This window comes from Bombina bombina, chromosome 2 (genome assembly GCF_027579735.1).
Source record: "Bombina bombina isolate aBomBom1 chromosome 2, aBomBom1.pri, whole genome shotgun sequence".
NCBI classification, from domain to species: domain Eukaryota; kingdom Metazoa; phylum Chordata; class Amphibia; order Anura; family Bombinatoridae; genus Bombina; species Bombina bombina.
Window position 1 is genome coordinate 543034613 of NC_069500.1, and position 72089 is coordinate 543106701.

Below are 72089 nucleotides of genomic sequence, written 5' to 3' on the forward strand. Positions count from 1 at the left end.
CCCATGCTAGACTGTAGGACCTGTCGTGCAGCACCTACCATCTGGAACACTCTCTCTTGCGCTGTCAGGCTTTGCCCTAATCTTTCTTCTTTTAAATGCTCCCTGAAGACTTTTTTGTTCAGAAAAGCCTAACATCCAACTCAGTAATAAATTAATTCCACTTACCTAACACTTTCCTCATTTTACTCTGTATTTACATCTTTCTCACTTTTGCAGCCCTTGAGGTAAAAATAATGCATAATACACTGTAATAAAGTGCATACATAAACAAGTGACTCATCAGACATACTGATCCTAAACTTATTAATCGGATATACAAAATGAAACCATACAGGATGAGAATATATAAACATAAGAACTAAATACATAATTCACAATTCATAATAATACAGGTGATGATAATCAAAATCTTAGCAACCCAAAGGTCTAGGATGTCATAAGCAGAAGTATACAGAACTGCTCAGGTCCTAAATGAGGAGTATATATGGATGTACAGAGAAACCTACCCTAGTATGCCACTATTACAGTAGGGGCAAAAAGGCTAAAAAAAAAATTGTAATGAGGCCAAAATTGGCACATCACTCCCAGAAATTAATCAGGTCGTACCTGGAGTTTAAGCCTTGAGGTGTCCTGGTTCTGAGATGGAAAATCCAGAACACCTCCCGCTTAGCCAGAATGCTCTCAAGGTCTCCTCCTTTCTTGGGTACTGCAACCTTTTCAATGGCAATCCACCTGAAGGTGTCCAATTTGCTATTGTGAACAGTTGCAAAATGCTGTACTAAAAGTGAAGTTGATTCACCTCTTTCCAAAGTGGAGATGTGTTCCATTATACGTGTGTTGATGTCTCTGGACGTGAGCCCTACATATTGGATATTACATTTAATACAGGTAATGAGATAGATGACATGAGTGTGAGTGCAGTTCATGCATGCCTTAATGTCATAAACTCTACCTGTAATGGCTGATGTAAATGTACTTGATATTTGGAAATATTCACACAGCTTGCATTTGTGATGTCCGCACCTGAACATACCTCTGTGTGATAGCCATGAACTTTCTGGTTTATTCACCGGTTTTAGCTGAGTGGGAGACAAAATACTACCTAAGGTGCGACTCTTTTTGTATGTACATCTTATGCCCTGTTGGACTGCATCCTTAAGCTGGTCATCAGGTGCAAGTAATGGAAAATGTTTTTTATTATACTGCAGATGCTTGAGTATTGATCACTATACGTGGTCACAAAATGAACTCCCTTAAATGTAGGTTTAGTACCCTGGACTACCTTGTCTTCTAAAAGTTTGTCCCTAGGTATCTCCTTAATGTGCCTAGGGCTATATTTTCGTTCCCTCAGTCTCTGTTTGAAGATCACTAGCTTCTTTTTGATTATCAGCTTCCCTACTACAATTCCTCTTTAGTCGGGAGAATTGGCCCTTGGCCACAGCGTAGGATATATTTTTAGGGTGGCAGCTATCTGCATGAAGCAGAGTGTTACCCGAAATGGGCTTATGAAAAACCTTAGTGTGTATTAGGCCTTCGTGATCCCCCTCAAGGCTGAGATCCAAGAAACTGATGGTTTTAGAGTTAAGTTCAAAAGTGAATTTCAAATCGCAGTCATTGTCGTTAAGATACTCAACAAATTCACTCACCTGTTCGACTGGTCCTGACCAGACAAACAACAGATCATCAATGAAATGCTTAAAAAAGCGTATATGCCTTCTAAAGGGATTACTATCTCCAAAGATGTGACACAGCTCCCACCAGCCTAGATAGAGATTGACATAGGAGGGGGCGAATTTCGCCCCCATAGCTGTGCCACACCTCTGGAGATAATAAAACAGAAAAAATTATGAGTCAGGAAGAACTTCAGGCCCCGTAGAACATAAGTCTGAAATACAGGAGTATGTTCAGTAGAGTTAGCTAAGTGAAATTGAACAGCCTCAACACTCTTAGAGTGTGGGATTGAAGAGTATAATCATATACAAATATATTTTAAAATGCTGTCCATCGCTGAGCTTCGTACTCCCTTCATGGGCTAGGTTCTCATGCCATGAGCGCAATGCTTCCTAGCAATGCGAACGTGAGCTTGCGTTCGCATTGCGCTCAACTTGTAATACTAGCGCACATTAGCTTGAGCTGGTATTACTCAGTGGAGTGCTAATATCGCTTTCGTGAAAGCAATATTTAGCAACTTGTAATCTAGCCCTTAGTAATTACTCCACTTCTGAAACTGTTAATCCAATGTATAGGCTTGATAAAGTAATACCAGTTTCCTAACCTCTGGTTTCATGTCACTTAGCAAGAGTCTTAAATCACCATACTTGGAGATCTGGATTTGATTTCTTTGTTTGGAGCATAATTGTACTGCTTTATAGTGTATTCTACATACCAAAGTGTTATGTAGTGCACTGCCAGATTATTTCTGATGATATAAGAAATTAAAGAAAGAAGAATTAAAACCTTAGATGGTTTGACCGACCGCTACTGGATAGTATAGAGATAGCAAATCATTTTGGCACCTATTATAGCAAACTATATAATCTTCCACAATGACCCAGACAAAACACAAGAGCAGACATACTAGAATACATAAGAGAGGCAGATCTCAATAAGGTTCCACCTTCAGTCATCAAGGAACTGGAGGCCCCTATTACTTTACAGGAGGTCTTGCTTGCCATAGGGACCCTTCCCTCTGGGAGGAGCCCGGGACCTGATGGCCTAACTAACTCCTACTATAAAAAATATAAGTCTTTGTTGGCCCCTCATCTGCTTAGGATGTTTCAAGCCTTAGATGAAGATCAAGAGTTGCTACCAGAGACGCAACTAGCGCATATCTCTGTTATCCTAAAGCCCAACAAGACACCGACAGATCCTAAAAGTTACAGGCCCATTTCATTGTTAAACACTGACTTGAAAATATTAGGTAAGATACTCGCTAAACGACTGAACAAAATCCTCCCAGATATCATAGACGTAGATCAAGTGGGGTTCAACCCTCGTCATGAGGCTAGGGACAACACCATTAGGGCGTTGACTCTAATGACCTATGCCACACATCATAAAATCCCAGCGGTCTTTGTGGCAACAGACGCTGAAAAGGCCTTTGATCGGATCAATTGGCAATTCCTATAAGGTGCACTGTCAATAATTGGTATGGGCCCAAAAATGATCCACAGAATATTCGGTCTTTATTCATGTCCCATAGCACAAGCAAAAGTAAATGGTCTCCTTTTCCGCCCCTTTAAAATTAGCAATGGCACGAGGCAGGGATGTCCTCTGTCCCCTTTGTTGTTTGTCCTTACCATGGAGGTCCTAGCAGCACATGTCAGGAAAAACCAACAGATTAAGGGCATAGAATTGGGTGTGAATAGCTTTAAAATAGGGTTATATGCAGACGATGTCCTTTTCACTGTCAGGGACCTTCACCAATCAGTCAAGGCTATAATGCTGGAGCTGAAGAGGTTTGGTGAACATTCTAACTTCCTCGTAAACCCAACCAAATTGGAAATACTTAATATATCCATGGCCACTGAGGAGTTTGAATCTTTATCACAGATATGCCCATTACAGCTTCAACATAAACACATAAAATATCTAGGAATATATTTATCACCCAAACCTAGACAGCTTTTCCAAGCTAACTTTATTTCCCTTTTGCACAATGTTCAAAAAGATCTAAGCACCTGGACAAATAAACCTATTTCCTGGTGGGGCCGCACGCAGTGTATAAAAATGACGTTACCCAGAATCTTCTATATAATTTAAGCCCTCCCCATATCTCTACCAAATTGGTGGTCGAATCAGTTACAAAAACATATAAATGCATTCATTTGGGGTAATAGCAAGCCGAGGATTAGTAAGAACACAATGCACAGGCCTAATGGATTGGGGGGACTGGGGCTCCCTTTCATCAAGGCATATCTAGATGCCATAGTTTTACAGAGGATAATAGATTGGCATTGCTCTGGAGAACATAAAGCTTGGATAGCTGTAGACTCCCAGATGGCGGGTTGATGGAGAGTGGTCAACTAACTGAAGTGGCGGGTGGAATATATGCCTCATGGCTAAAACATATGTTGTCACATCTAATCTCTACATCACCCTATAAAACGGACCGGCCCCTCACTTCCTTTGAAAAATTGTGCTTGACAGGTACACCGCTTCCTCACTCATTATCAAAGATGCGTTCCCTGTTACAGGAATCACAGATTACCGATCCCCCAACATACACGACAAAATGGCAAGAGGACATGGATGTAACCTACTCAGTTAAGGAGTGGGAATCCATGTTTAGCAACACACAGAAGTAATCTACCTCCTCCAAATTACTCAAATTAAACTACAAGGTCCTAACACGTTGGTATCTGACCCCCACCCGTATACATTCTATTTAGCTGCCAGCCAGTGCTCTCTGCTGGAGGAGATGCAAAACTAGATGGAGTTTTAAACATATGTGGTGGGACTGCACACAATTAGGACAACTATGGGCACATATTGAAACCCATTTTCAAAAAATATTGACTAGTGACTTTAGGCTGACCCCTAGTATGGCCTTATTAAATAATGTATCAGCTATCCCCTGCAGAGTTCGTAGACAGCTTCTACAGATAGGTGATCAATAGTTAGAGCAATTGCACTACGTATGGATAAACTCCCCAATTATTACACAGTGGTAAATTAAAATTGTTAGTAGTTTCGTATTATACTAATATTGGAAGGGAGGGGTGCTTCGCACAGATTAAATATACAGAAAAATTTGTGGAGATGCAAGAAAGAATCCCACTACAGAATGCGAGAATAGCACTCACTATTCTGACTGAAAGGCGAAATTTCTCTTGTGGAATTTAAAACATAACTTTTAATAAATCTAAAATAAAAAGGGGGGATAAAGTTACAATAAAAACCTAGGATAGAAAGGTCACTGCTGGATTACTTTAATAATAGATTGTTACTAATAGGCCACTGAGGTATGATAGCCGAAGTAAATATTAAGGTGATATCAACAATTAGTATTACAGTAAACAAGTGGGTGTCAGTGAGTTAGGTTACTCAACGGTCCTAATAAACTATTAGAGAAACCAAAAGAAAGGTACTCTATTAGTATGAATCTTTGATAATGTCGAGGGAGGGTTGCTGCCCAGGAGGGGCTGCTGATACACTGGATATTAGAATAATGTACTTAGAGGCATTTAAACCAATAACTGGAATACATATATAGGATAGATATGTAGTGTTTCAAGACGTGTATAATTGTGCTGATGTTCTATCAGCAATAATAATTATATTGAATATTCACTATGTATATTTCTTTATTGCACATCAGTGTAATTAGATGATGGAATTAATACAACAATTGGAAGTATTAAATCTGTCAGTGTTATAGTCTCATAGAAATTCACAATGTTTTCTGTTAAGTTGGTTTTGTATCAATCTTAAGCGACCTGTAGCTTTTATGAAGATTGTAAGTGCATCAGCCCTAATGCTCGCTGATGTAGTTTGTCAATCAGTCTAGTAAAAATATAAAGTAGGTATCTTTTAAGTCCGTATGTAGTAAATTTCTTGTTACACTTTATAAACAATAGCCGGATATTTACTAAACCTATCTGTATAATTACTGTTCTGCAATTGGATACTCTCCTATGGAGTTCTCTCTAAATATAATATTCCTGATTAACAAATGTTTTTTTAGCATAGTTTGCCTAGAGTAGAGAATTGCCAATATATAAGTACAGTGACTGCTGCTTTTAGTCTTGGCAAGTTGCCGCAGACAGTCCGATTCAATTACTTAGTTAATAAGTGATAGATATATAGTAACGTTATGCGGTTACAAACATCATATAAATTATGTATGATAATAGTGGTCTTATACTGTTTAAGTCAACTTAAATTTAGTTTGTCTCAGCGAAGTGGTAAAAGCTGAGCATCTAAATAATTAGCTAGGTTAGTTTGCTAAAGTAGCAAAACAGGCAACATAGTGTCATATATATATATAACAAGGTTACTTTCTACATTAACTTAAATGTTTGTGCGTAATATAATGGCAAAAAGTCAGTATCTAAATAGTCAGTCCTGCCCGTTCACTGTGATACCAGCTACGGTAAAAGGAGTATCAAACATTTAGCAGAGTTAATGTTATTTATTATAAAGCACTCCCGTGCTAATAATTGTGTATTGTATTACAATCTTATTCGTATGGCTGTAATTATCGTAAGTTCTATTGCTCACTGTTTGGTGATATAAGTAACGAAATTAGATTGCTATATCCGTCCGGTTGCAACACTTTCCCAAAGAGAAGTATCCACCATTAAGCAGACTTGTAATATTATTTGTTATAATGCATTGCCATGCTAATAATTACGTGCTATGTTGAGCTTATATTTCTATGGCTATAATAATAGTTCTAATATCCACTAGTTGGTGATAAAGGTAGCAAAGTTAGACTATTGTCCAGAATACCGCACCCGTCCGGTTGCAACACCTGCCCACCAACTTAAATTGTAACAGGAAAGAAATTAAACAGATTAAAATTCTATCCTACATTTAAAAAAGAGTTCCCAACAGCTCTATGTCTAACACCTAACGCGTTTCGCCCGTATAGGGCTTTATCAAAGCTTCTACAGATAGGCCTCAATGGAGCCAAATATTTAATAGCCTTAAACTGGAAAACACAGAAGCCCCTGACAGGCCAAACCTGGACGGAAAAAGTAACAGAACTCATAGAACTGGAGGAATATGGTTACCTAAAGAGACAGAAACTCCCCTTTGCACATAACATGAAGTTTTTGTGGGAGGACTCCTTACACATTACCCCTACAGACCCTGATAACCCAAGCGACAGGACTGAGACAGTTAATCTGGTGGCCGAGACAACTCATCTATAATGATGGGACAAACATGAAGCGTACAACCTACAAAGCATAACCACCCTCTACCTATCCCATACCCCTCAATGAGGAACACCTAGAATGTAGGATGAGATTTATTATAGAATAGCAGTAAATAAGAGGCACCTTTGATTGAAAGTTAATCTGAATAGGCTGCATTTATTCTAATTTTGTTGTGATTTTGTTTATTTTAATTTTATTTAATTTTATTTTATTTAATTCATGCTGACATTTTCTTATGTTTAATTCAATTCAGAGCTCAATTAGCAAACTTACATGTTGTTGTGATTTTATTTATTTTAGATTTATTTAATTTAATTTAATTCATGTTGATATTTTCTTATGTTTAATTCAGAGCTCAATTAGCAAACTTACATGATACTGAGAGAAGATTGTGTTGAGGAAACAAAATTTTGTTTTCAAAGGGGTTATGTTTCCATTATTGATATGTATCCTGACAAGGAATCTCTGCGTTTCTCATTTATTGTAATGTTTTTCTTTAAAGACAAAATAAAGCTTTGGAAGAAAAAAAAAAAAAAAAGAAAAAAAAACCTTTTGCTGTGTTTCCTACTACTACACAATGATTCTAAACTGTGCAGTTAATGTTAATAATCCATGCAAATGTACAGTGCTGACAAAACAAAGAATGCAAGCCTACAGTACAGTTGGCTGCAATTTATTTTAATGAGAGAAAGTGTATGATGTTGATAAACCTGAACTATCATAGAAGAAAATGGCCTGAAAGCAAAGAACAGTAAAACTTCAAATACAAAGCAAGAAAGTTGTTTTAGGTTATGCATCGAGGATAAAGAACAACAAATTACAATAATTATACTTGTCCTTTCCTACTAGTGCCCCCTATGGAAATCTCAGTGCCCCCTTCCACCTTTTATGCTTATTAGTGCCCCACTCAGTAATCCAATCTCGATCCAGGGGGCAGTAACGCCCACTTTGGGAATCACTGTATTAAGGTAACCTCCTATGATCTTATTTTTGTAATCTCTGCAGTAGCCTATGTTTTAACTATTATTTAATAAAGTATATTTATATCTGAACTAATGATCTGCCTAGTGACTGCCATTTTGTGCAGTCTGAGAGTGATATTGTATCTTTAAATATATTATGCTATGTCTATCAGGTCTATTTTTCTGCTGCCAAGGACAAAGCAATATATTGCTTTGTATATTCTTTAAACCTTTTAACTTGTAGGAAGTTCACTTGAAGGATATAATAAATTCTAATTCATATAAAAATGTAAATGACCTATTTTATAAATGTCATATCCAGCTGTCTGGTGACTAAGAATTTGCAGCAAGAGCTAGACTTTTGATAAAAGAATGCTTGAAATAATTATGTGAAAATAACCTTCATTTCTCCATTGCAAAGAGTTTGTATGGTTTCCCAATGTTGTCTGAGAAGATGTATATATAGAGATGCTGAATGAACAGATCAGTCTTTACTATGATTTTGATATACGTATGTGTATATATTGGTTTTACAGAAAGTAACGGTATATTTACATGAATATGAAGAAGTCTGTTTTCATTCTGCTCATTTTAGGTGAAGTTAAAGGGACATTAAAGTGCATAAGAATTAGAATTGTATTATTGCACTATTGTTTGCATTTAAGTATGTGTTTAACCCATGCAACATGGTTAATTACACAGTAAAAAGTTCATTCCAGAGTAGCAATGCCCTGCTGAGAGCCAGCTGAACACATATGGTAACCAAAATAACAACAGACGTATATACACAGCCACCAATCAACATGACCATTTGGGGAATGAAACAGAGCTTTTTGGAAGGGATCAGGTAGGGATCAGGGGGTGGGAGGGTATTCAGTGCACTGCAATACATTTTACCATTAACTGCTAACTGATTAATCCCTTCACTGCTGGGAATTTTAGAAGTGTGGTGTGCAGCTGCAAAAAGTGGCCTTCTAATTACCAAAAAACATTGCCAAAGCCATGCATGACTCCTATTTCTGGCCAAAGGGGATCCCAGAGAAGCTTTTGCAACCGTTTATCATATGACTGCAGTAGTTGTGCTTAAATAGTTAGTTCTGAAAGCTCTCTATGCCAAAAAAAAAAAAAAAAAAAAGGGGAATTTACTTTCAGGATTTTAGCAAAGGGGATTTTACTTTCAGGATTCAGATACAGCATGCCATTATTGAACAACTTTCTAATTTACTTCTATTATCAAGTTTACTTTGTTCTCTCAGTTTCTTTTAATGAAAGCAGGGACATAAGATTAGGAGTGTGCACGTGTCTGGATTACAAGAATGTTATCCATTTGCAAGAGCACTAGATTGCAGCACTGTTAACTGCCATGTAGTGCACCAGACACATACCTAGGTATCTCTTCAGCAAAGAATATCACGTCAACAAGGCAAATTTGATAACAGAAGTAAATTGGAAAATTGTATGCCCTATCTGAATCACAAAATATATATATTTTTTTTTGAGTTTCATATTACCTTTAACCCTTTGAGTGCTAAGCACTTTCCCACCTGGGTGCTATGATTTTCTAATGTTTTTTTTTTATTTTTTGAAAAAATTTTTTTTAACTTTTTTACTATTTTTTTTTCAGACCCCCAAGACTTACACTGTTGGAAAGGTTAGGCGATTACCTTTCCAATGGTGGTTCTTGGGGGTCTGTAGCTGCTTAGATGCCTGAGACACAGGCTTCTAAGCAGCATGCCCCCTGCTCCTATACTTAACATCGTTAAGTATAAATAAAGTTACGCTGTGACGTTATCACATTATTGCACGTGACGTCCACCACGGGTAGGAGCGGGTGGGAGCCCCCAGATCTCCCTCAAGGTGGGAGAGTGCTAGTGACGGCTCTGAGCCGTCATTAGCACCAGAGTGGGAAACTCTGTGACGGCTCAGAGCCGTCATTAGCACTCAAAGGGTTAAAATTTCATAATCAATTTGTATCAATAATGTTTAATTTTTACTTTTATGTCCCTTTAAAAGGCAAACTGTCCATCAAATGTAACCTTTACAAATGCACTTGGATCCCTATTTAAAAAAATAAAACCTACTAAGTGAATTAACAGCAATGCCTTCAAAAATCCCCGTTCTTTTAATACAATAATTCATAGCCTTGCATTCTGTTTTTAGCCAAAATATATCTAATCCCTTTTTAAAGTTCTCTGCTGTATAGGTAGTCACTACATATCTAGGAAAACAGTACCATGGTTTGATCACCCTTCCAATGAAAAACCTGTTTTTATTGCTGGAGATTAAATCTCCTTTCTTCTAGACTTAAAATGTAACCTTTTGTCATAAACAATGTTCTTGGAATAAATAGTGCTCCTGTAAAATCTCAATAGGGCCATGAATAAAGATAATTATTTTATGTCTTATCCACCTCTTCCCAAATTCAGCAAACTCGTGCCATAACTTAAATTCTCCATTCCCCTAGTTTCTGCAATATCATGTTTAATAGTTTCCCTGGAACTGTATTCCATATTCAAGGTTAGGTATTTCAAGTGATTTATATAGGAACAGAATTATGTTTTCTTCTCTTGTGTCCTTGTCCCTTTAATAAAAATAGATTTTTTTTTTTTTTTTAAAAACACACATGGGGGGAACCATGATGAATAAGAACTAAATGTCTGCATCATTGGTGTTTATACAGCACTAAATGTGGAAAAGAAAAAAAGAGAAAAAAACTCTGTGTAGTGTGTATCAAATTGGACTGGTAACATTATACTAAGTGTCGAATATCGGACACATATAGTGCACATATAATTGGGGATATAAAGACTGAAATATTGTACTAGCAACATTCTATTACGTACACAGTATTGGATACAAATAGTTTGCTTCACGAAGGACAAAATTTAAGTGACAGATAACCGTTACTATATTTTTAATTATCAGTAATGAGAATCTAACGGCTAGATTTAGAGTTTTGTCGGTAAGGACCCGCGTAGCTAACGCTGGCTTTTTTCTGGCCGCACCATAAAAATAACTCTGGTATTGAGAGTCCACATAAAGGCTGCGTTAGGCTCCAAAAAAGGAGCGTAGAGCATATTTAACGCAGCTTCAACTCTCGATACCAGAGTTGCTTACGGACGCGGCCAGCCTCAAAAACGTGCTCGTGCACGATTCCCCCATAGGAAACAATGGGGCTGTTTGAGCTGAAAAAAAACCTAACACCTGCAAAAAAGCCGCGTTCAGCTCCTAACGCAGCCCCATCGTTTGCTATGGGGAAACACTTCCTACGTCTGCACCTAACACCCTAACATGTACCCCGAGTCTAAACACCCCTAACCTTACACTAATCTGCCGCCCCCGCTATCGCTGACCCCTGCATATTATTTTTAACCCCTAATCTGCTGCTCCGTAAACCGCCGCTACTTACATTATCCATATGTACCCCTAATCTGCTGCCCCTAACACCGCCGACCCCTATATTATATTTATTAACCCCTAATCTGCCCCCCACAACGTCGCCTCCACCTGCCTACACTTATTAACCCCTAATCTGCCGAGCGGACCGCACCGCTATCATAATAAAGTTATTAACCCCTAATCTGCCTCACTAACCCTATAATAAATAGTATTAACCCCTAATCTGCCCTCCCTAACATCGCCGACACCTAATATTACAACAATTTTAAACTAATTACACCTACTCTAAGCCCCCTAATAAAATAACAAAGACCCCCAAAATAAAAAAAATGCCCTACCCTATTCTAAAATTAAAATAGAAAAGTTCTTTTACCTTACCAGCCCTGAAAAGGGCCCTTTGCGGGGCATGCCCCAAAGAATTCAGCTCTTTTGCCTGTAAAAAAAAACATACAATACCCCCCTGAACATTACAACCCACCAACCACATACCCCTAATCTAACCCAAACCCCCCTTAAATATACCTAACACTAAGCCCCTGAAGATCTTCCTACCTTGTCTTCACCACGCTGGGTTCACCGATGGATCCAGAAGAGCCTCCGATGTCTTGATCCAAGCCCAAGCGGGGGGCTGAAGATGTCCATGATCCGGCTGAAGTCTTCATCCAAGCGGGAGCTGAAGAGGTCCATGATCCGACTGAAGTCTTCTATCAAGCGGCATCTTCAATCTTCTTTCTTCCGGATCCATGTAGTTCATCCCACCGACGCGGAACATCCATCTTCACCGACGACTTCCCGACGAATGACGGTTCCTTTAAGGGACGTCATCCAAGATGGCGTCCCTCGAATTCTGATTGGCTGATAGGATTCTATCAGCCAATCGGAATTAAGGTAGGAAAATTCTGATTGGCTGATGGAATCAGCCAATCAGATTCAAGTTCAATCCGATTGGCTGATCCAATCAGCCAATCAGATTGAGCTTGCATTCTATTGGCTGTTCCGATCAGCCAATAGAATGCGAGCTCAATCTGATTGGCTGATCGGATCAGCCAATCGGATTGAACTTGAATCTGATTGGCTGATTCCATCAGCCAATCAGAATTTTCCTACCTTAATTCCGATTGGCTGATAGAATCCTATCAGCCAATCGGAATTCGAGGGACGCCATCTTGGATGATGTCCCTTAAAGGAACAGTCATTCGTTGGGAAGTCGTCGGTGAAGATGGATGTTCCGCGTAGGCGGGATGAACTACATGGATCCAGAAGAAAAAAGATTGAAGGTGCCGCTTGATAGAAGATTTCAGTCGGATCATGGACCTCTTCAGCTCCCGCTTGGATGAAGACTTCAGCCGGATCATGCACATCTTCAGCCCCCCGCTTGGGCTTGGATCAAGACATCGGAGGCTCTTCTGGATCGATCGGTGAACCCGGCGTGGTGAAGACAAGGTAGGGAGATCTTCAGGGGTTTAGTGTTAGGTTTATTTAAGGGGGGGTTTGGTTTAGATTAGGGGTATGTGGGTGGTGGGTTGTAATGTTGGGGGGGGTATTGTATGTTTTTTTTTACAGGCAAAAGAGCTGAATTCTTTGGGGCATGCCCCGCAAAGGGCCCTTTTCAGGGATGGTAAGGTAAAAGAGCTTTTCTATTTTAATTTTAGAATAGGGTAGGGCATTTTTTTATTTTGGGGGTCTTTGTTATTTTATTAGGGGGCTTAGAGTAGGTGTAATTAGTTTAAAATTGTTGTAATATTTTTCTAATGTTTGTAAAAAAAAATTTATTTTTTGTAACTTAGTTCTTTTTTATTTTTTGTACTTTAGTTAGTTTATTTCATTGTATTTATTTGTAGGTATTGTATTTAATTAATTTATTGATAGTGTAGTGTTAGGTTTAATTGTAGATAATTGTAGGTAGTTTATTTAATTTATTTATTGATAGTGTAGTGTTAGGTTTAATTGTAACTTAGGTTAGGATTTATTTTACAGGTAATTTTGTAATTATTTTAACTAGGTAGCTATTAAATAGTTATTAACTATTTAATAGCTATTGTACCTGGTTAAAATAATTACAAAGTTGCCTGTAAAATAAATATTAATCCTAAAATAGCTACAATATAATTATAATTTATATTGTAGCTATATTAGGATTTATTTTACAGGTAAGTATTTAGCTTTAAATAGGAATAATTTATTTAATAAGAGTTAATTTATTTCGTTAGATTTAAATTATATTTAACTTAGGGGGTGTTAGTGTTAGGGTTAGACTTAGCTTTAGGGGTTAATACATTTATTATAGTAGCGGTGAGGTCCGGTCGGCAGATTAGGGGTTAATACTTGAAGTTAGGTGTCGGCGATGTTAGGGAGGGCAGATTAGGGGTTAATACTATTTATTATAGGGTTAGTGAGGCGGATTAGGGGTTAATACATTTATTATAGTAGCGGTGAGGTCCGGTCGGCAGATTAGGGGTTAATTATTGTAGGTAGGTGGAGGCGACGTTGTGGGGGGCAGATTAGGGGTTAATAAATATACTATAGGGGTCGGCGGTGTTATGGGCAGCAGATTAGGGGTACATAGGGATAATGTAGGTTGCGGCGGTGTACGGAGCGGCAGATTAGGGGTTAATAATAATATGCAGGGGTCAGCGATAGCGGGGGCGGCAGATTAGGGGTTAATAAGTGTAAGGTTAGGGGTGTTTAGACTCGGGGTGCATGTTAGAGTGTTAGGTGCAGACTTAGGAAGTGTTTCCCCATAGGAAACAATGGGGCTGCGTTAGGAGCTGAACGCTGCTTTTTTGCAGGTGTTAGGTTTTTTTTCAGCTCAAACAGCCCCCTTGTTTCCTATGGGGGAATCGTGCACAAGCACATTTTTGAAGCTGGCTGCGTCCGTAAGCACCGCTGGTATCGAGAGTTGCAGTGGCGGTAAATATGCTATACGCTCCCTTTTTGGAGCCTAACGCAGCCATTCTGTGAACTCTAAATACCAGCGGTATTTAAAAGGTGCGGGGGGAAAAAAGCATGCGTTAGCTACGCGGGTCGTTACCGACAAAACTCTAAATCTAGCCGATAGTCTTCTAGATCCCTGTGCATATATTTAGAGACTTATCGTGCGGTTATCTCAAACTGCTATCAATATATTTTTATAATGACTTATCTCCATCCCTATCTTTTTATTACTTTATTTATACATCATATTCCCCTTTTTACTGTGAAAACAAACAAACTGAGGTTGTATGTGAGATCCAAAATTGGGCTCCTCCTATTAAGACACCCTCTGTTGTCCCAATTCCTATCTAAATTGTAAGAGGCCTTGCTACCCTGACTTTCTGGAATTCATACATCACAGGCCTACTTCCATGTAGTTTGTTTACAACCTATACCAAGGAACATTACCAGAGTTTAACCTAAATTTTATGGATATACCACAATCTTGATAGAGACTATAGGTTTGGACTGAGGCGATACAGTGCTGAATCGCAAAAAAAAAAAAAAAAGAGAGAGCTCGCAAATCATTTACAATTCATGGAGTCTTTTGGGGACTCTCTTTAAGAACATAGAGGAAGGGGGATAAATAGTTAATTCTGTTTCATGGAGGTTTAATGAACCCTACACATTAGGATGATTATAGGTTTGTTATAATTACTCAGGGTTTAGTTGTATCCCATATCGGGGACCATAAGACCTGGTTCTATATTTCGTTTGTTATAAATGTATGTTACTTTTCTGATACCATAAGAGGCGACTGACACAGACAATGATTTGTAAGGTCCAATAACTGCTGTGGAGAAAGCTAAATACTCTTCAATCCATATAGTCCTGGCCCTTGTCAAACTGGATCAAGGAGACTAACATTAAATGGAGGATATAAGCTACCACATCTATAAAATCTAACTCCTATCACTTCCCCATTATTAAACACTGCTAGTATGGATATAGTTGCCGGCAGCCTCCTGTGGAGCAGAGATCAGATTGCTAGTTCTTAATTGTTTACTGTTATGCATATAAGACTAATGTTGAACTCCATGTTTACCAAAAAATATATACACCATGGGATCAATAATTCCCGCAAAAGGAAGAATTGAGTATCTCATACAGATACTATTGTTATTTTGTGTTATGTATATTAATGTCTTTTTCTTCTCTTTAGTTTTCCTCTCTTTATCTTTGAACACTCGTGGTATAATGAACACTCATTCCTCATGGTGGAAGGTTGGGAAATCTAGTAATTTAACAAAAAAAAGAGACTAGAACCATCGCTACAGGTACACCAGGTACTATCTAGCCTGGACTCACATCACTTATGTGATAATAAGAATTCTTACATTGATTTGGGATGTCTTTTAAAATAATTTTGCATAACGTGAGAGGGTTACACTCTCACATTAAACGGAAAAAAGCCAGAAAGGCACACATTATTATGCTACAAGAGACTAACTTTACCTCTACATATAACCCAAAATATTGGGATTTAGCTTTCCCAATCCAATACCATTCATTTGGCCAAAAGAAAAAAAAAGGAGGGGTCTCTTTATATAACATTCATCCCTTAATTTCCAGGAAGAGGAGTTTATTAGAGATCCAGAGGGAAGATTTATTATTTTAAAAGGGAAAATTCATGGCAACACTATAGTCTTGGGAAATGTTTATGCCCCTAATGAAAATCAGGGACAATTCATAGCTAAAATAAGTAAACTATTAACTTCATGGAAAAAGCGCAAAATTATCCTAGGAGGTGATTTCAACCTAACACTCAATGATAAAATAGATAGGTCCCGTCAACAGGCACACCCCACAAAAAGATTTTGAGTGACCTCATACTGGTCCATAATCTAATTGTCTGGAGAATTTATAATAAAGGGGCGAAAATCTACACATACTATTCAGCAGCCCATAATTCCTTCTCCAGGATCGATTATATATTTGTTAGTCAAATCATATGTCCACTAACATCACATGCCGATATAGCACAAACTAGCTGGTCAGACCATTCTATTGTGGAAATATCACTAAGTGGTTTTTTGACCCTTCCAGAGAAAGATCTTGGTCACTAGATCCATCCCTATTAAGAAAGAAAATAACATGCCAGAAGCTTACACAACAGATCAGACACTTCTGGTTAGATAACAAAAACTCAACACCCAACCCCTTATTTATATGGGGTGCATTTAAATCATTCCTTAGAGGATTATTAATTCAGGAAAAAGCTTCCATAGCTAAAATTAAAAACAATCTAATTAAAGAAAAAAAGTTAGAGATTGTAGATCTCAATAGACTACATATCTTAAATAGAAGCGCTAACTTAGCGAACAAAATAAAAATTAAGAAAAGTGAATTAGAGAAACTGTTAGAAGAAGAAGCTTTAGCCTCCTTAAGGATTATTGATGCACAATATTTTATTTATGCAAACAAGCCCGATCGCATGTTAGCCAGGAAAATTAGAAACATTACTAGATCAACATCTATTCCTCAAATCCAGCTACCTTCAGGCAAGATTACCAACAACCCCACACATATAGCTAATACCTTTGCTGATTTCTACCAATCTCTATATAAATTACAACAGAACCAGAAAGATACCAGAATTAATAAAATAAGGACTTTCCTAAGCAACTGTAATCTCCCCAAGCTAGAAAAAAACACTTTGGACCAATTTAATTCTCCAATTACACCCAAGAAATGGTCATTGCAATAAAACAGCTTAAAAGCAACAAAGCTCCAGGACCCGATGGATTTTCGGGGAGGTTTTATAAAAGGTTCTCCCTAGAGATCATCCAGCATCTAGTAGTATCATTTTAAACACATAATAGAAGGAGGAGAAATCCTAGCAGACTTATTAGCAGCTAGAATATGCATTGTCCAGAAACCAGGCAAGGACAAATTCCATTGTAAGAATTATAGGTCAATCTCGCTTATTAATCTGGATCTTAAACTTCTCACTAAAATCTTAGCCACTAGATGAAACCTACATATAGCAAAACTGATTTCAAATGACCAAGTGGTATTAATAATAGGGAGAGAAGCTCCAGATCATATTCGTAGGGCCATTGACTTACTGGACTATGCAATGAACGAAAAAGTGCCTTCTCTGTTCCTATCATTGGATGCAGAGAAGGCATTCAATAGAATTCACTGGGATTACATGTTTGAAAACTTATCCCAATTTGGAATTTCTGGTGCATTCATAAAAGCTATACAAGCCATATACACAAACCCTTCTGCGTACCTCAGGATAGCAGGCTACCAATCCAAAAGAATTAGCATACACAACGGAACTAGACAAGGATATCCTCTGTCGCCCTTACTCTTTGTGATATGCATCAAACCTTTGGCCGCTAGCATTAGGAATCACAAAGATATTTCTCGTATACAAATAGGTAACACAGAACATAAACTCTCCCTATTTGCAGACAACGTTATACTAACACTTAGTAAACCAGCGTTATCATTGCCAATACTTTACGATTTACTTTCAAAATTCTGAGCCCTCTCTGGTTATAAGGTAAATAATGATAAATGTGAGGCAATTGAGGTCCATCTTCCTAACCATACAAAAATAAAGAAAAAGACAAAGGGCGCCTCATAGTGTAATTTGCAACAACAAATAGATACATAGACAAGATGAAAACTACTCCCAAGAATAGTTGCACCTTAAACGAATTTTCATTCCTTCACTATTTTGGAATTATCCTGCAGCCTCATTTGGTCAGTTTGCAGTCGATTCCAGATCCCCATATGTGAGAGACATTTGAGCGTTGCACTCCTTCAGCTGGACACGCTGTCATTTACTCCTGTAAAAGTACATCCTGTTATACTACCGAGACAGACTTTGATACCCTGTTGGGACATTTGCTTATACCTGGTTTTCAGCTTGGGAAGGCTGTTGCCATGACATCCTGATCCAGATCTTATGGGTCAAACATACGGAGACCCCCAGCGTACTGGCTGCTGTTTTAAACTTCAGTCTGCCTGATAGCACCCTATTCGTTAAAGGTGCAACTATTCTTGTGAGTAGTTTTCATCTTGTCTATCTATCTATTTGTTGTTACAAATTACACTATGAGGCGCCCCTTGTCTTTTTCTTCATTCTAGTATCCTGAACCATAACATCGTGGGACACTAGTGGAGCTTGCCGATTCATTTATCTCATTTCTAGAGACTTTCACTCCTTTTTTGGAACAATTATTTTGACAATATAACTATTACTGTATATCTATTTTTAATATATCATATATTTGATTTTCAACTTGCATATACTATTTTTGCTCACTAGACATCACAATCGTTATTTTTCACTTATTTTTATTACACGTGCTTCCTCTCAGATTTTCCTTTTGGAATTTCTTTTATAACCATACAAAAAAACTGTTAGAAATTAATTTTAATTTTAAATGGGCAACTCAGGCAATCAAATACCTACCTTGGCGTATCAATACAATATAAACTAGAAGATCTATATAAGATCAACTATTCCCCCCTTTATAATTATCTTAAAAAAGAAATGAGAACTTGGGCTACATACAAGATATCATTCTATGGCAAGCGGGTTGTTAGTAAATGGTAATATTACCAAAAATACTATATCTTTTTAGATCACTTACTATCAATGTCCCCGCAATACTAGAATTTATATGGTCTAACAAAAAGGCAAGGATTAATAGAAAAACCCTTTTAAAAAGGAGAGAACAAGGAGGATTGGGAGTACCAGATCTACAGGTTTATTTTAAAGCTGCTAGACTAGCACAAACTGCCCAATTACACTATAATAATAATGAATTAGCATTTGTTTAATTAGAGAGTGCAACGATAGATCTCAATCCAGTATACCAAATGTTCTGGACATCTAGAAAAGACAGACCGTAAAAATGGTCAAAATATCTCCCTAGCATATACCATAAGATTATGGGACAGTCTCCAAAAAAAATATAACTTGATCCCTGCAAATTTATTACCGACACCCTTAGTTATTTTCCCAAATAGCACCAAAAACATGATCAGCAATATATGGGCTAACAAAAGTCTATATAGAATAGCTGATGCAATTCAGGGTTCTGATGTTCTCACATTCGAACAATACAATGATCTAGCGCACACCACACTCCTGTTTCCACTATTTTCAATTAAAATCCAGAATCAATGAAGTTCGAAATTCCAAAGACCAACAGAATCTTACACTAAAGAAACAATCAGTAACACTAAGGGTGTGTTACTACTAGGGGGCGCACAGGACCCTATATGATTACTATGTAAATAGGCTAAGAAAGAAGAGAACAAGAAATTGCATGTAATAATTATAATAAAATGTACTATATGAAATAATGTAAACAAATAAGAAACAATTCTTATAAATATGGGACTATGAGAAACATAGGATACAACACAGATAATAACAAATACAGTAATAAGAAATTCCTGAAAGGTTCTTATCTGGAAATGCTGTCTTCTTCTGCAATGTTATATAGATGGTAAATGTCCCAATTGGGGTGGGAATGGTCCCAAATGATGAATATGATCAAATACCAGGATGATCAATGATCAGGAACACAGATGATGACTGGAGTCAGCTGCTTTGTCAGGGAAATCAGGATCTAAGAGCAAGTTTTCTCTGTGAAAAAGTCACAAAAAGACAAAGGCGCCTCCTGGTGTAATACAGTTGGTGAAAGAGATTTGTTAGGTTATCAAAAAGGTACTCACAAGTGGAGCAGCACCCAATTGTGCTAAATCAAACAGACTGGGATCTCACAGTGTCCCAGCTCACTGACACTGCAAGGAAACTGGTTTCTCCAACGTCTTGCCGGACTGACAGAGCTCAGACTCTCACAAAGAGGTTTACATAAAACCAAATTGTATTAATAAAATAAAAATCTCAGTGTCTCATGACACTAGATATTAAAAGAACAAGCAACACGTTTCTCAGACTGCTGTCTGTTTCATCAGGCTTCTAATGATACAATGAGAGTACTGGCTTAAATAAAAACATATGACCAATCCCAGTTCATTAACACCTGACACACCCAACCAGGTTTACTAAGACCTAATTGGTCTCAATATAACCACTGATATAATAAACAAAATAGAATGACAATCTCTAAACATCTAAAAACATTTTAAAAAATTATCATGAGAATGATTATATATATATATATATATATATATATATATATATATATATATATACACATAAGGGTTAACATAATGAGTCTATCCAATCTTGTGAACAAGGTCTTATCATTGACATATATATTCATTTAAATATAATTACTGAAACATGACCCACATTACCTCTGTATTAAAACTTTAAAAACAAAAGTCAAAATAAAGTGTTAAAATACAATATATTGGGGTCGGAGCCAACTGCCAAGCTTACTGGACGCATTTGTCAGGAGCTCCGGCTCACAATTATACTATTGGGGGATAATTGATGATATTTATTGCTCCTATAGTGCTCACAGACGACTTCTACAAGTTTATTTGGTAAACTGTATACGGATCCCGAAATTGGAAGCGAGAGAGAGGTTTTCTTGCCTCATATCACATCCTTTGACATCGCCACGTGGGCGCAAAGGTCTGCTGCAGTATCCTGACACTTAGTACCAGATCGGTATTCAAACTCTTTGAATACTACTCTACTCTGTTTCATGGGCAAAATGGCGTTACCACACATAGATGATCCTCAGGTTACGGCACAGGCCCTGCTGGAGGAATTGGCAAGGCAGATGGATGAGGACTTTAACGTACTCATGGCGCTCTTACAGCCAGCTACTCGTGACTTGCCTGGCAGGCCCATATCACTGGGTGAGAATCTATTTGTGCCCGTGCAGACTCCCATGGCAACAGCTACTCTGCCTGCCACTGGAGTTACTTATGATGACTCTCTGTCAGATGGATCCTTGCAGCGTAAGCCCGACTCTAAAAAATCTGAAAGGTGTCGGGAACTCAGAGATCCGAAGCGTGACTGCTCCATTGCTACTTTGTACGATGGTGTGAATCCCTTGCTATTAACCGAACTACCCAAAGCTTTACCACTCTTGGGAGCACCGGGGACCGACCACCAGGCTGACCCGAGTCCACCATCAAAGCTCAGTGCCAGCCCGTCTGCAATAGTGGACGATGTCCTCACTCTGAAATATGACAGGATGGAGTTTTCGGACATTGACTTTAGAAGCAGGCGCATCTCCAAGATACTATGGCGACTGACGAGCATTGCTGTCTACGATATCCTAGGGACAGACCGGATTCCCCAAACTGTTAACAGGATTGGTGTGAGCTAAGGAGGACGCTCATATTTCTTCAGGGATTTTCCCTTGAGTTTCCAGGGACTTAAGTTTTAATGCAGGTTTCGGACTGACCCTTATAATTGAACTTTGCCACTGATATTTCATATTGGATAGACTCCGTACTGCTCTATAGGACTTTTCTAAGTATGCCCTCATGGGGAATATGCACTCCTTTTTGTTCCAGGGTTTGTTACGATCCCCTATCTGCATGGAGACTATTCCTACAGGTATTATAGCAGAGACACTTCTTCTTGATATGTTGCGCTATGCCAGTGTGAGCTGGAGGATTTGCGCTTGGACACTAAACCCTACAAGCCATGTTATGTATGTGAGGTTATAGAAAGCCCCGTCATCACATAGACATAGTCACCTCATTTAGTATACAATACTGAGTGGTATCCAACTTAAAGCTAATAGAGTATCACATCTTATCCTTTTGCCTACGGTGATGTGTCTGGGATAATATCACTACCACAATGCTAATTTAAACATGTGAATACTTTATTTAATGATCCCCTTCTAGAATATATAGGCATTTAGACATCAACCTGTTAAATTGCACACAAAAAAGAGACAGGGTCTGTAAAACCATTGTGGCTGACATTTATATTTCCCTGTATTTAGCCTAAACTGCTTGCTTTTAGTGTTCTATGCAACTCATATAGTGTCTAAAACCCTAGAAAATGTATTGAGCCTGAAGGACTGTTATCCCCTTACACTGTTTTATTGGATATTTTCACATTAGGATAGCATATGAAAGCTGAAGCTCTCTTATGTGACTCTTGGTTATTTGTTTAATGCCTAAATTCTACCATCTTAGGTGATATTGTTTTGTCATCTTTAAATGTTTTTGTTCTTCATTAGGTTTGAAAGGTTGAACTATTCTACCCCAGTTTCATGTTTACATACTACTATAACTGCCCTTACTATGGTAACTTATGGTACATAATTTTTCCTTGCTAGGATATATTTACCTATAGTACTGCCTATTACCAATGTTTCTACAATACCACATGGAAACTGGGATTATAAGCCTCTGACGTGACATGAGAAATATAGTATAACTATTCTGGTTTGTCTGCTACCTGTAACATATGCTATCTAGCTTATTAACATATCACTATAATATGGGAATTTGATGCTACTTACCCCTATTTCTAAAATTGTATATTTATATCTGCTAGATCCTACTACAGATGGTACAACTATGTTATATGTTAGTATGTATAGCAATGTTATCTATATTACCTAATATTCTTCTTCAGAGAAGTACTGTTTATATTATCCTCAGAGAAGATAGCTCTGATCTGTTTGTGTTTCCCTGAGCTGTTCTGTTACACATATAACCTTTTAGCACTACACCTCCTACAAGCTATCAGATTTGTTCTGAGATATCTGACATTTAAAATAATTTAGTTGACACTATTTAAATACTAGATATGAACCTTCAAAGTCATATTCATTTCAGCTATAGGCCCCAAGCCCAGATCCCAACTAGATCCCACATAGTAGCAGAGTCAAACTATTTATTTATCTTTGCCAAAGAAGAGGACTTTCTGATGAGGAAAGATACCTTCTCAGTACCTACTAGTTAAGTTACTTCAGATACCCTGTTAATTTATATGTTTTGATTAAGTGCTTTGCCTATGCCAGTTCTCTCATTACTTATTCTCTGGGTGTCATAGCAAACTTTAGCTATTGGCTACTATTAAGATATGCCTAAAGACATCTCCACTTCTAGCCCTAGGCATATTACCCTGATTATGGGGCGTGAGAGTAAATAGCACATTATATCCTTAAGTTCTTTTCCTCCATGCCGGCTTTTCATGTTGGGATCCTGGCTGCTAGAATGATATAACCCCCAACTCATATTATACATAATACTCAGACTAGTTGATATTACACCATGCAAGAGCTTATAGAGGTAGTGTGTATTACTTTTCTATTGTGGTGATATTCCTATATATGACCCCCATCCTGTACATGCCGTGATCACATGTGAAAGGTGACACTGTCACCCTTACTATGGTTATGGGTGCTCCCTATGTTGACTTCATTACTAGAGTAAATCATCCTTTCCCTGTTGGGCCCCTCTCCTCCCTTTCCCGCTGGTACTTTTTGCCTGCGGGTCATATCCCTACTCCTTTTTCCCACATCGCCTATAGCTGGCATTCCCCTAGGAGAGGAGCCCATCCAGAAGGCTTTTATATCTTTTACTCCATATTTCATATTACCTATATACTAGCATCCCTCCCTAGGTATAACTATCCTAGGAGTTAATTTTACTCATTATACACACATTTATTAGTTCTCTGCTCAAGGATATTCATAAAATACTACTGGTAGCAGCCTGGGAGATATGTTAGCCGCAATATATTTTATGGCTCCGCCCTCCACCCCCCCCATATTTAGAGCGGTGCTTACCCGCTGAATATCCCCCCCCCCCTACTATATATATATATATTCCTTCACTTCTGGAAGCTCCTAAAGAGCTGTGTACCTGACCAGTAGCTATTTCTTTTTTTTTTTTCTACAATTCTGGTTCATTGGGCCTAAACTTATGTTCCCATCTGGTCAGTCATATATGCTATTTTATTGAAAAATCGAGGTCTCATTAGCCTATCATTAATACTCTTTATAATTGTCAAAGTATTTTGTTCAATTTTGTTTGTATTTTTTTTTCTCTTTTTCATAAGAGGCGTGTTCTGTTCTATGTTTGACATACAAAACCTCAATAAAAAATATTTAAAAAAAAAAAAATACAATATATTTGTAAAAACGGAACCTATTTGCATTCTATGCTCTTTATGCTTAATTACAGATATGTATATAAATAGAATATGAAAACTTGGAAATAGAAAACTTGATTTTAGAAGATATAGCACATATTCCCAAACACATAAGAGGTGGACATAACTTATGGCCTAATGAAAAGAAGGCTCTTTCAAATGTATCATCAAATAACTCAATAGTGATACGTCAGGCAGATAAGGGAGGTGGAGTGGTTGTACAAGATTACCAAGACTATATAAAGGAAGCTGATAGGATAATAAGAGATACGGAATATTATAGACTTTTAGATCAAGACCCCACAATATCGTTTACTAGAAAGCTAAATTCACTGATCCAATTTGGATCAGAAGAGGGTATCTTATCCCTGAAAGAGAAACAATATCTGACTCCTAGAAATCCTAGTATCCCTTATTTCTACCACCTTCGAAAAATCCATAAGTGGATAGTAATAATTTTTTGGATTACCGTAGCAATCACCTTAGCAGCTGGAAGAAGAATATACCATTCAGCCAGTTTAGGCGCATTAAGCGCAACTGCACACTTTTGGAAACATTTGATGAACAATCACTGGTTTTGAAAAATAGATTTCTGGAAAAGGGATATCCATTACCACTCATTGAAGAAAGCTATACGAGAGCTAGAGAACTAGAGAGAGAAGATATTCTCAACCACCCCCCCCCCCCCCCCCCAAAACTAACTGCAGTAAAAATAATACTAGCCAAAGAAAAACCATCTAATTTATTACCAATTACAATTCCAACTATAAAGTTATAAAAAGGATAATAAACAAACACTGGTACCTGCTTAAAAAGGATCCTATCCTTAAAGGGATACTAGATGACTCAACTAGTGTAACATTCAGAAGAGCCCCTACAATTAAGCAAAAGATAGCTCCAAGCAAAATAATAATGTCAAAAAGAGTATCCAAAATTGGAACTGCGGTTAATAATAACTATAGTAAAGGATCTTTTAGATGTGGGAAGAAACGATGCAATATGTGCAAATATGTGACCCATGGGACCACTAGTGCCACCTCTTCTACCTTGGGTTATATGTATCAACTAAGAGAAAGGTTAGATTGTGGTTCTAACTATGTAATATATCTTCTTACCTGCATTTGTGGGGCACAATATTTAGGCAGGACCATACGTAATATCAGAAGCAGATGGGGTGAACACTATAGAAATATAGTAAAAAAAAGCCCTAAACATAGTGTATCTAGGCACCACAACAAATGCCATATAGGAAAGAAATGCCAGTTTCGAATAACACCACTAGAGAGGATTCATTACAAAAAAGGTATTAATAGGTTCAAAAATCTCTGTCAGAGAGAGACCTACTGGATTTATAAATTTAACACACTGGGCTCCATGTACTAAGCTGTCTGCGAGGTCTTCGTCACTATTTTCGTCTAAATTTCTGCGTGCGGATCAATAACCGTATGTACTATCCCACGAATCCATTGAAAACCTTATATTAAAAAACGGCGAGCGAACTTGCCCGCAAATCTTGAATTCTCGTCTTTTTTGTAGCTAGAAAATACTCGCTCGACATAAATCTCGCACAAAACAGGAATTACTAAACTATCTATTTATACGCTCGTGAATTTCTCCGCACCTACCTCGTTAAAAATCCCTCGCCAGCTAATAGGTGGCGAGCACCATAATAAACAATAGGGTCTATCAGATCAACGCCTACAACTGATTTAAAAGAGGTGTACAATTGAATGGTTACTCACTTTTGATCCTGTTAGCCATTATGGAGTCACTTCTTCAACTTTATATTGTTCGTCTGATGCAAATGAGGGGTAGAAGGCAAATTCGTCAACCTGATGCCCCAAATCCGGTTCAAAGAAGGCGATTACGAGTACAGCGGGTATTCCTTCCTCGGGTTCCTTTAGATGCCCTTTCCGATCGAGAGGTTATTCAAAGGTTCCGTCTGGATCGACATTCAATATTGTCTTTATATGCTCAAATAGCACATTTTCTAGAGCCTGTGACGGCTCGTTCAAGGGCCATTCCCGGAATACTTAAGTTTCTTGCTGCCTTGCACTTTTTTGCCACCGGATCATTTCAGGCAGTGTCCAGCGTCATCATTGGTTTCAGTCAGTCTGCCTTTTCTCGTCATCTTGCCAAAGTTATCGATGCACTCATGCATATATTCCCCGAATATGTTTGTCTACCATCTACCACAGAAGAGTGGCAATCGATAAAGTCGCAATTCTACAGTGTGGCTGGAATGCCAAATGTTCTTGGGGCAATAGACTGTACCCATATTGCAGTTCGACCGCCACGGTTACGGGAGGAGATTTACCGCAACCGAAAGTCCTGCCATTCCTTGAATGTACAGATGGTTTGTGACCTCAAAATGAGAATTATCAGCGTGAGATCAAATTACCCTGGCTCCTGCCATGACGCTTATATCCTGCGGCAGACTGGACTGTACCAAAAATTCGAAAATGGGGAAATGCCAGAGGGATGGTTATTAGGTAAGCTTGAATTGAACTCAACCAAAATTTTTAAAGGTTTTTTAAAGAGCATGTAATTTTAAACGACTTTTTATTCTTTTTATATCAGTTGTTGAAAATCATATCTAGATATATGCTCAATAGCTGCCGATTGGTTGATGCACCTAGAGGCCTTGTTTGATTGGCTCACATTTGTGCATTGATATTTTTTCAACAAAGGATATATAAATAAAGTTTGAAAAAAAACACATTATATAATTAAATTTTTAATTTGTTACTATAAATTTATACTAATTTGACGCTAGCCTCAATAACTAATAAAAATGATTTTGTCTTTTTGGAATGACTTACATCAATATTTTTTTTTTTAGTTACAGGGGATGCCGGTTACCCTTGTTATGAATGGCTTCTGACACCCTATAATAACCCCCAACTCCAGAAACATATTCGTTTTAATGAAGCACACAAGTGCACAAGGGGTGTCATCGAAAGGACTTTTGGATTATTGAAAATGAGGTTCCGATGTCTGGACAGATCTGGCGGTGCAATGCAGTATTCTACAGAAAAAGTAGCAAGAATCATCTTAGTTTGCTGTGTCTTGCATAATATTGCCACCAAAAGAGGATGCCCCATTGATGACGATATTGCCATGCCTTTTAATGACTTTCCAGAAGAAATTTTCAGAGAAAACACCAATAGACGTGGCATGGCCACAAGGGATATGGTTTCTGACCAATATTTCGAAGATTGATCTTTCTCTAACAATTTTTTCCTCTTGTATGTAAATTGTGTTCTGCAGTTATGTTTTTTTTTTTTCAAATAAAATTTGTGTGCAACATCATCATATTGTTATTTCTTTGTAGCCCTTTTTCTAAACAAACTTTATTTTCATTGTTCACACCCCAAAAATAAATGAAACAGAATTTTTTTTAATGAAAATAATATAACAATTTATTTTAAGTTCAAAAGGCAACAAGAATAATAATTATAACTATTTCTATCCTAATACAACTAATATATTTACATAACTAAAAAAGTTCAACATTTATCTATTCAAAAGGTTAGACTTACTATTCTACATTTAACCAGTGATTTTGTTACATAGTAATTGTATCAAATATAAATGAATCCCAAAATTTGAGAATATATATATTGGTAGTGTTATCTGTGGTCAATGACCTAGGATATAGTGATGTACTAAAAAAAAGATTATCCATGACGATATATTTATATCGTCATTGTTCATTCCTCATGCAAAATTTATCGTTCCAACAGAAATTTAATATAATATTGGTTATTAATGGTTAGTCGGATCAACAATATTATTCATGTTACATTGTATTAGAAAAATAAAGATTCAACAAAAAATAATGCTACATTGTAAAAATAGTCATGCGTCAATTTGATTGACAAGTATAGTTGTGACGTCAGATACTAACATGTCGCTAACGGAGCCTTTCACAGCTGGAGAAATAGTCATTCTGGTATATGCAATGGAACGATATTTTCCTCATCGTATGGGAGGAGTTCGATTGGTAAAGCAGGACAGTCGTGATCATATTATATACGAAATGATAAGAAGGATGTATAGAGTATCAAAGATAAAAAGGACAAGACATCAATGCCTAAGAAAGTACAGCGATTTGAGGCGTAGGGAAACTAATTATTACAATTCAATTAAACGACTAATAAGAAACTGTAAGTATAAATGTTTAGTGTTACTTATAGAAAGTTTCAATTTTAATAGTTATTGATAGTAAGTCCAATAACTGCGTCATCTTTTACCTTTCACCATTGATTGATTTGCAATAATAGTAGGAACAAGGGACAACACATTTGACTTTCAGTATTCCGTTAAAACCTTTCTATCTGGACATTGAAATACAAAAATTATGTTCATTGTTCCTTTAGCTTTAATAGACTGTTATTTATAGTATCTTATTTTTTTCTAAAGCTATTCACCTTTAAGTAAGCTATATACTTGTTGATTAAACTAGAATGTACTGTCTAATAAGCATTTAATTAATAATATTGACATCAAGAAATCTCAAAATCCAATTTTACATTGATAATAGGATTCGATAATCGATATAATCATATATTTTTAGTATTATTAATACAGAAAATGTTTGTTTTTAGTATATCTTCAACTTGCATATATGAAATGAAAATTAACATCTATTAATCATTACAACTATAAAAATAAAGTCAATTTTTACAAACAGATATGAAAAAATCAAAATCAAAAACTCAAAAAATTCCATGTTATTTAAGAGAAATAAGGATTGAAACGCCAAATAGTGGGATCACTTCACCACCCCTTCCTTTGACACTTATGGACATACCAATGACTCCCAAAAATAACAGAGCAGTGAAAAAAATGGCTGTCAACACTCAAAAAGGTACATAACTATAGAACAGCGTTAACAAGGTTTTATAAATTGTAAATAAAATAAATAATAATTAAAAAAAAAATTATGTTTAATAATCTAATGCACATTTAGATATCCCTGGATGTTCTTATGAAGAAATTCCATCCTTTGAAAAAGAACCAAATTATTATTTTGATCTTGAGGTCGATGAGCCATGCACAAAAGATGATGATACTAATCTTGGAAGAGGTATTAGAATTTTTGTTATTTTGGGAAGTGAAATATAGAAAAAATAATGTAATTTTAATTTTAATTTTTTATATATTTATAAAAAGGTCAACCTTTGGACAAAGCGGTACAAGTGGAAATAGAATTGGATGGCATGGTATACACAACAAGTAATGATATTGGACAAAACATGTTTCCTCATAAAAAAAAATCTGATAGACAAAGGTATTTTATTTAGTTACCTTTGTCAAAAATAGAATAATTGTAAAAACAATAAATTAAAAATTAAAAATTTTATTTATTTATTTTACTTTAGCCTCTGGTTCAAGCGATGCTTACACATTAGAGGAAAAAATTGTGCAGACAGAAAATGATATGGATATCATACCTCCCAAAGAAAATGAAGGTATATACAGATATCAATATATTTTTTATATTTTGTTATGTGATTAATATGTGAATTTAATTTATTTTTATTTATTTTAAGGTATAGAAGTTTTTGAAGAAAAAATCGATGAAAGCACACAAACTTTTTTGGATGATAACTTCAAAATTAAATTGGCAAAAATTAGGTCTACAATGGGAATGTTGATGGAGCAAGTTGATTTTTTGTACAAGAAATATGGCATTTAGTTTTTTTTTTTAAATAAATCTTTTAAAGCACTTTCTATTGTTTTGAAAAAATTTTTTTACAAATTTTGAAACATCCAAAAAAAAGGGATGATGAGTGTGTTATAAAAATCGAATTTTTTTTTTTTTTTTACCATTTCATATAAAAAAAAAATATTGTAAGCAATAAAAAAAAATTTTCAATGAAAAAAAAATTGGTTTCATTCTTTTTTCAAAATTTTTAATAAAAAACACCAAAAATTATTTTTAAAAATATTAGTGCAACTCGAAAATAGAAATATATTTTGAACAAAAATATAAAACAAATCAAAAAGTGCAACATCAAAAACAGTATAAACTTAAGTTATTAATACAAATAATAAAGATGTCTATCACTACTGTCCTGGCCTATTTGGTTCAGAAGGACCCTGTCTTTCACGAATAATGGACAGGAGAGAATTCAATGTTTGTTCTACGAGGCGTAATGAACGGTTTATCTGTTCGTTGTGCTCCTCGTCCATTCGCCTCTGCCAATCAAACCTCTCTCTGTCTAACTGCAATTGTCTTTCTGCTAATGATGCACTTCGGTCCAGGTGTGCGATTAAAACATTCTGTAACTCTCTATGATCCACCCTATATTGTCTAGCAAGAGAGATCATTTCATTGAGACAGACATCATCCACTTCTTCAATTTCATTGTTGCCAGGTACCACAGGTCTTTCATTAGATTGTGTTTCTGCTGGCTGTACATTTCCTTGAATTGTTTGTTCTTGTACTTCTGCTTCATCAGGGACAGGTTCATGGATCTCCATTGGTTGTGCATCCATGATATCATCCAACAAATCTGGGGTCTCACTTCCATGATCCCTGGATAGAAGTTCCTCCTCCTCAGGTCTTTCTGGTTGTACAGCAACCAGGTTTAAGATGACCTCCCTCGATGACTCCTCTGGATCTGTGAAAATTAAAAAGAAAAAAATAAATATATATGAATATATTAAGATTTTAATATCTATATAAAAATATAATGTATATATATAAATATATATATTAAAAAAATAAAAAAATATATATATTTTTATATATATATATATATATATATATATTTTTTTTTTTAAAAAAAAATTTAAAAAATTTTTTAACGATTTTTTTTCAAAAAAAAATAAAATATTAAGAAAATATTTAGTAGCAGCTGTGAATATGTACTATGGAAAAAAGGCAGCACTCACATGTCATTTGTAAATAAAATTCAGCTGTTCATAACACAAAATTAAATAATCTTTCTTTTTTTTTTTTTAGAAAATTTAATGAAGCTTTTGTATTATTAAATGCTCTTTTTAATTTCAAATGACGAGTGATTGATGCCTTTTTATGATCTAAAATTGTAAATATATCTATCTATATATATAAATGTGTATATATATATATATATATATATATATATATATATATATATATATATGTATATATATATATATATATATATATATATATATATATATATATATATATAGATAGCGATATATATATTTTTATTTATATAAATATATATCTTTATATATCCAAAAATTATAATATATATGAAGATGTTGCTATCTTGATATTTATGTATAAGAAGAAAATTAAAAAACAAAGTAATGTATTAATAGTACAGATTCTCACCATCAAACAACCGTGGAGAACTTCCCGTCATGTTCCGAAAAAGATGTCCAAGGTCAGCTATGATAAAAAAAAAATATATATATATATCTATTAAAATAAAATTTCTTTAGTGAAAAATCCAAAATAAAAAAATTACAATAAATCAATGTTATCTATATGGCCTAAGTGAGCAAACACTACCACGCTTTTAAAAGAAAACAAAAAAAAATGGAATTCAAGTAATTAGATTTTTTGAGAGAAAGCGAATTTTGGTTAGCTTTGACCAGTATGACCAGTGGAGAATGGAAAAAATTAAAATATATTGTTTACCTGTACCTCTACCAACACTGGTTTCAGGGGTGCTGGTCCGGATATCTGGAAGTGTATCAGCTGATAAAAAGGTATGGCTAGCAGATGATGTGCTTCTTATCGTTTGCCCAATAACGACACCACCACTTGTCATCGACGTCCCAGAGGAGGTTGATGGAATGGCTGAAGCAGGGTCATCACCACCCCTAGCTGTCACGGATTGTGGTCGAGCTTTTAAGAGATAAATAAAATCAATCGTTATTCATGTTTAGATGCATAGAAGATTAATAAACAACTAATATTTAAAATTTTAAATAGTGGTTATTGAAAGGGACAGTGTAGCACACACAATAGTAACCAGGTTGAAGAATTTGAATGTAAAAATTAAAAAAGTAAATATCTACAGACTAACCAATGTTTAATATTAAACAAACATTAATTCAAATTTGACATTAAAATTTTTTGTAGACACTCAAGGTTGTTTGTATTGAAACTGTTTTGTAAAGCTTGTTTCTAGTATTTAAAAATTGTTGAGTACTTTGTTTGACATAAAACAATAGTCCTGTATTTATGTAATCTTTCATTCTATTCATTATTCATTCTATTCTATTCTTTAATTCTATTCATTCATTGTATTATGTATCAACAAGCTGTTATAAGTGTTATTTGAACTTGTCATTTAATTACCTTGTTAACAATTAACTGTAAACGAAAAAGAGTCGTCTGCTCATTTGCTAATTAAATGACAAGTTCAAAGAATACTTATAAGAGCTTGTTGATACATCATAAAATAGTTGAATGAATGAATAGAATGAATAGAATGAAAGAATAATGAATAGAATGAAAGATTACATAAACACAGGACTATTGTTTTATGTGAAACTAATTATTCAAGATTTTTTAAATAATAGCATTTAAACACTCATTAATCCGCTGAAAAAACAGTATCTTGATATTATATATACACTAATGTTGGGAGTGTGTATCTGCATGTGTAAGTGTATAATATTAGTGTGTGTGTATCTGCATGTATAAGTGTATATTTTTTTGTCTGTATACATGCTTGTCTAATGTATACTGTAACGTTTGTTTTTGGGAATTTGTAGGTTTATACTATGCAGGTGTATATGCATTTTATTATCATTTTAAAAAAAATATTATTAAAAATAAAATTTGTCTACAAAAATATAGCACTGTATTTTCAAAAGATCGTTGAATACAGAGCTCACATAGCAATAACAATATTGTTTGGCGCAGCTTTTGATTTGATGAATAGGGACATTAAACCACAAAAGATTTGTGCATCAGTCATAAAGAAATTAAGATTTTAAAATAGATCGAAATTTACTTCCACTAAAGGCGTCTATTTACAATTAGCTAGTAAGCAGTTCTAAATATGCTTTTCATCAAAGGATATCAAGAAAATGAAGTAAATTAAAATAGAATTGTTATTTATAAAGCGATACAAAAATAAAGAAGTAATAGGACTATATTCTGCATAATCAAAATTGGCGCCAATAAATATTGATTTTCCAAAATATAATTAAATGTTAAATATTTTTATAAACCGACTCCACTGGAAAATTACAATATGATCATCAGTCAATTTAAAAAATAGTAATTATATTAATGTTTTACATCTTCGGTCGCTATCACAATCATCTGTGATCATGAATATTACATTACATACGTTATTGGTTAAGCTATACAAAAATCTAACAGTAATCTGCATTGATTTAACGTAATCAAAATTGACACACCAAAAAATTGATTTGAAAAAATATCTTTACAAGATAGATATTTGGATAAACCAACTCTAATGGATAATTACAATATGATCATCATTCAATTCAAATAATAGTAATTCGATAATTGTTTTACATCTTCGGTCGCTATCACAATCATCTGTGATCATGAATATTACATTACATACGTTATTGGTTAAGCTATACAAAAATCTAGCATTAATCTGCATTGATTTAACTTAATCAAAATTGATGCACCAAAAAATTGATTGGACAAAATATCTTTACAAGATACATATTTGTATAAACCAACTCTAATGGATAATTACAATATGATCAACATTCAATTTAAATTATAGTAATTCGATAAATGTTTTACCTCTTAGGTCGCTATCACAATCATCTGTGATCCCGACGATTACTTCGGGGCCTAGACGCTGCACCAGTCTCTGCTCATAATCATTAAGATCAGCGACATAAGCTGTTCCACCTCCGGTAGCACGAGTTGAATTTTTTTCTTTTGCCAATTTGGCTTTTGCAAATCGTTTGATGTCGTTGTACCTTTTTTTTATTTGGTCAACGTCCTTTTTCCCAGGTCCCTGAGCACTGACAGCATCACTTATCCGGGTCCATATACTTTTCTTACGGATACTAGACGTTTGCTTCGAACGACAACCAAATAAATAGTCATACGAGTCTAGCACCATATCGACAAGAACCAGGTTCTGCTGATGTGAGAAGTGGGGATTCTTCGATTTGGACTGTGAATCAGATCGAGAAGTAGCCATACTTAATTTATCGATAACAATAAAAGTCAGTAAAGCTTCAAGTTCTTGAAATATGCAGTCTGAAAAACTTTATTAAAATAGAGTTTATATAGTGCTGCAATATGTTCCCGCGACAAAGCTGATGTTTCTGACACCTTGCAGTCACGTGGGACAAACATGACTGACAGGTTGTAAGCGATTAATAGTACATTCGCAAATAGCGAGGCGTCATATGTATGAATCATTCGCCAGTGCTCGATGCGGATTAGACGCGCCTTTTTTTTGAATAGTTTTTAGTACATATGGCGGGCGGGCAACATCTCGCTAGCTGCGAGTTAGAGCGAGTCGAGCAAACACGTTGTCGGCAAAAAAATTGATGCTTTAGTACATGGAGCCCACTGTTTCCAGCAGGTCTCAATGAGAATATAGATATGTCTGCTTTTTAGTATACATCTAGATGAGATACATTGTACATCTTGTGAACATGTTCCTTATTATTTTCTTTATTGCATACAACAACCTTGCAAAATATAATATTCACACTATATATACATGTCATATTCGGGTTCTTCATCTACATATACATCCACATGTTGTGTAAATGCATGTGTGTATGTTTATATGTATGTATGTGTATATATACTTAGGTATGGATATTTTGTGTATGTTCCATGTGAGTTATTGTATATGCTCTTAGGTATGGATGTATCGTATACTTCTCATGTGAGTTTTTGGTTATATGTTTAGTAACAGTGTATATGTTTATATGTGCTTGTGGGAATGCCTGTATGCATGTTTTTTTGAAGTTGTGTGTACATTAGTACATATATAATTGCTAGGGTTTATTTTGCCCCTTATGAAATTGAAATTATTATATGGTTTGCTATACTGACCAATTAGTATGATGAGGCCATCTTCATTATTAAGCTAGATTTCACTATCATGTGAGTTATATCTCACATGGTCTTCCACTTATATACTTCATTGGTATTTTTTTTTGTTTTGTTTTTTTAAATAGGGTCTCAAACCACACACTTTTAGGTAACCATCATATTTATATTAGTTTGTTTAATAATCCACTTTCACGTAACCACATATTTATATTTTTTTAGTTCCGCTATTACCTATTTAACACATTTATAATGGATACTAGTATTTTACTAGTTTAATTAATTTCACTGTAAAACAATTTAATCATATATATGATATACTATATATTTTCACAGTTATATTTTCACAACAGTTCAATGTCAATATACTTCTAAATACACTTTTATATTTATTAGAATACTCAAAAGGATAGTTTTTCAAAATAATAATGCAATGTAGGTCCAGGTTGTGGACTCTACCCAGATTTTTTTTTTTTTTTTTTTTTTATCACATGCAAACACATTTACTAAGATTTGACTAGGGCTATTAGCATTTTCTTATTAGTCAGTTAGACTATTTTGTTTTCAGTAACTTTAGTTACATTTATTAGCACTGAACCTCACATATTACAAATCACAGTTCTATAAGTTGCAAATCTACTCTGTTATTTGCACACATTATAGTTTATTGCCCTGTACTATTATCACATTTATTTACTTTTTAGTCTTATTTTTAGAACAACATGTATATTAGAGTATAATAGTATCTCACTAGCAGCAGCGCAATTTAAGTCCAGGTTGTGGACTCTACCCAGAATTTTTATTTTTTTTATTTTTCAGATGTAAACACATTTACACATTTAGACTATTTAGTTTTCAGTAAGTTTAGTTACATTTATTAGCACTGAACCTCACATATTACAAATTACAGTTCTATAAGTTGCAAATCTACTGTTATTTGCACACATTATAGTTTATTGCCCTGTACTATTATCACTTTTCTTTCACTTTTTGGTCTTTTTTTTTAGAACAACATGTATATTAGAGTCTAATAGTATCTCACTAGCAGCCGCATATTCGTATAAATAAGAACATAGTATAGTAAATTTTTTATTAAATAACATTTTATTGTAGGCTCAGGTTGTGGACTCTTCCTATATTAGGCTGTCACCTTCTAAACATAACAACTATGCTATGCATGTGGGCTGTATTAGCCTAGCCCTGATTGGCTTTTTGGTCATCCCTTAACAATTGATGATAGGTCCTCAGTGGCCCTGTGACTTATGATTATAAGGAAGTAAACCACGTGTCAGGAAGTAAATCACTCTTAGGATCAGACAAACTTAGAGCAAATCGTACATTGCCGATCTGAATGAAAAAAGGTATTTTTAAAAACATCATATGTCAAAAGTCATAATTAGAGGCAATAATGGAAACAAGATTATTATAATGCACACATTGTTAAATATCTTTCTATTTATATACATATCTGTAATTAAGCATAAAGAGCATAGAATGCACATAGGTTCCGTTTTGACAAATATATTGTATTTTAACACTTTATGTTGACTTTTGTTTTTAAAGTTTCTATACAGAGGTAATGTGGGTCATGTTTCAGTAATTATATTTTAAATGAATGTATATGTCAATGATAAGACCTTGTTCACAAGATTGGATAGACTCATTATGTTAACCCTTATGTGTGTGTGTATATATATATATATATATATATATATATATATATATATATATATATATATATATATAATCATTCTCATGATAATTTTTTTAAATGTTTTTAGATATTGCCATTCTATTTTGTTTATTATGTCAGTGGTTATATTGAGACCAATTAGGTCTTAGTACACCTGGTTGGGTGTGTCAGGTGTTAATGAACTGGGATTGGTCATATGTTTTTATTTAAAGGGACACTGCAGCCAAAAAAAATCTTTTGTGATTCAGATAGAGCATGCAATTTTAGGCAACTTTCTAATTTACTCCTATTATCAAATTGTCTTAATTTTCTTGGTATGTTTATTTGAAAAGCAAGAATGTAAGTTTAGATGCCGGCCCATTTTAGGTGAACAACCTGTGTTGTCCTTGCTGATTGGACAGCATCTTTAAACAAGTGCTGTCCATGGTTCAGAACCCACAATTTGCTGGCTCCTTAGCTGAGATGCCTTCTTTTCAAATAAAGATTGCAAGAGAATGAAGAAAAATTGATAATAGAAGTAAATTAGAAAGTTGATTACAATTACATGCTCTATCTGAATCATGAAAGAAAAAAATTGGGTTCAGTGTCCCTTTAAGCCAGTACTCTCATTGTATCATTAGAAGCCTGATGAAACAGACAGCAGTCTGAGAAATGCGTTGCTTGTTCTTTTAATATCTAGTGTCTGACACTGAGACACTGAGATTTTTATTTTATTAATAAAATTTGGTTTTATGTAAACCTCTTTGTGAGAGTCTGAGCTCTGTCAGTCCGGCAAGACGTTGGAGAAACCAGTTTCCTTGCAGTGTCAGTGAGCTGGGACACTGTGAGATCCCAGTCTGTTTGATTTAGCACAATTGGGTGCTGCTCCACTTGTGAGTACCTTTTTGATAACCTAACAAATCTCTTTCACCAACTGTATTACACCAGGAGGCGCCTTTGTCTTTTTGTGACTTTTTCACAGAGAAAACATAATCTTACACTATATGAAAAATTATACAGCTCCTCAACTAGTGTTAAAAGAGCAATTTCTAGTTTATACAATCTACTAAATACAGAATTACAACTCAAGAAGCTAAAGTTCATCCAAAAATGGGAAGGGGAAGTTAAGCTCTCTAAATATAATAAAGAATGGGCAGATCTAATAAAGAAAGGATTGGCCTGCTCTATTAGCGCAAATTTGAAAGAAAACTACATAAAGGTTGTCTATAGATGGTATTACCATCCAAGTAGATTAAAACACTATCATACAGACCCAAGTAGAGTATCGTCACCTCACTGTTATCGCGGGTGCTAAGAAGAAGGCACATATCTCCACATGTTGTGGGAGTGCCCAAAAATTATGAACATTTGGGCTACCACTTCCAAACTACTTAGCAAAATATTTGACAAACAAATCACACTTAATCTGGAGCAAGCCCTCCTACACTTCCCTAGTCAGGGTCTCTCAAAACATTCTTTAAAACTAGTTGGCATCATATGCACAGCTGTGAGGACAATTATTGCCAGATACTGGAAATCTTCAATTCCACACTATGATATTATACTAAATAAAATTAAATGGCCAACATTGCATCTACCAATCTCTAATTTCTATTTTCTCTCTTTTATAAACAATACTGTGAAAATACTAGAAGTTTATTATTTGTTAAGGGAGACGGGCCAAGACAGACAACTATTAAGGACTCAATATGTGAACAGTGCTAATATTTGTCCTATCATGATTGTTGTGCCCTGTACTGTGACGTATGCTATTGTTACTTGGAAAGGTACGTCTCATTCTGTTATATATTTTGTTTAAAATGGAAACTTCAATAAAAATATTTCAACATAAATTGAAAAGGCCCAAGAGAGGTCTCCTTATGATCTTTTGGAGGGTTTATAGAAAGAAAGGCATTCTCTACTAATCTTAGTTACGAGTTTTCAAATGTATGCTTTAAGTTTGAAATATCCAACACTTTTAAATTTGCATTAACATTTTGTTTAACATGGTAATTACTATGTACCTCTATATCATTATGTAACTACTCTAATTTTGTTAATTTTTGCACATATCGTCTGTATGCCTTGATAAAAAACCTCAATACAAAATAAATTTAAAAAAACACACACTTTGGGGCAGATTTATCAAAGCTTCAACTGATAATACGATGGAATCAGCTTGAATATCGCGTCATATTCGACGCAAATTGAATCCACCATAATTATCAAAGCATCAAGATGGTCAAATGTTGAAATGTGTGACGTAATGTAGGCTCCCGCGATCTCAATCCGACGCAGATCAATGCTTGCGTCATTCCAGATGTTTCAAATTCACATTTGACTCTGACCCTCTTCCCAATTTATCAAACATTCAACAGGTACACTCACGTTTATTCCGCCACAGCGCACCTATCGCTCAAACCGCCACCCTTGAGGCCGTGAATGCCATAGAAATCAATGGGAGTCTGAAAACACAGAAAGGTTTTGTTTGATGCTGCAAGAGAATGAAGCATATTGTATAATAAAAGTACCTATGGATTATGGATTGTGTTACATCTTTGTCTCTCATTACAAAGCAAGGGGACAATATTATTGCTTCAAATTTGGTGCACTAGTAGATATAGGGATAAAAATGAAATACATTACATAATATAACTAAATTCCTTTTTGTCACGCTCATTAACATTGCCTACCGTTTGCCTCTCACTGGCCCTTTAAGGTCTCTTGCATTAGCCTTTAAATACCAGCTTCCACACTTACTCATTGCTTGGTATTGCTTTCCGGACCAGTCCTGAGCTCCACCCTCAACCTTCAGTGTTCACTGACTTTCCTCTCTGCTCTGATCACTGAAACCAGACTGCCTTCCTGTACTTGGAACCTCTTCCCAGACCGGAACTTCGGCCTCTGTGACGTTACACGCCATCTCCTGCCGATCACCTCTGCAAGCACCCGCTCCTAGCTCAAACCAGCATAACGGTGCTACCGATTCCTCTCTCCATTCTATTCCGCCTCAGGTACCATTACTAAGGGGGTTCTTTTCCTTAAAGTTGTTATCGTGCCAATCACTATTATACTTGCGCATATCCACAATCAGTATCTATTATGTGTTCCTACATATATTAGCTGCTCAGCTCATACCTTACTTTTATGCCATTTTTTCCACTTTTACTCTGTTTTAATGCGCATACATGTTTCCCTGAAACATCTCTATGTTGTATAATTGATATTCAAGCAACTAGTTTTCACTGCCGAATTTCTACTTGAATTGACACATCAGCTATAGTGTTAGCTGCTGCTTCATTTTTTTCACAAACTAAACTGCTGCATGTGTGTATGCTAGGCTGTTACATATTACTTAAAGGTAATATCTATGTAACCCCCTGCTACACACTTAGCTACAAACCTATACCATGTTTTATCAGTAGCTGTGGTCCAACCTAACAATTGTCTCCTTTCAGACATCACAGAAATACCAAGTCTATTTAAAATGGATCCAACTGATATGAACATACACATTCAAACATTAACTAACAAGGTAGAATTGTTAACTGAAGGTCTTACTGCACTCAAGCTAGAAAATGACAACTTAAAAACCTACATTAAGGAGGTAGTGGATAGGAAGCCCCCTCTGGAACCTCACATTAGTAGCCCTGAACCTTTTTCTGGAGATAGAAAGATTTTTAGGGAATTTAAAAACTCTTGCTATTTATTGTTCACTCTCAAACCTTATACCTATCCCAATGATAGGGTAAAAGTTATGACAACCATTTCATATTTAAGAGCTGAGCCTAGGGCATGGGCTAACACATTTTTGGAGCACAATGATGAGATACTTAATTCCTTGGACTCTTTTTTTTTCTGCCTTAGCACAAATCTATGAAGACCCCTTTAAACAACAAACGGCTGAAAACGCCATGAGGTCCTTAAGGCAGAGGAAAAGAGAGGTAGAGGAATATATTGCTGAATTTAAACGGTGGGCTCCTGACACCCAATGGAACAACTTGTCCCTTCGAAATCAATTTCAGTTGGGCTTATCTGAAGCCATTAAGGATGAGCTTTCCCGCACCCAAATACCTCCTACATTGGAACAACTTATAGATCTCAGTATCTGCATAGATAGAAGGCTCAGGGAAAGACATCATGAGAGAACTAGTCATGACTCTTCATCTAGACTTAGGCTCACATCCAACACATCCAGTACACATCCAAAAACCCCACCAGAACCTATGGACATCGCCTTCTTACGAGGACCCCTAAGCTCCCAGGAAAAGATAAGACGCCGTACTCATAAACTGTGCATGTACTGTGCTTCTGAAGATCATGGGGTCAGAGACTGCCCTAACCTCACTCACCAAAGAAAGGGTAAGCAGATTACTCCCTCTCCCTCTATAAAAACTGTTCTCAAAAGCAATCAGTATTGTAAAACTACTCTTGTATTACAGTGGGACCAAACTCGGGTGACCGTCCAAGGGATTATTGACTCCGGAGCCTCCCTCTCTTATATTGATATAACCTTTTGTGAATCTAATAAAATTCCCCTGCATAAGAAATTGTCTCCTGTTCATTTGAGAGGAATTGATGGCAAAGTTTTGTTCACAGGTCCTGTTCTGTTTGAAACAACTCCAATCCTGATGTCAACAGAGTGTCACCATAGGGAGTATATCAAATTTGATGTTATTACTTCCCCTGACTTTCCTCTAATTTTAGGGTTACAGTGGCTTCGGCAACACGATCCTCTGATCTCTTGGTCTTCTCTCTCTCTACAATTTAGATCAGAGTACTGCAAAGCAACCTGTTACCCTCATCTGTTACTTCAACCTCCCACAGAAGGTTTGCAGTCAAATGTGCCCACTGACTATGAAGATTTTATTGATGTATTCAGTAAAACTCAAGCAGAGAATCTCCCACCACACAGGCCGTATGACTGCCCAATCGATCTACTACCTGGAGCAGTTATACCCTGTGGGCATATCTTTCCTCTGTCCAAACCCGGAATTACTACACCTCAGAACGTACATTGATGAAAACCTTAAAATAGGATTTATAAGGCCATCAACCTCTCCTGCAGCAGCAGGAATCTTCTTCGTGAAAACAAGGATGGATCTCTAAGACCTATAGTGGACTATAGGCAGTTAAATAAAATAACTATAAAAAACCGCTACCCCCTACCACTTATTTCCGAATTAATTGAGCGCCTAGAGGGGTCCAAGGTCTTCACTAAGTTGGATCTCAGGGGCGCGTATAACTTGATCAGGATGCGGGCAGGAGACGAGTGGCTGACTGCATTTTGTACTCGTTATGGGTTATACGAATATGTAGTCATGCCATTCGGCCTCTGCAATGCTCCTGCCACCTTCCAGCACTTGATAAATGATATTTTCAAGGACATACTAGATTCCTATGTGGTCAATTATCTAGACGACATCCTCATATTCTCAAAAAACCTTTCAGAACATAAAACCCTCGTCCGACAGGTTCTGACAAGACTTAGAAGTAATTCTTTATATGTGAAAGCAGAAAAATGTACTTTCCATGCACATAGTATACCTTTCCTTGGGTACATCATATCTGATAAAGGTATATGTATGGATGACAATAAAATTAAAACTGTAGTTAATTGGCCTGTCCCCACCTCTAGAAAACAAGTACAAAGTTTTGTAGGTTTTGCCAACTTCTACAGAAAGTTTATTAAAAACTATTCCTCTCTGGCTAAACCTCTCATTAATCTTACTAAACAAAATATAAAATTCAACTGGTCCACTGCCACCCAAAATTCTTTTGATTCATTGAAAACACGTTTTACCTCTGCACCTATTTTGCGATACCCTAACTCTGATCTCCCCTTTACTCTTGAAGTGGATGCATCTGACTTTGCTCTTGGAGCCATTCTCTCTCAAAGAGAAACTTTACAACAACCGTTACACCCAATAGCTTTCTACTCCCGTACATTAACTGCAGCAGAGAGACACTATCCAGTTGGCGAAAAGGAACTCTTGGCCATAAAGGCCGCATTCGAACAATGGAGACATCTATTGGAAGGCGCCACAACCCCTACTATAGTCACTGACCACAGGAACCTACAATTCCTGAAGTCCACCAGAACACTCTCTGCCCGCCAAGTCCGATGGAATCTATTCTTCTCACGATTTAACTTCCTCATTACCTACAGACCAGCTAGTAGGAATGGGAAGGCAGATGCACTCTCCCGGCTACCACAACCATCGATAGTACCGACCTCAAACCAACAAGTGATTCCTGACGAAAATTTCCTCCTTTTCATGATAGATTCTCTTCCTTTATTACGAACTGAACAAATAAAGGATTCTTCTAAACCTGTACATCTCTTATGGAAGAACAACGATGGTCTCTACTGTTATGGAAAAAACTATACCTTCCTCCATCTCTACGTGATCAACTACTCAGATCCGCTCATGACTCACCTCTTGGGGGACATTGTGGATTAAACAAAACCAGGGAACTGCTGCAGAGATCTTACTGGTGGCCTACCTTGTTAACAGATGTTACACAGTTCATACACTCCTGCCCCACCTGTACTATTACCAAAAGGAATAAAAGACCACCCTATGTTCTCTTACTCTCCACTCCTACTCCAGAGAAACCCTGGCAAGAGATTGCCTTGGACTATATTGTGGATTTACCTAAATCTGAAAAAAACACCACAATACTCGTGGTAGTAGACCTCTTCAGCAAAATGATCCACCTGATACCTTATCACAAACTTCCAACTGCAGCAGAAACCATACAACTTTTATTAACCAATGTTATTAAGCTACACGGATTACCTAAGAAAATCTTGACCGATCGTGGCTCTCAGTTCACCAGCTCTCTATGGTCAGCTTTCTGTAAACAGTTCTTCATTGAAAAATCCTTATCTTCTTCCTACCATCCACAGACGAATGGACAGACAGAACGCTGTAATCAATGGGTAGAGCAGTTCCTACGTACCTATTGTCATACCAACCAAAATTCCTGGTCTCAACAGTTGCATTTCGCTGAATTTGTCTTTAACAATACGGTGCACTCTACAACTAAACAGACACCATTCTATGTCAACTACGGGTACCATCCAACATTCCAATACTTACATGAATTGGTCTCGGATCATTCTCATATCTCCAACTTAACCTCCACCGTCAACTCAAACTTTGTAACAGTTAAGCAAGCTATCGAAGATGCAAAACTCTTACAGAAAAAATATTATGATAGTAGACGTACTCCACCTCCTTCGTATGCCATCGGAGACCTGGTATGGCTCTCCACAAAAAATCTTCGCTTATCTACTCCATCTAGGAAGCTCTCACCTCTCTTCATTGGTCCATTCCCTATACAAAGAATTATCAACTGCAATGCTGTTCGCCTTACCCTTCCTACTTCACTCAAAATACATCCCACGTTCCATGTCTCACTACTTAAACCCTACCGCACTATACGTGACCGGTCTTTTGACACTACGCTGCCCCCTATCTCTGTAGACCCCAACATGGAGTATGAGGTTGAGGACATTCTGGATGTTAGACGTCTGAGGGGTACTCTTCAATATCTCATAAAATGGAAGGATTACTCCATTGAGCACAACTCTTGGGAGCCTGCCACCAACATCTCAGCTCCCAGATTGATTTCCCGTTTCCACCAGAGAAACCCAGACCGTCCTAGGTCCTGAGCATCGGTGCTGCTCCTTGGAGGGGGGTGTTCTGTCACGCTCATTAACATTGCCTACCGTTTGCCTCTCACTGGTCCTTTAAGGTCTCTTGCATTAGCCTTTAAATACCAGCTTCCACACTTACTCATTGCTTGGTATTGCTTTCCGGACCAGTCCTGAGCTCCACCCTCAACCTTCAGTGTTCACTGACTTTCCTCTCTGCTCTGATCACTGAAACCAGACTGCCTTCCTGTACTCGGAACCTCTTCCCAGACCGGAACTTCGGCCTCTGTGACTTCACACGCCATCTCCTGCCGATCACCGCTGCAAGCACCCGCTCCTAGCTCAAACCAGCATAACGGTGCTACCGATTCCTCTCTCCATTCTATTCCGCCTCAGGTACCATTACTAAGGGGGTTCTTTTCCTTAAAGTTGTTATCGTGCCAATCACTATTATACTTGCGCATATCCACAATCAGTATCTATTATGTGTTCCTACATATATTAGCTGCTCAGCTCATACCTTACTTTTATGCCATTTTTTCCACTTTTACTCTGTTTTAATGAGCATACATGTTTCCCTGAAACATCTCTATGTTGTATAATTGATATTCAAGCAACTAGTTTTCACTGCTGAATTTCTACTTGAATTGACACATCAGCTATAGTGTTAGCTGCTGCTTCATTTTTTTCACAAACTAAACTGCTGCATGTGTGTATGCTAGGCTGTTACATATTACTTAAAGGTAATATCTATGTAACCCCCTGCTACACACTTAGCTACAAACCTATACCATGTTTTATCAGTAGTTGTGGTCCAACCTAACAATTGTCTCCTTTCAGACATCACACTTTTTTGGATAAATCTATTTGTACTATGTCATAGCAGACAGTTAACAATGAACATGCTGAATATTTAAATAATAAAAACTTTTTTGACGCTGGAGGATTGTCAGGGTTTTTTCCGTTGTGTTTGTCATGTGCTGCTGGCAGCCATTTTACTCACCTCTCTTCCTGACTATGGTGCATTGTGGGGGATGCTGCTCATTTCCTGCACTTCCTTTTATGGCCAGACTGGTGTGCATCATCCATGTGAGACAGGATGCAGTCTCAGAATTGTGATGTCATCACTTATTATTTAAAGGGCCTCTGTTCAGTATGCTTTGCCTTTGCTTTGTCTCAGACCTGTTTGTGAGATTTCCTGTGTATTACCTGGCTGCCTGACGTCCTTCCTGGTTCCTGATCCCTGGCTTGTTCCTGACTGTGCTGTTTTCCTTGTTCCTGATTCCGGCTCGTCTGACTATTCACTTTGGCTCCTGTCTTGGCTCATCTGACTACCAGCTCTGGTTTTGACTCATGGCTTGTTATTTGACTAGTGGACTTTTTATTTTAATAAAAGGTGTGATTATTTTTGCACTTCTCGTCTCAGTCTGATTCCTGCCACCCTGACAAGGATATAAATGAACTATCATAATCATTAAGTATAATAAAAATAATTCTTGTTCTTTTACAATAAAAAAATATAAAAACATGGTTAACTGCTGTTCTCATGGTACAGTAAAAATACATTAACATGGTAAACTGCTGTTCTAATGGTACAGTAATAGCTTATAGTATACGCTAAATCATGTTTGGAAATGTTAATAAACAATTATATTTTCTTATTTATAAACTTCTAAATGCACAATCCTAACGCAGCCCCATTGTTTCCTATGGGGAAACACTTCCTAAGTCTGCACCTAACATCCTAACATGAACCCCGAGTCTAAACACCGCTAACCTTACACTTATTTACACCTAATCTGCCGCCCCTGCTATTGCTGACCTCTGCATATTAACCATTTATTTGTCTCTTTCTGCAAATGTCTAGTTTTAGCTCCAAACAGATATGTAGCATGTCCTAGCTAAAATGTGCAGCTATAGGATGCGATTTAACCATGTATTTCTCTTTCAGCAAATGTCTAGTTTATGCAAAAAAACGTATATGTAGCATGTCCTAGTTAAAATGTGCAGATATAGGATGCGAGTTAACCATGTATTTCTCTTTCAGCAAATGTCTAGTTTTAGCTCCAAACAGATATGTAGCAAGTCCTAGCTTAAATGTGCAGCTATAGGATGCAATTTAACCATTTCTTTCTCTTTCAGCAAGTGTTTAGTTTATGCGATTTTCGTGTACACAAATGAATTGTATCTATAATAATTTTTACTATCGGCTAGATTACGAGTTTTGCGTTATGAGAAAAAAGTCAGCGTTAAGACTCATAACGCTGCTTTTTTACTACAGTTGCTATTACGAGTCTTGTAGGTACAGCTGTTCTGCACTCTTTTTTGGCCTTACAGCAAATCAACTTACGCAATTTGCGTATAGTCTATTTTCAACGGGACTTCCATAGCACCGGTATTACAAGCTTTTTTTTTAGACCAAAAAGTGAGCGGTACAGCCTATCCCGCAAGATTCGTAATGCATTCTAAAGTCAGTAGTTATGAGTTTTACACTACAAAGCCGTAGCATAAATCTCATAACTAAAGTGCTAAAAAGTACACTAACACCCATAAACTACCTATTAACCCCTAAACCGAGGCCCTCCCGCATTGCAAACACTAAAATAAAATGATTAACCCCTAATCTGCCGCTCCCGACACCGCCACTAGAATAAACATATTAACCCCTAAACCGCCGCACTCCCGCCTCACAAACATTAGTTAAATGTTATTAACCCCTAATCTGCTGTCCCTAACATCGCTGCCACCTACATTTATTATTAACCCCTAATCTGCCACCACTATACTATATTTATTAACCCCTAAAGCTAAGTCTAACTCTAACCCTAACTTAAATATAATTAAAATAAATCTAAATAAAACCTACTATCATTACCTTAATAATTCCTATTTAAAACTAAATACTTACCTGTAAAATAAACCCTAAGCTAGCTACAATATAACTAATAGTTACATTGTATCTAGCTTAGGGTTGATTTTTATTTTAAAGGCAAGTTTGTATTTATTTTAACTAGGTAGAATAGTTACGCAAGATTTCAATTATTGTATCGCGTCTGGGGGGGCGTCCCTACAACCCTAGGAACTCCCTCCAGACCGCAATCAAATCCTGGAAGCACAGAAGGCTTCTGGACAACCGTTAGCTATGATGTTCTATTCCGTCATAACGGCTTTAAAGCCCAGTGTAATTATGACGGAATAGAACGGCATAACGGCATGAAAAGGTTAACTAACAACTGTTTGTTTAATTTACATGTGTTCTGCATCCTCTGAGCTAAGACCAAATATCTATAGAATTGTTATTATTGTTTTGATAATTCTGATGTTAATTTTTACTGAAATTATTTACACACAACACAGAAAAAAAACAGATTTTCTCTTTCTGATATGGTGTAGGTAATCTATAGGTAAAAATATATATTGGGTTAGATTACAAGTGGAGCACTGAATATCGCTTGCCCTGGTATTACAAGTTAAGATCGTGTTTGCATTGCTAGTAAGCATTGCACTCACGAGAACACGCTTCCATTGACTCCAATTGGAGCCTCGTTGAGCAAAGGGGTTAAGTAGCAAAGTGATGGCAGCAAATATAATTATATACATATATATTTATGTGTTAATATGTGTATATACACATAAATATAGAAGTATATAAGCATATATCTATATATTTACATGGAACACACAGTTCCCATAGATCACAATGTAAAGGCACTTTTCACTGCCGCCAACTTTACCTCCAAAATACTGCCTAGTGCAGTTATTTTAAAAATGCTAAAATTTTTATTTTTTTATAAAATACACTACACTGTATTTTGAGGGCATTTGAGGCATATTTATAAAATTAACCAGAGATCTGATTGGATATTTATTTTCTTTTATAAGATGGTGAGAGTCCCTGAGACATCATATGTGGGATCCTATACCCAAGCAGTGAATTCCACATAACCAACATGAAGGGCTAGATTACAAGTGGTGTGCTAACTTTTGCACGTGAGCGATAAGGGGATTTTCGCCGCTATTTTCATGCATCAGAAGGAGTGCACGGATAACAAGTTGAAAGTAAACACATTTGTTTCAGTGTAATTGAATTTAACGAGCATCGGGATAGCGCAACTTCAGAGCTCTGGTAAACTGTCAAAAAAGTTGTACAACACATAAAAAATATATTGTATAGTTACTCTCATAAGAACTTTGTCTAATAAAAATGATTAAACAAAATATTGCATAAAAAAGTTAAGGGCTCAGATATGAGTTCTCAGGTGTTAAAAAATTTAATAATAAAGGAATGCAAAGGGCTTTAACTTAGAAATACATACCAATGCATGCCTAAATATGTATATGTATGTGTATATATGTATTTGTATGTATATTTATGTATTTACAGATATATATACACATAAATACATATGTATACATATATAGACATATTTATATAAGTGCATTGGAGCCCTTTGCAGTCAAGTAGCTGAAAAAAATGTAAAATCATACTTATATAATATTACTATTTAATAATGGGTTTACCTATGTATTTTATATATATATATATATATATATATATATATATATATATATATATATATATATATATATATATATATATATATATATATATAGGAAAGGGTAAGTCCCACCAGGGGGAATGAAGGAGGAGACCCGGAGACAGCAAACAAGATATACAAATCTTTTATTCTTTAGTTCAGCCAGACGGCCAAATGGCAGGTGCAAGTACAGGTAGACACCTGACGCGTTTCGCGCATGCGTACATGCGCTTCATGATGAAGCGCATGTACGCATGCGTGAAACGCGTCAGGTGTCTACCTGTACTTGCACCTGCCATTTGGCCGTCTGGCTGAACTAAAGAATAAAAGATTTGTATATCTTGTTTGCTGTCTCCGGGTCTCCTCCTTCATTCCCCCTGGTGGGACTTACCCTTTCCATTATTCAGCGGATGGGATACCGCTTGTTGGAGCCCTCAGACATCACCCGACCTCGTAGCGGAGCCACTCTTACCCTTGACCCAGGAATTCATCATCAGGCGCTTACGAGTAGCGCACGTCCTGACGTCACAGAAGGATCACGGTGAGCCACGCGGACCTAGGCATTACCCACAGACGCGACTGGAGGGGTTTTCACCAAGCCACGACCATCTGTGGAAGTTGTCACTGCAGTCCTGCTTACGGAACGATCCGGCACACCATCTCTACTGGCAAAACAGCACTTTGACAGACTTTTACACACCCGCTGGCATTGAGGATACTAGCTAAGTATTTTTCCTTCAATTAACCCCACAGTGTTTTGAAGATATACTTTTTCCTGTTATTATTTCTGTGACTTCCACGGGATACAAGTTACCATAACTATTACTTTTTCCGGAACATATTGGACACTATTCCTTTATTATTAAAGCTTTGGCCTTACCGGACATTAGTTAACTAATTTATCTTACAGGATTATAATTTTGGGCAAGACTTCCTTACTCAAATACACTTCTCTTCTACTGCAACAGGTTAATGGATGTTTTGGAACATTCTATAGTGCCACTATCTAAAATACTATACTTTAGATTTGGCTAAACAAATTTTGAAACACCATTGTTTCTGAGTAAGGAAAATTACACTTACTAGCTGTTGTACTGCTATCTTTGCATTTATTGTATAATTTTTATATATATATATATATATATATATATATATATATATATATATATAAATTGAATATATTCTGCATGTGAAGAACATTGGAATGTAAACTATTCATATTTCATGTGGGGTCAGCACACACGTAAACACGATCGGGTTTGCGCGTGATTAAGGGTGTTACGTTTTTTCCCCACTTTTTGTGCGCCATTGAAATCTATGGGGGAATACATTAACATGTTAGCGATACTCGAAGTTCTCACAATATCCAGGTTGTGAAGAAGTCACACCTTAGAATTCTTAGGAGCAGGACATAAAGAAGGAACCACAATTTCTTGGTTGATAGTATACATAAATATTACTTTGAGAAAATAAGTATAGCTGGCTGATGAAAAATCAGGAAAAAAGGATTGCAAGTTAGAGCTGAAAGCTCAGAAACTCTCCTAGCTGAAGAATAGGTCAGGACAAAGACAACCTTCCAGGATAACAGTTGAAGGTCTAAACCAGTGGTCCACGAGAAGATGTTGGTGGTCCTTGACACCATCAAGCAGGAATTCATCTCCTCTGATGGTGTCACCCTGTCGTGCCGCAACTCCCTACAGTGCCTGGCTGGACATCAGTGAAAACCGACGGAGGAGGAGTTAAATTACAATCTCCCTACGCACGTTGCGTAGTACTGTGCAACTTGCGTAGCTAGATTGTATTTTTAATTCCTCCCACCCGGTGTGCTGCTCAGAGGAAGCTGCTTCCATTCTAAAGCCAGCAAAGGTTAGTATAGTCTTGGTTTGAATTACTGGAATTAAAGTATAAATAAAAAAGAAAATCTTAAAATAAAATGTTTTTTTATATTTCATTTATTTTCTTCCCTTTACCTATCTCTTTGTAGTAGTTTTCCTAATTCCTTCAGATGGACTTACATTACTGTTTGTCTTCCTCCCCTCCATCTAATTTTTTTTTTATTAAATATTAATTATTTTTCATTATAATAATTTTATTCCACCTGAATTCCAGTAATTGCTATCCAGCAGATCAACCATATACCACCAGTATTATAGTAATAGCCAGTAACATCAGTTGTGGTTAGCTCACATCCATATTGATAGCTTTCTGATATAAACTTAATGTATGACTCCAATGATCATAAGTAGTTTTGAATAATTCCTAACTGGGGAGGTAACTTGGAAGTCGTGTGGTCCTTTTAAACATACCGGTAATTCTTTTTTTACCACTTTCTGCCTCTCTGTTTCCAGCTCAAAAGTTGGCACTCACCCTTCATCTGTCATTTGGAAGTATTCTCTCAATTATATCATTCAATTAGTTAATTCCAAAAAATAAGTCTTAAAAATAAATAAACACACATTATAGAGGTTTGTACCTTTTTAAAAAAAAATCCTGTTAGTGGTCCACGAGATTCAAAATTGTGAGTTTAGTTGTCCCTGAGGTCTGAAAGAGGTTGGCGACCCCTGATATACTGCATTTAACAATAGTATCAATAATGTTCAATGTATGGAGTAGTCACAAAATGGAGAGAGTTCCTTTAGAAAGTATCCGTGCAACTATGTTGCGTATAACCCTCCCTCCATAGGGAAAATGCAATTGGGAAAACCGTTGAGCAGCACAAGCGTATTGTATGACAAAAGTCCCTGGTTATAGGGACGCCTACCTCCTCTTTGCGACTGTGTGGGTTAGACAGTACCTCCAATGGGGTGGTGATCTACCACCCCCAGTAGTTGGTTCAGCCACCTCTCCCTCCTTGCTAGTGCAGTGGTTCCGGGAAGTGCCTCGGTAAGCCCTCTGCTTCTCTCGGACGATGCCACAGGTGAAGGGTTCACCCACCAATACGTCAGCGTTCACAGGGTATGTCAGCTGTTATGTCCAAACAGGCTGCCCTCAAATGCAGGTAAACAGAATACACAGAATACACTGAATGCAAAGTAACAGTCCTGATACAGCTCTCCAAAGCCGGGATTGAAAATTGTAACAAAGAAAGAGGCTGACCATCTGCTACTTATTTGCTGCTGAGTAGCTTTTTAATGTAATTTTCACAAAATGTGACACTCTATGCTACTGGATACAGACTGTCTAAATAAACTATTTGTGAAGATGACATTCAAAATATACTGAGCAGCAAGCAATTAACAGATGGTCCAACCTCTTTCTTTGTTGTATGTTTTTTTATATATATATATATATATATATATATATATATATATATATATATATATATATATATATATATATATATATATATAAAAAAAAAGACTCCACACTATAAAACACACTTTTAATGTAACGTTTCGGAGATAGAGTATCCCCCTTCCTCAGACATAGATAGTGTACTAGCAACACATGCAATTTATAGTGCAAACAAAGTGATAACCCCTCCCCCCAACTAAGACAAAAAAATGCCAAAATGCAGTCATGGCAACCACCTAAACAAAGTAGCAGTATTGATGTTAGTGACAAATAAATATACAATGTTGGAAAACATTCATAGAGCTAATCAGTGATTATATAAAAAATAGGTGACAAAACACTATATTAACTAAAATAACCCAACAGTAAATTAGACTTGAAGCCTTCATTGGTGATTAAACACTATATATTTATAATATTGCAGGACAGTGGTAAAGGGCCTCAGACAGTAACATATGTGTCATTGCGTCAATGGTTAAAACCTGGTGTAAACATATCAATGTACCATCGCCAGTTACGGTTTATAACATCGCCAATTGCAATGTGTAATATATAGTATATCATGCCATTGAGATGGCTTCCTACCTGATAGCTCAATCGTATTACAGACCGGAGAAACTCTTTAACAGTGCATACTGAATGCACACAGCCATGCAACATGGCGACGGCCACGCCAAAAAACCGGAAGTGAGGGGGAAGGGCGTGAATGAAACATCACGGCATACCCATTGCCTAGACGACCGGAATCAACACAGCGCATAAACAGCGCAGTCGAGTTTAGTTACAAAGTTGTAGCAACAATACCTCAGTGAGCCAAATAGACATATAACCCGGCAAGAGGAGGGTCACAATTTATTACAACCTAATGGGAACCCTAGACACACACGTTGTACATAGAAGATAATAGGAATACAAAAATAGAAACTCTGAATGGATAAAAACTACTATCATAGTTAGTGTAAAGCTAGTGTCATTGCTTGTTCAAATATTAAATAATACTAATAATAGGTATAACATGCCCGGACATTACAACATAAATACAAAAGTGACCCTAAACTGCATAAATAATATAATATGCTCATAAACATTGTAATGACACAGTCATATGAATTAAAGACTGTGGCTAAAAACCCATATTCTCTTTATTCGTGAATGGAGAAATTATCTCCCCATATTACTATGAACTAAGACACCGTGACCAGACGTGAACATTTATATAGTGAGAGAAAACACAATATCAAATCACCATAAACATACAAACAATACGATCTCCCTCACAACTCCAAGTTTTAAGAAATCAGTTAGTGATAATAATGGACCATGACTTTACTGCTTAAAAAATTAAATAACGATCGTCATATAGAATGGTACTTATGGTAGGTTACAGTCACCATCCATCCTTCTCCAAACAGAATAAAGGTGGATTCATCGTTTGAATACAACGCAATCTAATGGACTGAATACTGTGGTGGACTGGAATTGCTTTTTGTAAACTCAGTGTCTTCTTATACCATATGAGATGCCTGTTTCTTTAATGGGAGCCACTATCCGTTGGCTCTGCCTATATGAGAGTCCTGATCTATTACTAGAATATATTTTTCCCTTACTTTAGGGACATGAGCGCGAGTGCGCCCTTATGACTATATTATGTGCAATCCCTCCTCCACTCCTATGAGAGTTTTTTGGAATAATGTTTTGAGGAATTTATGAGTGTGCCATTCATGCTCTATGTACAGACTTGGTGTAACCTACCATAAGTACCATTCTATATGACGATCGTTATTTAATTTTTTAAGCAGTAAAGTCATGGTCCATTATTACAATCACTAACTGATTTCTTAAAACTTGGAGTTGTGAGGGAGATTGTATTGTTTTCTCTCACTATATAAATGTTCACGTCTGGTCACGGTGTCTTAGCTCATAGTAATATGGGGAGATAATGTTTCCATTCACGAATAAAGAGAATATGGGTTTTTAGCCACAGTCTTTAATTCATATGACAGTGTCATTACAATGTTTATGAGCATATTATATTATATTACTTACGTGGTTTAGGGTCACTTTTGTATTTATGTTGTAATTTCCGGGCATATTATACCTATTATTAGTATTATTCAATATTTGAACAAGCGATGACACTAGCTTTACACTAACTATGATAGTAGTTTTTATCCATTCAGAGTTTCTATTTTGTATTCCTATTATCTTCAATGTACAACGTGTGTGTCTAGAGTTCCCATTAGGTCGTAATAAATTGTGACCCTCCTCTTGCTGGGTTATATGTCTATTTGGCTCACTGAGGTATTGTTGCTACAACTTTGTAACTAAACTCGACTGCGCTGTTTATGCACTGTGTTGAATCCGGTCGTCTAGGCAATGGGTATGCCGTGACGTTTCGTTCACGCCCCTCCCCCTCACTTCCGGTTTTTCGGCGTGGCCGTCGCCATGTTGCGTGGCTGTGTGCATTCAGTATGCACTGTTAAAGAGTTTCTCCGGTCTATAATACGATTGAGCTATCAGGTAGGCAGCCATCTCAATGGCATGATATGCTATATATTACACATTGCAATTGGCGATGTTATAAACCGTAACTGGCGATGGTACATTGATATGTTTACACCAGGTTTTAACCATTGAAGCAATGACACATATGTTACTATATGAGGCCCTTTACCACTGTCCTGCAATATTATAAATATATAGTGTTTAATCACCAATGAAGGCTTCAAGTCTAATTTACTGTTGGGTTATTTTAGTTAATATAGTGTTTTGTCACCTATTTTTTATATAATCACTGATTAGCTCTATGAATGTTTTCCAACATTGTATATTTATTTGTCACTAACATCAATACTGCTACTTTGTTTAGGTGGTTGCCATGACTGCATTTTGGAGTTGTTTTGTCTTAATTGGGAAGAGGGGTTATCACTTTGCTATAAATTGCATGTGTTGCTAGTACACTATGACTGATGAAGGGGATACTCTATCTCCAAAACGTTACATTAAAAGTGTGTTTTTGAAGGAAAGACCAGTGAGTGCAAGTTCTTGTTACCTTTATTTATTGTTCACTAGCACCCTGGCATTTTGACTTTGAAGTGAGAGTGCTCTTCCATGGGATACTATATATATATATATATATATATATATATATATATATATATATATATATATATATATATATATATATATAAAAATCTGTGAATACCTATATAAATACATGTACACACAAATAAACATATACATTTTTTATCTCACGTAACATTCAACCAGAGCAGTTAAGTCGCAATATCCCGACACGCATTGCGCTCGATCGAGTTTTGAGATCCTGAAGAAAGAAAAGGCCCTTGAGAAAAAAAGGCACAAAAGGTGGGTAAGAGGACATTTTAATCAGATTTACATAGTCCTGCATGGCCAGACCAAAGCAATCAGAATGGCTAAAGCTCACCCTGGACAGCAACACAAAATGAGGAAGAATTAAAGTACACCAAAAGATATAGGGGGTGCCCTAAGTCAGTGAAAATAGGTATATCAAATTTCCCTATACAAATGACAACAGATCAAAACAAATATAAAAATATATATGTTAAATACAAATAAGTATGTGAGATAATGGCAAAGAAGTCCCATATATTATATAGGGTTAGTTCCAAAGGCCACTGAATCAAATAAAACAGTCCAGGTGCAGGCTGCTATCTGTGAGGGGATCGAAGGTCAATATCCCAAAATCAGTGATCTGTAAAAGTTGAAAGAAGACAGAAGCGCCACATGGCCTAGTATGTATATACTTTTGTAATAAAGTACACAAAATAATTCACTCACATGTGAGAGAGCACTCCTCTTGGTGCAAGTATCGCAGGCTGGAATCAAACAGTCACCCAGCAGACTGGCCTCCTGCAGAACTTCAACAGCAGTGAGATAAAACCAGGTGAGTTAGTTCCAGACGTCTGGTGAACCATTCAACGTAATGGTTGATGGATGAATAAATGGTTTGGCAGCAGCTTACTTTAATAGCAGTATAAAAACAGCAACGCGTTTCTCAGCTAGTACCTAGCTGTTTTATCAGGCTTAATAAAATGATAACAATTCACTTGCTATATATAACCAAACACATATTCGAGACAAACATTACCACCTGTGGGTGGGTGTGAACCAATCCAAAAAGGTTGTCATGACAACAAGCAGCCTCAATATCAATGCACATGAATAAAAACCAATGTTTAAAAACACAGTTAAAAACAAGATTAAAAATGCTATTATATAGCAGTAAAAGACTGCAGAGTCTGGGAATGTGGTTTGGTTTCCGGAGTCGGAGCAAGACGCTAGACGCAGCATCGCGTGCTCCAGCTCTGAAGATCGAGTTTGTGTGAACCACACACAAAGCAACCTTCACTCCTTGGCCAGTAAAGCCACTCTGGTCTGGAGAAGTCTACGCTACGCTGGGTGAGCCGGAGGCCGACCAGGCGAATGACGGCCGAGACGCCAAGGCCGCAACCATAATTTGCTCCAAGTGCGCAGCCTGCACAGAAGAAAGGACCAGAGGAAGCATCTGACAGACAGCTGAGATAGTTTGCATAAATAAAAAGAGAGAAGCGCTCAACCTGGAAACGAACAATAGCATAATAGCTTGTTCTATGGCTAGTTACCACCCAAGAAGCAGCCTCTTTTTGCTCAACATGTGCCTTTCACAGAGAAGAACTTTCCTGAAGCATATCAGTCTAATCCTGACTTCACAGTAGAGTCCAGCCCCGAAATACCAGGCAATCCTTCTCTGAACGAGAGAAACAGCAAAACCCCAGATGTACGTTTCGGCCTATTGTGGGCCTCGTCAGTGAGGTGCAGCCATATCCCTCTAGGCACACTGAGCAACGGGTCCACGTCTGGATTCCCGCATCACACTTAGGGAGACTTCCCAAAATGTCATAATTTGCATAAATAAAAAGAGAGAAGGGCTCAACCTGGAAACGAACAATAGCATAATAGCTTGTTCTATGGCTAGTTACCACCCAAGAAGCAGCCTCTTTTTGCTCAACATGTGCCTTTCACAGAGAACAACTTTCCTGAAGCATATCAGTCTGATCCTGACTTCACAGTACAGTCCAGCCCCGAAATACCAGGCAATCCTTCTCTGAACGAGAGAAACAGCAAAACCCCAGATGTACGTTTCGGCCTATTGTGGGCCTCGTCAGTGAGGTGCAGCCATATCCCTCTAGGCACACTGAGCAACGGGTCGACGTCTGGATTCCCGCATCACACTTAGGGAGACTTCCCAAAATGTCATAATTTGCATAAATAAAAAGAGAGAAGGGCTCAACCTGGAAACGAACAATAGCATAATAGCTTGTTCTATGGCTAGTTACCACCCAAGAAGCAGCCTCTTTTTGCTCAACATGTGCCTTTCACAGAGAAGAACTTTCCTGAAGCATATCAGTCTGATCCTGACTTCACAGTACAGTCCAGCCCCGAAATACCAAGCAATCCTTCTCTGAACGAGAGAAACAGCAAAACCCCAGATGTACGTTTCGGCCTATTGTGGGCCTCGTCAGTGAGGTGCAGCCATATCCCTCTAGGCACACTGAGCAACGGGTCCATGTCTGGATTCCAGCATAACACTTAGGGAGACTTCCCAAAATGTCATAATTTGCATAAATAAAAAGAGAGAAGCGCTCAACCTGGAAATGAACAATAGCATAATAGCTTGTTCTATGGCTAGTTACCACCTAGGTTCTTTGCTGCTCCTGAGCTTTCCTAGATAAACCTTTCAGCAAAGGATAACAAGAAAAGGAAGCAAATTAAATAATTGAAGTAAATTTGAAAGTTGTTTAAAATTGTATTGTGACGGATACGCCGGCTACCCCGACTGGGTAGCTCCGCCTAACGGGTCCTTCTTTCTCCCTGGTGACTCCAGCTATGTAGCCCAAGAAAATGATTCTAGCAGGAGCCCACCTAAATGACTAGACAGACTAGCATTTAGGTGAAGTAAGAACTGCTTTATTTCACAGAAAACACAGCTTTTATACATTTCCAACAGAAAAGGGGGGTAGTTATAACAAATATACAATGAGACAAACATCAGACAATGGTTAGTTAAACAAGATTCTAATCACAAAAGGACAATGGATGACTCACACAATAGCAGAAAGACACATAACAGCAGGAGGTCTCAGCATTCGATTATCTAATCACAAAAGGACAATGGATGACTCATACAATAACAGAAAGGCACATAACAGCAGGAGGTCTCAGCATTCGATTGTCTCCTGCTTTGTGTCTCACACCTAGACTGAATACACATAACAGCAGGAGGTTGCAATAATCTCGAACATTCTGAGTCTAGGGGGGGGGGTCGGGACAGGCAATACTGAATTGGGCTGTCACCTTATACTCCAACCAAAAAAGGGGGGTAAGAGTTCAACCCCTTCAGCCCAGTATCCGTGACAGTGAGGTTGTAGGGGGGTGGGAGTTTAACTCTTGCAGCCCGGTATCTGTGACATGTATTTTCTATCTGAATTAAGAAAGAAAAAATTTGGGTTTCATGTCCCTTTAAGTGCCGACCCACAGTGAAGCTCCGGCAGTATCCGGGAATCGACGCGTGAAAGACTGAGAGGTGTCAAGACCGGTGTCTGAGGAAGCGGAGTGTGAGGAGGACGGCCCCCGATCCCGGATTGAGTGCTGTTCTGGGTCCCATCAGAACTGCAAGTATCTGTTTGGTAGCAGGCTGCCACATGATAAATATTATAACATGGTCACTCCTTATAGATCCATGGGATAACAATGCTTCTACCACAGTTTTGAAGTAACTGGAAAAAAGAGTTAACAGGAACGGTTTATAATAAGTACACCATTATATGGCTCATCTAGATCTAAGTTTCTATCTATGCAAATTGGCAAATGTATTATCATACACACATAAAGGATAGATCTACCCCTATCGGACTTGTTCTGTAAAGTCTCATTTAAATATATCAAAAAGGGTAATATATTGTTTTACCTGCCAGCCTCCAACCAGCTGACAGGGGGTTACAGCCGGCGGATGAAGATATTATAAAACAGCATTGTACATTTAAATTAAATAATAGGCCGGGAAACAGGGCAGAGGAACATTCTGCACATATTCTACTTTTTATATGCCCGCTTATTACTGGATCTGGCCCTAAAAAGCTGGAGGGCTAGTAAAATTTGAGGCTGTTCTTCCATCCAGAGACCTTAATCCTTAGAGAAAAAATGGGACATCTTTTACCATAATAAGTAAAGTATTACTGTAAAGACACAATATTTGCGAAGCAACTATTGTAAGAACACTATTGTTATTAAGATTGTTGTTAATGCTGATCTGTCGTTATCTATAGATCCTTTGCCTTAGTATACAATATAGGCGATACCTTATATCAAACACCAAACCCATATAAATATTCCATAGGTAAATAAGATCTAGCTGTTGCATTTCACAATGAAACATCATATACAAGTAAATACATAAATTAGGCCCTATCTGGTTGTAGACGACATAGCATTTCTCCTGTCTAGATACACAAATCACGTTTATTTAGATTTCACTTAAACAAGGAAATAATGGATTAAAACTAAAAAAAGACATAAACAGGCTTAATTGCAATTGCTCCCCACATTGCATCACAGTTTTTTTTCTCACATGCACTGTTGACTAAAGATCTGACATATTTTCTTTTCTCCTTCTTCAGCTCTCATTTGCACTTTTTTTTTCTTGCACTTTTAAGCTCACTGTCACACCACAAACTCCACACACTTGATGGAAAAGTTTATCACGAACACAAAATACAGATCCCCTGCTATGCCTCCTAAGAAAGATAAAAAAAAATAAAAAACTGGGCTAGATAATTCAATGGAACGATCTTCTACAATCTATACTCAATCAGATAGCTGAACTGGTACTACCACAGTTTGATGCCTTAAAAAAAAAAAGGAAATAGTGGATTTAACAACTGAAGTCAAGCAGTTTTCAAACAGGATAGCTAAAGTCGAGTCAAGGGTATTTGAGTTAGAGGACCTACACGTCTCTCAGGAGTCTAATCTTAAAAATCATATATTACTATTATTATCAGGTATTTGTAGAGCGCCAACAGATTCCGCAGCATATAGATAAAATCACAATATTGCAAGCCAGAGTAGAAGACCTGGAAGACAGATTACATCGCAACAATATCAGGATAGTTGGGCTCTGTGAAAACAGCGAGTTTGAGGATCTGATATTGTTTGCCGGCCAAACTCTGCCCCAAATGTTAGGCATGCAAATTCCAAGCAGATAAAATACCTGTGGAGAGAGCACATAGAACAGGCGCCCTTACAGAGACACTGAACACATTTTTTTTCTGTTGTGATTCAGGTAGAGCATGCAATTTTAAGCAACTTTCTAATTTACTCCTATTATCAATTTTTCTTCGTTCTCTTGCTATCTTTATTTGAAAAAGCTTTTTTTTTTGGTTCAGGAACTCTGGACAGCACATTTTTTATTGGTGGATGAATTTATCCACCAATCAGCAAGAACAACCCAGGTTGTTCACCAAAAATGGGACGGCATCTAAACTTACATTCTTGCATTTCAAATAAAGATACCAAGAGAATGAAGAAAATTTGATAATAGGAGTAAATTAGAAAGTTGCTTAAAATGTCATGATCTGAATCACGAAATAAAAAATTGGGTTCAGTGTCCCTTTAAGAAGTATAGTGACGGTAATATTAGACAAGTATTGTCATGATAAGGTACTTAAATTTTCAAGACAGAATAAACATAGTGAGACATTTTAGAAAGACCAATGCATTAATGGAGGGCGGTAACTGCATTCACTTGTTCCAAGATTTCTCAGCCGAGACCTCTGCTAAGAGAAGGGAAATGGCACCTTTCTGTACTGCACTTATCAAAGCAGGCTTAAGATACCCGGCTCAAATCTTGGTAGATGTGAATAGGGGAACCAAAACTCTAAACACCCTGGCAGAGGCAAAATCTTTTCTAGAGAAAAATAACATTGACCTTACAGCGCCAGATAGGAAAGGCAAGTAATATTATTAGATAGACATCCTCCAGAGGATGTATTAGAAGTGCATAAAAAATTGTTATGGAATACAAAGAAAACATAATTTATGCTTACCTGATAAATTCCTTTCTTCTGTAGTGTGATCAGTCCACGGGTCATCATTACTTCTGGGATATTACTCCTCCCCAACAGGAAGTGCAAGAGGATTCACCCAGCAGAGCTGCATATAGCTCCTCCCCTCTACGTCACTCCCAGTCATTCGACCAAGGACCAACGAGAAAGGAAAAGCCAAGGGTGAAATGGTGACTGGAGTATAAATTAAAAAATATTTACCTGCCTTAAAAACAGGGCGGGCCGTGGACTGATCACACTACAGAAGAAAGGAATTTATCAGGTAAGCATAAATTATGTTTTCTTCTGTTAAGTGTGATCAGTCCACGGGTCATCATTACTTCTGGGATACCAATACCAAAGCAAAAGTACACGGATGACGGGAGGGATAGGCAGGCTCTTTATACAGAAGGAACCACTGCCTGAAGAACCTTTCTCCCAAAAATAGCCTCCGAAGAAGCAAAAGTGTCAAATTTGTAAAATTTGGAAAAAGTATGAAGCGAAGACCAAGTTGCAGCCTTGCAAATCTGTTCAACAGAGGCCTCATTCTTGAAGGCCCAAGTGGAAGCCACAGCTCTAGTAGAATGAGCTGTAATTCTTTCAGGAGGCTGCTGTCCAGCAGTCTCATAAGCTAAACGAATTATGCTACGAAGCCAAAAAGAAAGAGAGGTAGCGGAAGCTTTTTGACCTCTCCTCTGCCCAGAGTAAATGACAAACAGAGAAGACGTTTGTCGAAATTCCTTAGTTGCCTGTAAGTAAAATTTTAGAGCACGGACTACATCCAGGTTGTGCAGTAGACGTTCCTTCTTTGAAGAAGGATTTGGGCATAAAGAAGGAACAACAATCTCTTGATTGATATTCCTGTTAGTAACTACCTTAGGTAAGAACCCAGGTTTAGTACGCAGGACTACCTTATCCGAATGAAAAATCAAATAAGGAGAATCACAATGTAAGGCTGATAATTCAGAGACTCTTCGAGCCGAGGAAATAGCCATTAAAAATAGAACTTTCCAAGATAACAACTTTATATCAATGGAATGAAGGGGTTCAAACGGAACGCCCTGTAAAACATTAAGAACAAGGCTTAAACTCCATGGTGGAGCAACAGTTTTAAACACAGGCTTAATTCTGGCCAAAGCCTGACAAAAAGCCTGGACGTCAGGAACTTCTGACAGACGTTTGTGTAACAGAATGGACAGAGCTGAGATCTGTCCCTTTAATGAACTAGCAGATAAACCCTTTTCTAAACCTTCTTGTAGAAAAGACAATATCCTAGGAATCCTAACCTTACTCCAAGAGTAACCTTTGGATTCACACCAATATAGGTATTTACGCCATATCTTATGGTAAATCTTTCTGGTAACAGGTTTCCTAGCCTGTATTAAGGTATCAATAACTGACTCAGAAAATCCACGTCTTGATAAAATCAAGCGTTCAATTTCCAAGCAGTCAGCTTCAGAGAAGTTAGATTTTGATGTTTGAAGGGACCCTGTATCAGAAGGTCCTGTTTCAGAGGTAGAGACCAAGGTGGACAGGATGACATGTCCACCAGGTCTGCATACCAAGTCCTGCGTGGCCACGCAGGTGCTATTAGAATCACTGATGCTCTCTCTTGTTTGATTCTGGCAATCAATCGAGGAAGCAACGGGAAGGGTGGAAACACGTAAGCCATCCTGAAGTCCCAAGGTGCTGTCAGAGCATCTATCAGGACTGCTCCTGGATCCCTGGATCTGGACCCGTAACGAGGAAGCTTGGCGTTCTGTCGAGACGCCATGAGATCTATCTCTGGTTTGCCCCAACGTCGAAGTATTTGGGCAAAGAACTCCGGATGAAGTTCCCACTCCCCCGGATGAAAAGTCTGACGAATAAAGAAATCCGCCTCCCAGTTCTCCACTCCCGGGATGTGGATTGCTGACAGGTGGCAAGAGTGAGACTCTGCCCAGCAAATTATCTTTGATACTTCCATCATAGCTAGGGAGCTTCTTGTCCCTCCCTGATGGTTGATGTAAGCTACAGTCGTGATGTTGTCCGACTGAAACCTGATGAACCCCCGAGTTGTCAACTGGGGCCAAGCCAGGAGGGCATTGAGAACTGCTCTCAATTCCAGAATGTTTATTGGCAGGAGACTCTCCTCCTGACTCCATTGTCCCTGAGCCTTCAGAGAATTCCAGACGGCACCCCAACCTAGAAGGCTGGCGTCTGTTGTTACAATTGTCCAGTCTGGTCTGCTGAATGGCATCCCCCTGGACAGATGTGGCCGAGAAAGCCACCATAGAAGAGAATTTCTGGTCTCTTGATCCAGATTCAGAGAAGGGGATAAGTCTGAGTAATCCCCATTCCACTGACTTAGCATGCACAGTTGCAGTGGTCTGAGGTGTAAGCGTGCAAAGGGTACTATGTCCATTGCCGCTACCATTAAGCCGATTACCTCCATGCATTGAGCCACTGACGGGTGTTGAATGGAATGAAGGGTGCGGCAAGCACTTTGAAGTCTTGTTAGCCTGTCCTCTGTCAGGTAAATCTTCATTTCTACAGAATCTATAAGAGTCCCCAGGAAGGGAACTCTTGTGAGTGGAACGAGTGAACTTTTCTTTTCGTTCACCTTCCATCCATGTGACCTTAGAAATGCCAGCACTAACTCTGTATGAGACTTGGCAGTTTGAAAGCTTGAAGCTTGTATCAGAATGTCGTCTAGGTATGGAGCTACCGAGATTCCCCGCGGTCTTAGTACCGCCAGAAGAGCACCCAGAACCTTTGTGAAGATTCTTGGAGCTGTAGCCAATCCGAATGGAAGAGCCACAAACTGGTAATGCCTGTCTAGGAAGGCAAACCTTAGGTACCGATAATGATCTTTGTGAATCGGTATGTGAAGGTAAGCATCTTTTAAATCTACAGTGGTCATGTATTGACCCTCTTGGATCATAGGTAAAATTGTCCGAATAGTCTCCATCTTGAACGATGGAACTCTTAGGAATTTGTTTAGGATCTTTAAGTCCAGGATTGGTCTGAAAGTTCCCTCTTTTTTGGGAACCACAAACAGATTTGAGTAAAACCCCTGTCCCTGTTCCGATCGTGGAACTGGATGGATTACTCCCATTAACAAGAGCTCTTGTACGCAGCGTAGAAACGCCTCTTTCTTTGTCTGGATTGTTGACAATCTTGACAGATGAAATCTCTCTCTTGGAGGAGAGTATTTGAAGTCCAGAAGGTATCCCTGAGATATTATCTCTAGCGCCCAGGGATCCTGAACATCTCTTGCCCAAGCCTGGGCGAAGAGAGAAAGTCTGCCCCCCACTAGATCCGATCCCGGATCGTTGGCCCTCAATTCATGCTGTTTTAGGGGCAGCAGCAGGTTTCCTAGTCTGCTTGCCCTTGTTCCAGGACTGGTTAGGTTTCCAGCCTTGTCTGTAGCGAGCAACAGCTCCTTCCTGTTTTGGTGCAGAGGAAGTTGATGCTGCTCCTGCTTTGAAATTACGAAAGGAACGAAAATTAGACTGTCTAGTCTTGGCTTTGGCTTTGTCCTGAGGCAGGGCATGGCCTTTACCTCCTGTAATGTCAGCGATAATCTCTTTCAACCCGGGCCCGAATAAGGTCTGCCCTTTGAAAGGTATATTAAGCAATTTAGACTTAGAAGTAACATCAGCTGACCAGGATTTTAGCCACAGCGCCCTGCGTGCCTGAATGGCGAATCCTGAATTCTTCGCCGTAAGTTTAGTAAGATGTACTACGGCCTCCGAAATGAATGAATTAGCTAGTTTAAGGACTCTAAGCCTGTCCGTAATGTCGTCCAGAGTAGCTGAACCAATGTTCTCTTCCAGAGACTCAATCCAGAATGCCGCTGCAGCCGTGATCGGCGCAATGCATGCAAGGGGTTGCAATATAAAACCTTGTTGAACAAACATTTTCTTAAGGTAACCCTCTAACTTTTTATCCATTGGATCTGAAAAAGCACAGCTATCCTCCACCGGGATAGTGGTACGCTTAGCTAAGGTAGAAACTGCTCCCTCCACCTTAGGGACCGTTTGCCATAAGTCCCTTGTGGTGGCGTCTATTGGAAACATTTTTCTAAATATCGGAGGGGGTGAGAACGGCACACCGGGTCTATCCCACTCCTTAGTAACAATTTCAGTAAGTCTCTTAGGTATAGGAAAAACCTCAGTACTCGTCGGTACCGCAAAATATTTATCCAACCTACACATTTTCTCTGATATTGCAACTGTGTTACAATCATTCAGAGCCGCTAACACCTCCCCTAGTAATACACGGAGGTTTTCCAGTTTAAATTTAAAATTTGAAATATCTGAATCCAGTCTGTTTGGATCAGAACCGTCACCCACAGAATGAAGTTCTCCGTCCTCATGTTCTGCCACCTGTGACGCAGTGTCTGACATGGCCCTAATATTATCAGCGCACTCTGTTCTCACCCCAGAGTGATCACGCTTACCTCTTAGTTCTGGTAATTTAGCCAAAACCTCAGTCATAACAGTAGCCATATCCTGTAATGTGATTTGTAATGGCCGCCCAGATGTACTCGGCGCTACAATATCACGCACCTCCCTCTGATCGGGAGATGTAGGTACTGACACGTGAGGCGAGTTAGTCGGCATAACTCTCCCCTCGTTGTTTGGTGAAATTTGTTCAATTTGTACAGATTGACTTTTATTTAAAGTAGCATCAATACAGTTAGTACATAAATTTCTATTGGGCTCCACTTTGGCATTGCAACAAATGACACAGGTATCATCCTCTGAATCAGACATGTTTAACACACTAGCAAATAAACTTGCAACTTGGAAATACAATTCAATTAGAATAATATTAAAATGTACTGTGCCTTTAAGAAGCACAGAAGATCTATGACAGTTGAAAATTAATAAATTGAAACAGTTATAGCCTCAATCCTTGTAAACAACACAACTTTAGCAAAGGTTTAATTAATCCCATTAGCAAAGATAACAAATTCTGAAAGCAAGAAACAAATTACAGAATAAACGTTTTTTATCTCAGTCAAACTATAATTCTCACAGCTCTGCTGAGAGAAATTACCTCCCTCAAAATAAGTTTGAAGACCCCTGAGCTCTGTAGAGATGAACCGGATCATGCAGGGAATACAATGAGTTGCTGACTGAAATATTTGATGCATAGAAAAAGCGCCAAAAAACGGCCCCTCCCCCTCACACACAGCAGTGAGGGAGAACAGAAACTGTCAGAAAAACAGATTAAGCAACTGCCAAGTGGAAAAATAGTGCCCAAACATTTATTCACACAGTACCTCAGCAAATGAAAACGATTTTACATTCCAGCAAAAACGTTAAACATAATCTCTAGTTATTAAACAGCTTTATGTATTTCTTACAGTGTAATTCTAGTGAAGTACCATTCCCCAGAATACTGAAGTGTAAAGTATACATACATGACATTATATCGGTATGGCAGGATTTTCTCATCAATTCCATTGTCAGAAAATAAAAACTGCTACATACCTCTATGCAGATTCATCTGCCCGCTGTCCCCTGATCTGAAGTTTACCTCACTCCTCAGATGGCCGAGAACAGCAATATGATCTTAACTACTCCGGCTAAAATCATAGCAAAACTCTGGTAGATTCTTCTTCAAACTCTGCCAGAGAGGTAATAACACACTCCGGTGCTATTTTAAAATAACAAACTTTTGATTGAAGATATAAAACTAAGTATAATCACCATAGTCCTCTCACACATCCTATCTAGTCGTTGGGTGCAAGAGAATGACTGGGAGTGACGTAGAGGGGAGGAGCTATATGCAGCTCTGCTGGGTGAATCCTCTTGCACTTCCTGTTGGGGAGGAGTAATATCCCAGAAGTAATGATGACCCGTGGACTGATCACACTTAACAGAAGAAATAAAGTTATGGTTGTCATTAATAATGTTAATGTGCTATGTAAAATCCTTTTCTGATAGAAAGGATTGTTTTTCGTGCATTATAATTTTGAAAATTGATTTTAATGGGCTACAATGTATACACTTCACCAGCTTACCGTCATAAATGTATATTTCTTTCATGTAATTGGTCCATGAGCTAGTGACGTATGGGATATACAATCCTACCAGCAGGGGCAAAGTTTCCCAAACCTCAAAATGCCTATAAATACACCCCTCACCACACCCACAATTTTACAAACTTTGCCTCCCTATGGAGGTGGTGAAGTAAGTTTGTGCTTGATTTTTCTTCTGTGATATGCGCTTCTCAGCATTTTGAGGCCTGATTCCTCTCAGAGTACAGTGTTTGTCAGAGGGATGTGAAGGGAGTATCACCAATTGATTCAATGGTTTTCCTCACTGGAAATCTTTTCATAGGTTCTCTGTTATCGGTCGTAGAGATTCATCTCCTACCTCCCTTTTCAGATTGACGATATACTCTCATATTCAATTACTTCTACTGATACTGTTTCAGTACTGGTTTGGCTATCTGCTATATGTGGATGGGTGTCTTTCGGTAAATGTGTTTTTCATTACTTAAGACACTCTCAGCTATGGTTTGGCACTTTATGTATTAATATAAAGTTTTAAATATATGTATTGTACTTATATTTGCCATGAGTCAGGTTTATGTATATTTCCTTTTGCAGACTATCAGTTTCAAAATTGGGAAAACATATTTAGGAAGTTATTTTTTCTTACCTGGGGTATAGTCTTTTCTTCAAATTGACTGCTTTTTCATTAAATTTTGCGGTCAAAATTAGGCTTGCAAGGTTGCAAAATGCTGATATTTATTGCGTCATTCTTGGTGCAAGAATTTTTTTGGCGCGAAGGTACGTTAGGTGACGCAAATTCGTCATTTCCGGCATCTTAGTAGACGCCAGGTTTCCTTGCACATCATTTCTGGATGTTAGCTCAAACAAATTTTCATTTTGCGTTGTGCGTCAATTTAATTATTTAAACCCAACTCCTATATGCCTCTTGTTTTTTTTATGCTGAGTGGGCTATGCTGTTTTTATTATTATTATTATACTTTATTTATTAAGCGCCAACATATTCCGCAGTGCTGTCTATGGACACAATTCATTTAAATAAAACAATACAAGACTTGTAAGATACAGGACAAAATTTACAAACACATACAGGAGGGATTGAGGGCCCTATTCCCGTGGGAACTTACAATCTAGAAGGGTAGGAGGTTGAGAAACAGGAGGTGAGGACTGCAAGATTGAGAAAATTATTTTCCCATTCTGAAACTGCCATAAAAGGAAATTGATAATTTTGCTCTATATGTTGTTTTTTTCTCTTACATTTGCAAGATGTCTCAATCTGATCCTGTCTCAGAAACAACTGTTGGAACCCTGCTGCCTGATAACAGTTCTACCAAAGCTAAGTGTATCTGTTGTAAGTTAGCAGAGATCATATATCCAGCTGTAGTATGTAACAGTTGTCATGATAAACTTTTACATGCAGAGAATGTATACATCAGTACTAGTACAATGCCTGTTGTTCATTCAACATCTAATGTACATGATATCCCTGTGAATATAAAAGATTTTATTGCTGATCCGATTCAGAAGGCTTTGTCTGCTATTCCACCTTCTAATAAACGTAAAAGGTCTTTTAAAACTTCTCATAAAGTTGATGAAATTTCAAATGACCGACAACATACTGAATTATCCTCCTCTGATGAGGATCTATCTGATTCAGAAGATCCTACCTCAGATATTGACACTGAAAAATCTACTTATCTCTTTAAGATGGAGTATATACGTTCCTTGTTAAAAGAGGTGTTGATTACTTTGGCTATTGAAGAATCTAGTCCTCTTGATACTAAAACTAGTAAACATTTAAATTCTGTTTATGAACCTCCTGTGGTTACTCCAGATGTTTTTCCAGTTCCTGATACTATTTCTGATATGATTTCAAAAGGAATGGGATAGGCCTGGTACTTCTTTTATCCCTTCTTCTAGGTTTTAAAAGTTGTATCCTTTGCCAGCAGCTAGATTGGAGTTTTGGGAAAAAATCCCCAAAGTTGATGGGGCTATCTCTACTCTTGTCAAACGTACTACTATTCCTATGGAAGATAGTACTTCTTCTCTTAAGGATACTTTAGATAGGAAACTTGAATCTTATCTAAGGAAAGCTTATTTATTTATGGCTATATTCTTAGGCCTGCTATATATATGGCTGATGTTGCAGCTGCATCAACTTTTTGGTTGGAAAGCTTAGCGCAACAAGAAACAGATTCTGATTTGTCTGGCATTGTTCGCTTGCTTCAACATGCTAATCATTTTATCTGTGATGCCATTTTTGAAATCATCAAAATTGATGTTAAATCTATGTCTTTAGCTATTTTAGCTAGAAGAGCTTTGTGGATCAAATATTGGAATGCTGACATGGTATCTAAGTCTAGATTACTATCTCTTTCTTTCCAAGGTAACAATTTATTAGTTTCTCAGTTTTCTCAGGATTCTATTATTTCAACTGTCACTGGGGGGGAAGGGAGTTTTTTTGCCTCAGGATAAAAGATCTAAGGGTAAATCTAAAGCTTCTAATCGTTTTCGTTCTTTTTGACAGAATAAGGAACAGAAAGTCAATCCTTCCCCCAAAGAATCTGGTTCCAATTGGAAACCTTCTTCAAGTTGGAATAAATCCAAGCCTGCATGAAGAAACCAAAGCCAGCCCCCAAGTCTGCATGAAGGTGAGGCCCTCATTCCAGTTCAGCTGGTGGGGGTCAGATACAAATTTTTCCAAAACATTTGGGCAGATTCTGTCCAAAATCAGTGGATTCAGAGAATTGTCTCTCAAGGGTATCGAATAGGATTCAGAGTAAGACCTCCTGTGAGAAGATTTTTTTCTCTCACACGTTCCAGCAAATCCAGTGAAGGCTCAGGCTTTTCTGAAGTGTGTTTCAGATCTAGAGCTTTCATTGGTAATCATACGAGTTCCGTTTCAGGAACAGGGTCTGGGGTTTTATTCAAATCTATTCATTGTCCCAAAGAGAGAAAATTAATTCAGGCCAGTTCTGGATCTGAAAATTTTGAATCGTTTTGTAAGACTGCCTACTTTCAAAATGGTGTCTATAAGGACTATTCGGCCTTTTGTTCAGCAAGGTCATTATATGTCCACTATAGACTTACAGGATGCATATCTTCATATTTCGATTCATCCAGACCACTATCGGTTTCTGGGATTCTCTTTTCTAGACAAGCATTACCAATTTGTCACTCTTCCATTTGGCCTAGTGACAGCTCTAAGAATTTTTTCATAGGTTCTCGGTGCCTTACTCTCTGTAATCAGAGAACAGGGTATTGCGGTGTTTCCTTATTTGGATGATATCTTTGTACTAGCTCAGTCTTTACATTCTGCTGAATCTCACACAAATCAACTAGTGTTGTTTCTTCAAAGCATGGTTGGAGGATCAATTTACCAAAAAGTTCCTTGATTCCTCAGACAAGGGTCACCGTTATAGGTTTCCAGATAGAGACAAAGTCATGGACACTGAATCTAACAGACAAGAGACTAATAAAATTGGTTTAAGCTTGTTGAAACCTTCAGTCTCAATCATTAACTTCAGTGGCTATGTGCATTGAAGCTTTAGGTCTCATGACTGCAGCATCGGACGCGATCCCCTTTGCTCGTTTTCATATGAGACCTCTTCAGCTTTGTATGCTGAATCAATGGTTTAGGGATTATACAAGGATATCACAATAAATATCCTTAAATCCCAATGTTCGACTCTCTCTAACTTGGTGGTTAGATCACCATCGTATAGCTCAAAGGGCCTCTTTTGTTCGTCCAACCTGGACTGTAATCACAACAGATGCAAGTCTTACAGGTTGGGGAGCTGTCTGTGGATCTCTGACAGCACAAGGGGTTTGGAAATCTCAAGAGGTGAGGTTACCAATCAATATTTTAGAACTCTATGCTATTTTCAGGGCTCTTCAGGTTTGGCCTCTGTTGAAGAGAGAACCATTCATTTGTTTTCAGACAGACTATATCACAACTGTGGCATATGTCAATCATCAGGGTGGGACTCACAGTCCCCTAGCTATGAAAGAAGTATCTCAGATACTTTCTTGGGCGGAATCCAGTTCTTGTCTAATTTCTGCGGTACATATCCCAGGTGTAGACAATTGGGAAGAGGATTATCTCAGCCGTCAGACTTTACCTCTGGGGGAGTGGTCTCTCCATCCAGATGTGTTTTTTTCAGATTGTTCAGATGTGAGGTCTTCCAGAAATAGATCTGATGGCTTCCCATCTAAACAAGATACTTCTCAGGTACTTGTCCAGGGATCCTCAGGCGGAGTCAGTGGATGCGTTAGCAGTTCCTTGGTTTTACCAACCTGCTTATCTTCCCGCTTCTAGTTTTTCTTCCAAGAGTGATCTCCAAGATCATCATGGAACAATTGTTTGTGTTTCTGGTAGCATCAGCATGGTCTCAAAGGTTTTGGTATGCAGATCTTGTTCGGATGTTCAGTTGCCAAACTTGGCCACTTCTTTTAAGACCAGACCTTC